Genomic DNA, 72,089 nt, shown 5'->3' with positions numbered 1-72,089 from the left:
GCTGGGCATGCTCATTGCTTGAGAGCACACTCTCACTCTCTTGCATATAACCAATCAGAATTTTTCTCTCCACTGCACTGATCAAACCTGATTGGTTGTTCTGGCAATGTGCCCATTGTGCCATGTTCCAGCAAGGGAGCCCAGTATATTAGGATAGGGGCACTAGGAGTTGGCTCTTTGTCACCTCTTGCATCACTGCTCATTATATTTGCATTGGAGAAACTTGTTTCCGACTCATTTGAACGCAAGCTCCTTGGTACAAGAACTCATCCCTGCACTCTCAGAGGGTTCAGCCCTTGCACTTTACACAGCTCAATAGAAACTCACCATTGTCCTTGAGCGGGTGACAAACATTTTTCTTGCTGCTGAGGGTCTTGTCCTTGTGTCTGGAGATAAAGGGGGAAATAAAGGAGGATAAGGGAAGGCTGCAGTCTCAGGCTGAAATCAACTGCCACATTGTGCAATATCCCTTCTGGCTGGGCTCAGCCTGACACTCACATCTGTGTATCTACCCCCCCCCCACCAGCGTTACTATTCATTTATATATCTGTATATATCAGTTATTGGGGTCGTGCCCCCAGTGTCAGTTACTGCTCAGTGACCCCTCCCAGTCACACAAGGACATTCACACAGTGTTTGATGTGGAATAAAAATAAGGTTTCATTTCAGTTGAGCAGCACGAGTTTTATTTGCAGGTTGGTACCCGGGGCAGCATTGGCCCCTCTGATCCCTCCAAACAGCAATGGTGCCAGATCCCGGCCCTACAGTTTAGCCACATGAATGAGGTTCCGGTTGACTTCGGAGACGTTCCGGCAGCCTGGGAGAGAGAAACAAGTTTAACATGGTGGGAATCCAGGGGACACTCACTGGGTATGGATACTGGGAAATTATATGTAGTTAAAGGGCGGGGAGTGGGTGATAATGCACACATGCCTGGGCAGGGATTTCACTCAGGAAAAGTAAGACCTGGGATTTATTGGGTCAGTTTCCCACTGGACTTATAGTGAAGTCACCACCCCATGAATAATGCAACTGGTACCGCAGGACATTCCATGCAGGGGCGGTGCCCCAATCTGAGGTTCTGATCTAGGGGGTCATCTAGCTACAGGGGGCTCAATTCTGCCACCACATATGACAGAAGTGTCTGTACTGGGTCTTCTCCTTAGGGGATTGCAACACAATAGGAAGGCTATGGGATTATATTAAGGGAGGCCTGACAGTGTGTGAGACAATGGCACTTTAATCAAGACTGGAAGCTAAAGCTTAATCCCAAAGTCATATTTACCTGACAATGTTTCACAAAGGAAAGTATTTGGCCCCTTTTTATGGTACTGCGCTTATTGCTTTTAACCCCATTCAGCTCAGTTCTGCCCTTGGCCTCATTGAGTCCTATCACTGCCCACAAACTCTTCTCTGTTCCCCAGTCCTGCCTCGCCTTGTGTTTGGGGTACTGTCACCCTATCAGTATCAATGATTAGCCCCCTAGTGTCAGTGATTTACTGCATTACCCGCTTGCTTCATGCATTATATAAAGCACTTCCATGGGGCCCCAGAGCAAATTGGCAGTATTATAAAGGGGCAGGCCCGGACTGGCAATCTGTGGGTTCTAGCAAATGCCAGAGGGGCTGCTATAAGGTGCCATAAAAAGTCAGTATTTAGTGGGCTGGTGGGGGCTTTTTGGGCCTCTGTGTGGTGGGCTGATTGGGCCTCTGTGTACCTGAAATGCCAGGGCCTATTTTAATTCTCAGTCCGAACCTGTAAAAGGGCATTTACCTGAGAGGGCCATGGAGAGCCGGAATTCGTCTGTGAGTATCTGCAGGATTCCCTTCACTCCTTCTTCTCCCTGAGACAGACAGGAGAATGGGAAGTTACAGTAACTGTATCAGTTCAAATTCACTTTGTGTTGCACCTTCTGGGCACTTTCCTTGTGCCCTTCTCAGTGTTCTCTTTATAAGACTCTTCAGTGCTCCCACCAAAGTCCTGACACCCCAGTACCACACCTTGTAGGTGAGACCCCAGACAATGGGGCGTCCCAGGAACACGCACTTGGCACCCAGAGCGATCGCTTTCAGAACGTCACTTCCTGTTCGTATCCCACCATCTAAGTAGACTTCTATCCGGCCTTGCACCACTTCCGCGATTTCTGACAGGGCATCAATCTGGGGGCACAAGGGGGGGGTTGTAAATGAAATTAATATCAGCCAATTTCAAAGTACAAACAACCTACAGTCACCTGGGGCCAGTGGAGACAAGGCAAGGGGGATACAGCCCCCCATGTAGTAGGTGCATCAGTCATAACCCACCTGCAACCCCCCAACTGCAAATCCCGCATATCTGTTACACAATATCATATGTCCCTTGTTCTTTTAGACACATTTTACCACAAAGGACCCCTGTGATGCTGGAGTCCAAAGCAAAATGGCATCTCTGTGTTCCACCATTGGCATTACGCACCGTGGCGAGCTCTCCATCCAGTTGGCGCCCTCCATGGTTGGAGACAATGATCCCCTGGACACCGTACACCACTGCTAACTCCGCGTCCTCCTTGGTTAGGATTCCCTTGATGACGATTGGTAGCTTAGTCACACTGCGCAGCCAGCAAATGTCCTTCCAGCTTACTGATGGGTCCAGGGTATTGACTGGGACACCATAGTTATCGGGGCCACTGTGTCCCTAGGGGTGTGCAGGAAGAACACATTCAGTAGGCAGGTGGCATGGAGAATGATTCTCGCAGATGGCAGAACCAACAGGGGCCATTGTGCTTTGTGGCCCTACAGTTAAGTTGGTTTTTATGGGCGCATCCCAGCTGGACCAACTTAATGAGAAAACTATACCCCCAAAATGAATACTTAAGCAACAGATTGTTTAATTAAGTTAATTAAAGTTGATTAAATTTAAATTAAATTTAAAATAAGTGACATATTAAAGAATCTTATCAAACTGGAATATATATTTAAGTAAATATTGCCATTTTACATCTCTTGCCTTGAACCACTATTTTGTGATGGTCTATGTGTTGCCTCAGAGATCACCTGACCAGAAATACTACAGCTCTAACTGTAACAGGAAGAAGTGTGGAAGCAAAAGACACAACTCTGTGTGTTAATTGGCTGATGTGACCTAACATGTATGGTTTGTTTGTGTGCACAGTGAATCATAGGATCCCAGGGGGTGGCCCTTATTTTTTAAAATGGCAATTTTCTATTTATGATTACCCAATGGCACATACTACAAAAAAAAGTATATTATTATGAAAATGGTTTATTTACACGAAGCAGGGTTTTACATATGAGTTGTCAAAGTTCCACCCCGTATCATTGTATGTTCCATTCAGCTTAAGCACAATTACACCAGAATGCTGGGTAAAAACACTGTATTATGGATAAAAACAGAGTGAATTGGGGTACCTCAAACACTCCCTCAAAGTTCTTGACCTTGAGGTGCGGTGGAAGGCGGAAGTTATTGCGGATGTCGGTTCTTCGCTTGCCCGTGTAGGGCACATCCACCGTTAGAACCAAAGCCTTGAAGCCCAGGGCCTCCACTCGACGGATGAGCTGCTCGGACAACTTACGGTCCCGGTATACGTAGAGCTGGAACCAACGCAGTCCTTCTGGGGCAGCCTGGGAAATTTCTTCCACAGAGCAGGTGGCGTAGGTACTGGCCACATACAGGAGGTTCAGAGCTTCAGCCGCTATAGGAGACACAAGTAAACATCAGCTACGGGCAAAATGTGGGCCCCTCAGAAAGCACAGGTGCCATGGATCAAGGACAACAATAACACTGGGGTTCCTGAACCCCCAAGCACACAAGATATAGGAAGATGTTCAAGGAATGAGTCAATGTGATGCTCACTCCCCTTCAGGTGAACAGAGGTAGTGACAAGCCACTGGTACTAATAGGGCCACTCCTGTTAACTCCTACTCAATATGCAAATATACTGATATAGAACCTACCTGTCTGTGCTGGGTGGGAGGTGTTTCTTCTGCTATCCCCTCCCCACTAAGCAAACAGCCAGACACTGAGCTGTCATCATTGTTGGGTGAGTTGAACCTTTGGGAAGGGGTGCTACAGGTAGGGTTGCCACCTGGCCGGTATTTTACCGGCCTGGCCGTTAAAAATGATGGTTGATCCCAATGTTATTAATAGGGAAAAAAGATAAATATAGAGGAAGGCCGGTATTTTTTTCCAGAAAAGGTGGCAACCCTAGCTACAGGGCTAAACTGGGCAAGTAGTGAGTAAACACTTGAGTAGTGAGTAAACACTGTGAGTAGTGAGTAAATACTGTAAGAAGTGAGTAAATACTGTGAGTATTGAGTAAATACTGTGAGTAGTGAGTAAATATTGTGAGTAGTGCATAAACACTGTGAGTAGTGAGTAAATACTGTGAGTGTACCAGGGAGTAAATTCTCCCATGCAATAATATTCTCTCTGTATTCCCTGTCCTCACCACCGGGGGTGCCAGTACCTCTAGCCGTGCTCATCTCGCCATCGGGCCAGGCCAGGCAGTGGAATGCCGTGGGGGCAATACCAATAGGGCAGCTGATCTCTTCCCCTAACACTGTGGTCTTTGTGTCCATTACTGAGACATCACGGAGCATCCGGGGCCTCAGGCGGATCCTGTAAGGAAAAGCAGTTGCAATTGGTCAAATTCCCAAAGAGTAATGTGTAGAAAGGGCCTAAACATTTAATTGGTTAATTGTCAGCGCGAGATCAGTGGGGGTCAGTAGGAGATCTGTCAGGGGCCCAGTGAGGAGCACACAGAGACCCAGTGGGCAGGGTTTAAAGAGGGAGTAAAGGTGCCGACCCTATGTACAAAGTGGCAGCAGGGTTGACCTCAGCTCACAGCTGATTGGCTGGAGGAGGGCCCCAGGTTACCTTCTGAATGCCTGCAGGTTATCATCCCTTGTACAGCATTCATCCGCACCGGCTGCGTAATATTCCCACGTGGCTTTGGGCAGGTTCTCCTTGGCGTAGGCCTCAAAGTCTGCCAGGCAAATAAGGGACATCTCTGCGTCCCCAAGCACAGGCCTGCTGTGATCAGAAAGCTGTGTTATAAGGGTCTTATATACAGGGGCCGACAGGTATTATATAGAGGGACACAGTTCTACTATACAATGACCAATAAACAGCTGGGTTATATGCGCTACATACAGTGACCAATTATTAACAACCAACCAGCAGCTGAGTGTTATAGACAGTGAGCGATTTGGACATACAGTGACCAATAGAGAGAGAAACGTTATGCAAGGAAGGGGGGGTCTGACAGACAGTGACCAACTGAAGCTGTACTAAACAGGACAATGACCAATCAAAAGCCTCATTATACAGAATGACAGGACTAACCTGCATATAGAGAGAGAACCTTCGAAATGCTGGGATGGACCAACCGACATGTTTTACAGGGAAATGGGTCTCAATATGCAGATTGGAAAAAAGAACTGAAAACCAAAGAATAAGGTTCTGACCTAGAGTGAAGAGTAGGAAGGTTGTTATATAGAGAGAGTAGGGCAGGTGGGGGTTATATAGAGAGTAGGGGGAGGCAAAGTGGCCAGAGAGTTAGAGGGTTTATACAGGCACATGAACAGCACCTGGGACTGCTATACACAAGTGCTGGAATGATATAATGAGAAACCCACTGAGGGTGCACATAACAACTATCATATATGTAATTCTTATAACTACAGTAAGTAACAAGACTTGATTCATTATCCACCAGGGCTGGAACTAGGGGTAGTAGGCAGAATAGACACATTCCTAGGGCGCAAAACTGGGGGGGGGGCTGGCACTTACCTTATCTGCCTCCTACCCCTAGGCCGGTCCCCTCTCACTTCTCAGCCTGGCCTTGAGGGACTGAGCACTTGCGGCTATTCACACGTGTGTGCATGCATCTATTTGGCACCACAACCAGCCAGGTTGCCTAGGGCAGTGATCCCCAACCAGTCACTCACGAGTAACATGTTGCTCCCCAACCCCTTGGATGTTGCTCCCAGTGGCCTCAAAGCAGGTGCTTATTTTTGAATTCCAGACTTGGAGGTAAGTTTTATTGCATTAAAACCAGGTGTACTGCCAAACAGAGCCTCAATGTACGGTAGGTTGAGAATCCATTCTAGTGTTGCTCGCCAACTCCTTTAACTTGTGAATGTTGCTCGTGGGGTGTAAAGGTTGGGGATCCCTGGCCTAGAGTAACTATCCACACAGGAATCTGAACCCACTATATTCTACAGAGCAAATAGAGCCCTATTTTGTCATGAATGGCAGCCCGAATGGCTACGCAGCAGAATATTCCTATAAAGCAGTGTTGACCAACAGGCCTCCAGTCAGACAGCGCTGATTTAAACTATAGTGGTGTTTCTGGTGCAAGGCCCCTAGCTATACCAAAACAAGGCAAGGGATATCAGACAAGTGATTTCCTATTGATACGGCAGTTGGGTACAGTGTAACACTGGGGATAAGTCAGGAATATTAGACAAGTTATTTCTCATTGATACGGCAGTTGGATACAGTGTAACACTGAGGGACAGAGAGGGTCTGGGACAGCTCAGGCTGACAAATAACCCTGTGCCACATAAAGAATCTTCTGACAAACCTTGCGGAATGCATGTAGACCAATTTTAGAGATAAAATCTAATTTAGGGACATTCAACGCTTGACCCACCCTCCCTGTGATCTACAGCTTCCAGTGACCCTTTCATGGACTTTATGGGGCATGGGAGTTGCAGTTTAACAAGAGCCGAAGGCTGGATTTGGTTAATCCCTGATAGAATGAAAACTCGGTTTTACATAAAATGATTTTATGTTTTCTGTGGTCCCACCGGTTCATAAAGCATAATCCATTTACATTTCCCAGATTTTATATAATTTCTTCTGGTCCCCTGAACAATGCTAAATGGGGGGGCGGGTCTAATATATATACAGAAACATCATATGTCATCAACTGTTCCTCTGCCAATAGGTCCCTGTGATGCTTTGGCCCTGTTAATAAGTGATTGTATCAGGCAGACAGAAAGTGCCAGTTTGTCCCCCTGCCACATGCCCAGGCCTTTGCCCCTGGATTAGATAAACTCCTGATCTGTCGCACACCCCCAGATAATTTGGACAGCAAAACTCACCTGATTCCGGCCCAATATCCAGGGAAAGTTATAACAAGGGCAGGTTGCCTGCGCCCCCTCTAGATCCAAAGTACAGAGCCGCACACCTCAGGGCTCTCAGACTCCTGTTACGGGGCCACTCTGGGCTCCTGCTGTGTTTTCTCTTTATTAACATGAACAAACATCCCATAAAGGATTAACCCTGCTCTGACCTCGGGCATTGTGTAAGGGCAGCACAATGTGGGCAGGGAGAGAGGGAGGTTGGGAGTTAACCCCTGCACTGCTGCAGGGCACAGTTAAACCCCTTATTCCAGGGTCAGTAAAAGCAAAAGCCCAATTGGCCCCATGCACATTCAGCTGTATTTGTGTGGATTCAGTGTTATGAGAGCGAATCAGGCTCCTGGGTAGCCCATGTCCATTGTGTCCCGGGAGGTGTCCCCCCTGGAGGTGTGCAGGGTGAACTCTGACCCCTGTGCTACTGAAACAATTGCATTCTAGACTTCTAACCAGCTATTTGCTGCACACACTGAGCCACGTGCCCTATGGCAGCTCCCGCAAGTACACATCAGCTACATATTGAAGCCACCACAGTTACCCTTCTCTAGGGCAGATATATAGGGCATGTCTAATAAATGCCAGTTCCTGGGCTACACCCACTGGCAACTCAATACTCCCCCCCGTGCATTTTCTATCTCTCCCTGTACCAAACCTTTGCATTTGTTGTCTTATTTGCAGTGGCATAACTACAAAGCTTTCAGACCCCACGGCTGTTTGGGGCTGGGTCTGCATCTTCCACTAGTTGCCACTGGTTGCCACTGGTTGCAACCTGGCCGGTATTTTACTGGCCTGGACAGTAAAAATGTTGCTTAATGCTAATGTTATTTATAGGGAAAAACCATAAAAATATAGGAAGGCCAGTATTTTTTCCAGAAAAGGTGGCAACTCTACCCACCAAACATTCAAAATCATGGAGCAATCGTGATTATTTTTGCATTGTTGGTTGCCTTAGGGATGCCACCTGGCAGGCTGCCATATTAATTATGGGTTGTCTGAATGTTTGTTTGTATACACCTGACGAAGATCCCTGTGGGGGATCGAAACGTTGAGCCACAATAAACATCTTTTTTTGTTTTTGCAACTTTAAAAAACTTGTGAGTGTCGATACTTTCTACTTTTGCATTTATCCCAAATTGGCAGGCACCCAGGTACTTTCACCTGTAAACGGTGTGCACCTTCAGAATGTATATATATATATATATATATATATATATATATATATATATATATATATATATATATATATATATATATATATATATATATATATATATATATATAAAGGCCAGAATTTTTTTCCAGAAAAGATGGCAACCCCATGCATGACCTTTGATTTTACCCAGAGCAGTGGGTCTTTGGTCTATGGGAAGAGCCCTGTCCCAAAAAACAAACATATTTCACATACACTCGGGGTTCTGGTTGCTCTGAAAAAGCAAAAAAGAGACCGTTCAAGCTAACCGATTTTTCGTCCCTTTGCCAGGTACTCAGTCTTCAGTGTCCCCACTGTATCCAATGACAAAACTCAACATAGATGGCACTTCTGGATCAAATCCAAAATGATCCCGAAACGCGTTAGGTCTTTGTCCAGCAACCTGCTATAATAAATTCTGTCCAGAAGTGCTGTCTATGTTGAGTTTTGTCATTGGTTGCTCTGATATCCTTCTCCCTCTCTAAGCTAATCCAGTCACAGGCCTCTGCTCTTGTAATTGGGGCTTTCAGGTAAAGGGTAACTGACCCTTCTGTGTGTCTGACCCCCCCCACTCACCTGCAGTCCTGTGTATCCCCCATGCTGTGTGGGGAGAGATAAAGCAGAAGTGTGTGGGGGCCCTTTGGCTGCAAGAGTGAAGCCACAGCAAGAACTAAATTCCTCAGAGGGACAGGAGGGCAGAACTGAGCAAGTTAAACTTTATCTGATAATTACAGGGGCCATAAATCTCATTGAGTCCTATATAACAGAGTTGCACCCAGTCACACCCCACAGGATCTCCCGTATTCCCTCCCCCCCAAACATTTATGGGATCACTCATTCAATTCCGGGGCACTGGTTACAAGGAGTTCTGCCCAAGTCTGCGTGGGAGTGGCAGAACTTTGCACCCATGTGTGCGCTCTGCCACCCTCACAGTGACTTTCCCTTAGCAACAAAGGAAAGTCTCAAAAGCTGCAATAAAGCTACAATCAATTTGTATAGGGGGGATTTCTTTCCATGACATCTAGACTAGTCTCTGGATCAGAACCCACCCGTATATTATACAAACATATGATTAGGTAGAATCGCTCTTACCCTATTTAGCAATTATTATCATTTTCTACATAATTATCTGTCCTGTAACCCCCACACCCCAACTGGCAGGGCTGCCATCAGAAATCACAGGGCCCCATACGAAAAAATTTCCTGGGCCCCCTGGGCTGCGCCCACCACAATCCCCACCTACAGGTCCGCCCTCCCCACCCCACGAGTCCACCACACACGAAAAAAAAAAAAACATTGGTTGCTATGGTCCCCACATGTTAATAAAAAAATAAAAAAATATTGGTGGTCAGGGCCCCCCCATTGAAAAAAACATTTGTGGTCAGGGTTCCCCTATTAAAAAAAAAACATTTGTGATCAGGGCCCCCATTAAAAAATATTGGTGGCTAGGACCCCACATGGGGAAAAAAATGGTGGCCAGGGCCCCCCCATTGAAAAAAACATCTGTGGTCAGGGCCCCCCCCATTAAAAAAACATTTGTGGTCAGGGCCCCCCATTAAAAAATATTGGTGGCTAGGACCCCAGAAGTTTAAAAAAAAATCGGTGCCCAGGGCCCTGCCATGTTACACTTACTTCATTAGTGTGGCCCACCTGCTGTCAGTGAGCTGCCAACTACAGAAGGGAGGAGGGGAGCACATGTGGCTGAATCTTCTTCCTGTGACAGCATTTTCTTCCCTTATTGGTCACAAAATTTCAAGTCCTGGTAAAGCTGCATGGCGATTGGATGAGCTGGAGAAGTTCAAACCTCAGCTATCCAATCCCTGAGCAGCTCAACCTGGACTTAAACTCAGTGACCAATAAGGGGAAGTAATGGACAGAAGGTACCTCCCCTTGTGCTCCCGCCCTGCCTTCCCGGAGTCCGCAGCTCTCAGAAATTAGGGGGCCCGGCTAATCAAGAAAGTGCGGTGTCTGGGCCCCCCTTACCCTCGGGGCCCCCTACAACTCTCCCCCCTGTCCCCCCCTGATGGCTGCCCTGCCAACTGGTATCCCTCCTCTAGAGGGAAATGAATGCTGATGTTGCTCACTATAACACTTAGTCTTTGGGGCATATTGATAAAGAATCTGAATTTCCAGCCTATTGGGTTTGTGTTGCTTTTTAGAGATGAGTCATGGTTAACTAAGGGTTAATGTTACCCTGAAGGAGGGGCTTTCAGTAAGAAAATATTAAACAAATATACACATATATATACCCTTGAAAAGATCTTCATTTATTCATTGTTACAGAACAAGGCAAAGAGAAGTGCTGGCATTTAGTGAGAGGGAAATGAGTGTGAGATGAGAAAAGACTTTTCCACCCCAGTGAGCACATCTAGGGGGTCTAATTGGCTAAACCATTTGCAATTCAGCTGCACGTGGCCATTTAGGGCTAGAGGTCAGTAGTCAGAAGTGATCCAGTCACATGTCAGGGCGAGAGAACATACTGGAAAGGCCTGGGATTCAAAACAGACACTGGCATTTGGCCCAAACAGCCCCCACAGCCCAAAAAATAGTCAGTGTCTATGGCAACTTACAGCAGCCCCTCCGGCATTTGCCAGAACCCACAGATCACCAGTCCAGCCCGGGCACTGGAGGCAACCTGACTTTCACACAGATTCCCAAACACCCTGTTTGATTTGTGGAGACTCACCCAAAAACAACTTATTCCTGAAAAAATTAAACATTCTGTTAAAAATTAAACATTCTGTTAAATGTTTAACCTAATTATGTGTAACTATGGCTCTGTCCTATAAGGGGCCTACATTAAGCCCCGCCTTCCTCCATGTGGCTATGGGGACATTTCTTGCTTTTTCACCTGTAATACTGAATAGTGACCACTAGATGGTGGTACTGCTTTGTCTACTATTAGGGAAAAGAGACTGTGGCTACAATGTGTTCCGGAGGGTGAAACAGAACAAACACATTACTGGCCATGTTGCCATTTGGAAGCAAAGTGCCTAATTCAGGGGTGTCCAAAAGGTAGATCGGCATCAGTAGACCTTTAGCTGGTGATTAGTAGATCTCAAGACACTGTCAACAAACAACCTGTTTATAATACACAAAAGCCATGAATATCCTGTAAATTATATCCTTATAAACGGTGAGTAGTGATGTCATCAGTTATAAACGGTGAGTAGTGATGTCATTTCTGTCACATGACTCACTAAAATTTGTGTATTATAATAAATAAAGTACCCCCAGTTGTAAAATATGAGGATATTAGAAGTTACCTTCGGAGTTTCATGACCTGTATAAAAACACTCGGCCTTCGGCCTCGTGTTTTTATATGGTCATGAAACTCCTCGGTAACTAATAATATCCTTATATTTTACAAGAGGGGGTACTTTATTCACTATATATCGCCCTCCTGTTTCATGCTTTTCATTCAGATATTTATTATGTTAAGGTCACATAAAAAAAATGGTTGTTTGTTAAATACATGAATATACATTTTCTCATAAATCATTATTTAAGTAATATTTTCCATAGAGCAGAATGCTATCAATGCTTTTATGGATGTAGATCCTAATGGGACATCACATTAGCAAAGTATGGGCACTCCTGGCCTAATCCCTGGTGGCACCACATGATGAGCGGGTCAGGCACATTAATCAAAGACACAGCCCCTGTATAAAGTGTTGCTTTCAGCAGCCCAGAGGTTAATGCAAACAAGCTGAAGACAAGCCACTAGCACTAATGTGGCTTCCATTAGCCAGCACAGGGAGAAGCTTGCCCAACCCAGGCAGCACATAAGAAACAATTATTGTCTGTACCCCCCCCAGTACAGATCCACTTGTCCATCAGTAGCCCCCACTTGGGGCACAGCTCCTGTCAGTGGGGGGCCCTGCTAATTTATCACTGTCTGACCCAAGCGCTGACAGCGGTGCAGATGGGACTCACATGGAGACTTACTAGAGAAGGGGAAACCTTGTTTACTGGAAGTTACAGTAACTGTCTCTCCACTCCTCACTTATAAGTTCCTCTTCTATCTTCTCCTGCTCCCCTTCTCCTTTCACTCTTTATGCTGTCCTCTCAACTCCTCTCTTCTCCTGTACTCCTCCCTTCTCACTTTTGCCCTATCAATGCCACACTTCTCCTGTCCTCCTCCCTTCTCTCATCTGTCCTCTCTATATTTTTTTCTCTCCACTCCACGTCTCCTATTCTCTCCTCCCTTCTCTCTTCTGTCCTGTCCTCTCAACTCCACACTTCTGTTCTTGCCTCCCTTCTTTCCTCTCTCATGTCTTCTTTACTCTTTTCTCCTCTCCTCTGTCTTTATCACTTCTCTTTTCTCTTGTCATCTTATTTCTCCTGTTAACTGTATTTCTCTCATGTCACCTTTCCTCTATTCTGCCCTGCCCTCTCACCAGTCCACTCCTCTTATTCTTTCCATTGCTGTATTCTCTACTCTTCCTCTGTCTTTTCCTTTCTCTTCTTTCTCACTACTGTCCTCTCATCTTTGCATCCCTACCATAAAGCAAGAGTGGGGTGCTGTGAAACTGATGGAATGGATGTAGAGTCGCTTGAGTGACACTAAAGTTCAAAACTCATAGAAAAGTGAAAGTGCTTCCGTTGTCCTTTTGCCTGTTTAAGGGCTTTTCCTCAGTAACAGGTTAAACAAATGAACAATATTCTTCACTTATAAATTGCAAGTTCTTGTGAGCAGGGATCTCCAGTTCTATTTCTATGTTGTAGCATGTTTGCTATAACTGATGGTACAGTGTTGTGTAACTTGTCAGTGCTACCTATATACATATATAAATGGCAATTACATTTCCCCTAGAGAATCCTAGAGAATGTGGAGCCAGTGAATGAGCGCAAGGCATTCCCACAGTTGCATTTGGGTTCATTAATTACTTTTTCTGTAAAAATAAATCAAATAGAAATTGGCTGCTGCTTGTAAACTGGGGGATTAGGGGAATGAATAGTTGCTGCCCCCACAAACTGGGAATGATTGGGGGGGAGCTGGGCCTCGGGCAGTTGGGGGTGTGAGGGTTTTGGAAATTTGGCAGTTTTGCTTCCTCTCTGTGTGTTTGAAGTCTAATTAATGGGCTGAGGTTGCGCTCGTCCCTCATGGGAGGAAATGGAAAACATGTGCGAGAAGCAAAAGAGAAAGAGAACCCGACACTGATGGGGGCACAGGGGCAACACACGGATTCCTTCCCAGGGGCCAACATGGCAACATAAGCTGCAGGGGAAAGATGGGGCTTAAACATCAGCTGGATTGGATACAGGGGTACCAGGAGTGAGTGCTATCAGTAACCCCTCCTGCGCCAGAGACACTGGAAACATATGCATTTCCTTCCTTACTCACAACTTACTACTGTATTCAATACTTACTCAGATGTACTCACTATTTACTCACCGCTGTACTTACTCACCACTGTACTCACTACTTACTCACCACTGTACTCACTACTTACTCACTACTGTACATACTCACTGCTGTACTCACTGCTTACTCAATACTGGACTCACTACTGGACTCACTACTTACTCGTTACTTCAAAATCCATTCTACATATCTAATTATTAGTAAACATAAATGCTTGCTGCAGGCTGCAGTGATTTCTATGAGGCCATGCAGCAGCAATTCCACTGTTTTTCCAGTATTGTATCCCATTATTTGCCTCCAACAATCGATGCCAAAGTGGCCACATTGAGCATTTCACTGTTTTCACAGAGAATATTCCTGATGATCCTGTAACTGCAACTCCCGGCTACTCCTCCTCCTATTGTCCCAATACACAGCTGTGTATCAGAAAACCTCATTCTAGCACCCCCTCTGGAGTCTGTCTGATGGTACTGCAGAAGGAAACAGAAAGACGAGATGCAGTGAATGCAGGGAACTGCCTGCCAGCAGAGGTATCACTGTGGCAAGTGTCTATAATCCCAGCACATGTAATGCACAAAGTAACTAGGATAAGTGAAAATCATATCATACTTACCGAGATTTTCCTTTCCTGGACTGTAGCATGGCAGTGGGCATGGCTTGTTGCCCACTGCCATGCGAAGGAACAGGAAAAGATGAATCTATCGCCTGTGTTACCTCAGTGACAAGTGGATGCGCTCTCTGAAGTGCTTTGCGTGCGACCGTTTACGCACATGCGTGTTCGGTTGCGCACGGTTATGCACTGCTGCGGAGGGGACCAAAGCAGGGGCACCTGACCGGAATGGCCCGGCACGGGTTGCACACACACCAACTGCCACATCTGTGTGCCTGAATGTGCACCAAGAACAGGGAATTTACATTTGCCCTAACACAGGGCAGTTAAATGTAAGGGTGGAGGGAAGAAGCAGACAGTAGATAAACGCACAGTAGTAAAATATTCTGCTCTTTGGCCTTCAGTGGGAGAGTTGGGAGGAAAGGGCACAAGATCACTAGGAGGTGAGGGGGTGTTTGGTTCAGTGCCCTTTTTTCCCCAGAAACAATTTAACTGCTCTTGTGTTTATTTCAAGGAAAATATTAACTTGATTTTTTCACTTCCTGCTGTTTCTATGGAAATGATTAATGGAAACAGATTAAACATTTAGGGACCCAAACATTACAATTAAAGGAAAAGCAGGAGTTCTCACAAAACCCAAAGAGTAAGCAGCATTGCTGGAACCCGGGCCCTGCATTCCCTACAAATGTAGCCCTAGATATGTATCTATTATACACATGTATCCATTAGAAGCAGCAGTCCTGTCCTGCTTTATGGCAGCTGAGATTCTAGCTGTATAACAGAGCTTTACCAATAAAACAAGTGTCCAATTTGAAGGGTATTGTAAGTGGATGGCAGTTGGGGTTTGGGGCAGATCTGTTAGTGAAGGAGCAGAAGGTAATGCAGACAATATAGTTACTTTGGTCGGGGGGATTTCTGCGGTGGGCTGAGGAGGTGATGATAAAGGTGATGAGAGGTGATACATGGTGCAGTTGCCATGAAAAGGCCCTTGGCCTGAATATAGGAGCTGACAATCCCCTATGAGCCACTAAAGCTTCGTCAAGAAGGAAATAAATGGAAGGTGGGGGGATCATTTGTTATATAATAAAGTGCAATGGGGAGGGATGTAGTAGTTACCTTATTAAAGGGACACAACGCTCTAAATTCAAGTATGCAGGGTCTGCCTCCTTTGAATGAGGGTAGATATTGAGGGGGGGACAATAATACTTGAGCACAAGGGCCAGAAAAGTGATGATTATACTTGGGCACAAGGGCCAAAGAAGAGATGATTATATTTGGGCACGAGAGCCAAGAGATGATTATACTTGGGCACAAGGGCCAGAGAAGAGATAATTATATTTGGACACGAGGGCCAGAGAAGAAATGATTATACTTGGGCACGAGGGCCAGAGAAGAGATTATATCTGGGCACGAGGGCCAGAGAATAGATGATTATATTTGGGCACGAGGGCCAGAGAAGTGATGATTATATTTGGGCACGAGGGCCAGAGAGGAGATTATATCTGGGCACAAGGGCCAGAGAAGAGATTATATCTGGGCACGAGGGCCAGAGAATAGATGATTATATTTGGGCACGAGGGCCAGAAAATAGATGATTTTATTTTTGCACGAGGGCCAGAGAGGAAATTATATCTGGGCACAAGGGCCAGAGAAGAGATTATATCTGGGCATCAGGGCCAGAGAATAGATGATTATATTTGGGCACGAGGGCCAGAGAAGAGATGATAATACTTGGGCATGAGGGCCAGAGAGGAGATGATTTAACCTGTATATAAAGAACATATTATACAAGGAAATCAACGAAAGGCAAAGGGGATATAAGACGGGTGCTCAGTCTGGACACTGACTTGACACCAACCAAAGATTTGCTCCCCCAGATCTGCCCAGATTTAACCCTTTCTGTGCCAGGATTTAATTCTACATCCCACAGATGGAGAGACCACAGAGGTCTTTTACCCAAGTACTTCCCTTCATTTTGTGTTTCACTTTCTCAGTGTTTGGATAATGAGTTGCAGGTTTGGTGATTCTCATTGGTGGGATCTGCCAACACCAACATTCAACAGTGCACGTCCTGGGCATGAGAAAGATGGGCAGATGGCACATTGTATTTTCTGAAAATAGTCAGCCTGCACCCCTCCAACCAACAGCTGCAGGCTAAACTACATGCATTAAATGCAAGTGTGTGCTCACAGCTACAACTAATGGATTGGAGTTGGACCAAACTAATAGTTTTACTACTGCCATCATATCCTACTTTACATCATATCCTTCTCTCTGCATCTTCTTCTACTCTTTCCATCTTGCCCTATTTTCTCCATCTCGTCCTACTGTTTCCATCTTGCCCTACTGACTCCATTTTGCCCTACTTTCCTCCTCTTGCCCTACTGTCTCCCTTTTGCCCTATTGTCTCCATCTTGTCCTGTTGTCTCCATCTTCTTCTACTGTCTCCATTTTGCCCTGCTGTCTCCATTTTGTCCTACTGTCTCCATCTTGCCCTACTGCCTTCATCTTGCCCTACTGACTCCATCTTCTTCTACTCTCTCCATCTTATCCTACTGTCTCCATCTTGTCCTACTTTCTCCCTCTTGTCCAACAGCATCCATCTTTTCTCCATCTTGCCCTACTGTCTCCATCCTGCCCTACTGTCTCCATCTTGTCCTACTGTTCCCATCTTGTCCTACTTTCTCCAACTTGTCCTACTGTCTCTATCTTGCCATACTTTCTCCAACTTGCCCTACTGTCTCCATCTTGCCCTGATGTCTCAGTCTTGATTTACTGTCTGTCTTTCCCTAATGTCTCTGCTTTGTCCTGCTGTCTCCATCTTCTCCTACTGTCTCCATTTTGCCCTGCTGTCTCCAACTTGCCCTACTGTCTCCATCTTGCCCTACTGTCTTCATCTTGTCCTAGTGTCTCCATCTTTCCTTACTGTCTCCATCTTGCCTTACTGCTTCCATCTTGCCCTACTGTCCCCATCTTGCCCTAATGTCTCTGTTTTTTCCTACTGTCTCCATCCTGCTCTACTGTTTCCATCTTGCCCTACTGTCCCCATCTTGTCCTAATGTCTCTTTTTTGTCCTACTGTCTCCATCCTGTCCTACTGTCTCCATCCTGCCCTACTGTCTTCATCTAGTTGGTCATTCCAACTCCTACTTGGTTGCTCATGTAGGTGACCCTGAATAACCAGGTAACAGAGCAGTCTGGTACCCACTGGTTCTGGAAGTTAGTGAGTCAGGTTCATGCAGATATGGATCACACAAATGAGCCAATTACTGTAACTGATATGAAGTTACTGATGCTCATTTTCCATATCAGAGACTGTTGCGCTTATTGGCCAGGGTACAGCACGGAGCAGGGAGAGGAGGAGGAAAGGCCAGAGATAAGGTAAATAACCTCCACATCTAATGACTTGCAGCCGGTACTGCCTCCCATAGGAATCCCTAAATGAGGTTAAGAGTGAGCGCGAGTTGCCCGAGGCTCGGTTCCTGATGGAGCACATCTCTTTTATTAAAATCTAATAGGGAACCCGACACGAGAGGCCCCGCCGGTAACATTATTAGCGCCTCTAGGAAGAGAGGCATCACATTTGGAAGCTGTTAGTCGTATTTAGGAACATGATGATGTCAATGGAAAGGAGGCACAGGGAGATGAGCGCTGTAATCCCAGGCAGAATATCCAGATAAAGCGCTGGGAGACCCAGAAGGACCCAGCGGCTCTGGTTCAGCTACAGGGAAGGTCACAGGTCAGTCCTGCGAGTGACAAGCAGAAAACCTCGTTTCTCAGGTTGAATAAAAGCTCAAGTCCATAAAGTTTAACCTTTTGCTTTTAGAATTCCTATTCAGAACAGTCCCTGTATCTGATGCGTAACAATAATATTGATTTAATCCCAAGAGCTCAGTATTTAGGTGAGTGACCTTTTGTTAAAAGTATCTAATGTATCTGCCAGCCCAGCGGTTCTGTTTACACCAATGCTCAGGTCCAATTCCCTGCAGGTTGGTGCCCCCAAGGGTGGAAACAAACACAGAATACAAAAGAATCTGATTGTGTTTTTTTTTCATAGGATTGGTCAACTCATCTGATAAAAAGATCCTACTTTTGTCAGAATCTAGTGGACCTCATGGCAAAAGCAGCTCATTTTCTGTGTCTCACAGGCAGGCCCGGACTGGCAATCTGTGGATTCTGGCAAATGCCAGAGGGGTTGCTATAAGGTGCCATAGAAAGTCAGTATTTTGTGGGCTGGTGGGGGCTGTTTGGGCCTCTGTATGGGCTGATTGGTCCTCTGTGTACCTGAACTGCCAGGGCCTATTTTAATTCTCAGTCTGGACCTGCTCACAGGTACAGTCTCTCCCCACTGGCACATACCTAGAGGCAAAGGATTGTGGGGGGTGTTCCAGTATGTTGCACAGGATATGCCTACCGTTTGTGCCATACCTGGATAACCCAGTAGGTCACTTTGCCCCTAACAGGGTCTGAACAACCCAGCACAGCTGGCTAATGGGAATGGGGTGTAATTGGAAAAATGTGCAAGATTCAGGGCTAATAACTGCCTCTTGAGGGTATCACTGCCCATATTCAGCACTTGTGCCCAATCACAAGAGTCTGCTCCAAAGGGTAACGGGGCAAAGCCACTTAGGGCCAAGGTCACTTCTCGGGCTCGGTATAGAAAGCTGTTTCCTGTTCTGGTTCTGATTCCTGAAACAATGTAGTAGAAGTTCTTTCTCCTCTTTCACTACAGCCTGTGGTGTTGGTAGGGGGGAGGGGTAAGACTGGTTGCTATGTCTAGTGACTAGCCTAGCAACTGGGTGAATGTTTCAATGCCACAGGAGTGAAATACAATAAAGTTATTGAAAAAACTTTAATAAAAGTGATTGCCAACTGCAAGCTGTGTTACAAATCCATAGGTTGTCTATAAAATACTATATCAGGGAAAGGTCTGATGTTTCCAACTGCCATTTAGATGGCAAGCTCCTGGTACTAGGAGGCTAAAGGATTTTACAGGGGAGAAACTGCTGATTACTATGTGTATGCATTAGTGAGAGGGGTCTTAGGCACTGGCTGGATGAGCAGAGAAGACCCCCCCCCCCACTCCACTGCAGTCTGCACCTCCGAGCAACAACAAGGAGATTCCAGGAAAACACTGGTGAAAGGGAAGGAATTCCATTACACTAATCTGATTGTTCAGGGATTTGGGATATGGACCCTGAGGAAGTGTCTCCCCCATCTCTGCAGCCACAGGACTTCATGTAAATAACCCAAATGAGTAAAGGTGGCCATACACTGAGAGATCCGCTCGTTTGGCGATGTCGCCAAACGAGCGGATCTCTCCCCGATATGCCCGCCTTGAGGTGGGCAATCTCGGGCTGATCCGATCGTGGGCCCTAGGGCCCAACGATCGGATCCTAACGCATGGGAAACGGGGGTCAGATCGCGGGACCGCATCAACGAACAGATGCGGCCGCGATCCGACGGGATTTTTCGTCCCATCCTCCCGTCACTTTCCGGTGACTTTCCTCAATTTGACAATTTTGGGGCAAAAATCTACTGTCCACCAAAATGTCTAGAGGTTGAGCTGTTTTACCAATATTTATTGAAATTGTATATGTATTAGGGCTTTATTGGGCCCCTATACCTCCTGGACCCCAGGTAGTTACGCCCCTGGTGATGGGTGAATTTGTCACATTCTGCTTCATGGAAAAATTTGCGAAAAATCAGTGAAAATTTGAAAAAGGCGTATTTTCACATATATTAATTTATTTGTTTTTTTAGACTTTTTTTCATTGCACATATTGTGCTATTTTTGGGCTACTTTTGAAATGCCTCTTGGGCTAGGCTAGTTTTGGGCTGCTAAATGGCCCCCCACACCCCCTGCTCTAGGCCCCACAGTCTGGGAAGTTCTGCTGTTGGAAAGAAGCACAGGGAGGGCACCTGCAGTCAGAACCAGCAGTGCAGAGAACAGTCAATTCTGCTTCCCGCACCAGTGGCATTTACACTATGAACATACCTCCCAACATTTTGGAAGTAAAAAGAGGGACAAAAAATTTTTTTCCGCATGTAGCGCAGCAATTTTTGACCACACCCCTTTCTGTGGCCACACCCCTAATTACCATGTTTGTTTTACAAAATTTGGCAGGTTATGAAAGTTTGAAAGTATTTCTCCTTATCTAAACTGTGTTTTTGTGTCTCAAAATTGTTACAAAGTATCTTATTTGCACCTGTTAGCTGTTCTGGGCTCTCTGCTAAAAGCCAATTAAGTGAGAAACTTTGTTTCTTTTTCTGGCTGTTCAGTGCAGAGAAAAGAGGGACTTTCCAGTACAAATGAGGGGCTGCGGGTTGAGCTGTCAAAAGAGGGACTGTCCCTCTGAAAAAGGGACAGTTGGGAGGTATGCAAGCCAGTGAGAATTATTATTATTAGCTTTATATCCCCTTTAAAGTGAAAAACACCGGGGCCAATACTCCCTAACAGAAAGCAGTGTGACCTCCCCATAGATACAGGGACAGAGACAAACACAAAACGCACTCGCCTCCCAGCCCGTCTGACCCATGGCGGCTTCCCTCCGTGACGTAGGCAAGATGGCGCTGCCCATGTGGAGACGTGCTGCTGTTCTGCTGTACCGGGCGGGGAGGGGGCGCCGCGGGCTTCAGGAGAGCGTAAAGGAGCGGGGAAACAAGGTACCTACCAGGACACAGCGGGGCACGGGATGGTTCAGGCTGGTCTTGCGCATGAGCAAAGCTTCCTCCAGTCTTCTGGATAATAATCACGTAGAGCTTGCACTCTAATTGCCTCCCCGTTACATTTGCCCACATCATCTTTTGCCCCTCCATCCGTTTCATGTAACTGCCTCTGAGTTTCAAATGCACCAGGTAAATAATAACTCAACTGCACGGCAGAAACATCATTTCCCCAACATTCGCCCCACAAACTGGGGTCCCACTGAGTTTGTGTCCCGACTCCAAACCGACATTTACTGTCATAGTTACAGGCCGAGTTATATAAAGACTCTCTCTGTATTATATGTAGCCCCTACTGTAAATGATAAGGATATTAGAAGTCACTGAGGGGTTCTGTGACCATATAAAGGCACAAGGCTGCAGGCTGAGTTATACTGGGAACTCTGAGTATCACTCATGTATTATAAGGGATAATGTACCCCTACTGTAAATGATAAGGATATTAGAAGTCACTGAGGGGTTCTGTGACCATATAAAGGCACAAGGCTGCAGGCTGAGTTATACAGGGAACTCTGAGTATCACTCATGTATTATAAGGGATAATGTACCCCCTACTGTAAATGATAAGGATATTAGAAGTCACTGAGGGGTTCTGTGACCATATAAAGGCACAAGGCTGCAGGCTGAGTTATACAGGGAACTCTGAGTATCACTCATGTATTATAAGGGATAATGTATGGGATGATTGTTCACTGGTTTATCAAAGAAAATTAATTATATTATGAGGGTGCTGGTGCTGGTTCTGTTCCATGCTTCATTGCTATATCCCCATAATTCCTGGGTGGGAAATGAGACAAAGCTCAAGGTGGGATTGGGTTTTGCTGGAATAGGAAAGTGAAAGACAAGCCTGTTGTTTCATATTCAGAACTTCGCAGCAGTTTAACCCCGAGGTCTGTTTAGACAAACTCAGAGGGTCCGTGATCAGGGCCGTATTTCCGTGCTTGGTGCCCCTAGGCCTACAGGTCCTAGCGCCTGCTTTTTTCACTAATGCATGCGGCTAACCTCTGGGGAACTATGGCTCCTCAGCAGGTCCGGACTAAGAATTAAAATAGGCCCTGGCATTTCAGGTACACAGAGGCCCAATCAGCCCACACAGCTCCCACCGGCCCACTAAATACTGACTTTCTATGGCACCTTATAGCAGCCCCTCTGGCATTTACCAGAACCCACAGATTGCCAGTCCGGGCCTGCTCCCCAGTGCTAACGAGAATGCGGCTGGGCAGCATGCTGCCCCTGAAGATTCCATTGGCAGTGCTGGTCAATTGGATTGGCGCATGCTGTCAGCCAATGAGAGCGAGTGAGTGAGACAGTCTGGGTTTAGTTGCTGCCTTGGCATGCTGGAAATTGGTCTTATACATGGAGCTGAGCTTTATACAGAGGGGGGCGCTAAGAAATCCAAGAGCAGTCCTTCTTACAGCAGTCTCATTAATCAGCCCGTTACTTGCAGTGCTAGTTGCATTAAACACAGCGATTCCTCTGTCTGCTTTTCCTTGTCTGTCGCCCCCATTGGGCTCATGGGAGAAGCTCATTAATCTTCCCTGTCAGATGGATCAGCGGGAGATGCCCCCTCCTGTCTGTGCCCCCCGCTGCCTCTTCTGCACAGATGGGGTCTTCCCCTTTGCCCCAGTTAGACTTGTGCTTTGTTCCTACAGACCCCAGAACTGTGCGGATCTCAGACGGGTTACAGTCTGTATAGAAGTAGCTGTGTATTATATATTTCCTGTACTTCACATGGTAGTGGGTACAAGTTAGTACCCACTGCCATGCTTCAGTATAGGAAATGAAAATCTTAGTAAGTATGATTTGGTTTACCCTTATATCTGTGCTCAGGGGGTCCCACAGGGCAAGGAGGTCCTGCTGATATTTCCCTCTGTTTTGTGTTGCAGGATGTTGAGCCCCGTGTGTTCTCTGGCATTCAGCCTACGGGCATCCCCCACCTGGGCAATTACCTTGGTGCCCTTCAGAGCTGGGTACACTTGCAGGAGCAATACAACACGGTGCTGTACAGTATAGCGGATCTGCACTCTATCACCGTGCCACAGGACCCCAGCACCCTGCGGGCGAGCATATTGGACATGGCAGCCTGCCTGCTGGCATGTGGGATTAACCCTGCCAAGAGCTGCATCTTCCAGCAGTCCCAGGTCAGTTGGGAGGATAGGATTTTTACAGACGTTCCAATGAACAGCCGCTTGTCCTTTAAACTTTTTTTATGGATATTGGAAATAATTTCTGGTACGACGAGACTGGGACTTGGCACCACCAGCCTCCCTCGTACCTGTCTGTGGCCCAGAGTTGTTACTGAGCATTTCATGTGCTGAGTGCTGCTTTGTGGGATGGGGAGCCCCTGTGCATAAGAGGCGCCACTGTCAGTACAGCATCCCCCGGGGTTCTGATAAGACAAATACAAATAATCAGAGTCAGCCCAAGATCCATACACTGGCCCAGTGCTCTCAGTGCTCCCCCTGTATCCTCTCTCTCCTCACATATTGTGCTTGCGCCACAGGGGAGGTTCAGGGAGGCATTTTCCATATTTTTCAAATATTCCAGCCTTCCAAGGAAAATACCATCTGGGGTCTGTAAGTGAGAGCGTTGGTACAGGGCAGAACTGAAACGCACTCTGTTCTGGCCACTTCCAGGTTGGTCCATACAGGGTTGCCCATGAGAATAAATGTCTCAGACAGTGGGTTATAGTGCTACTTTCTATTGTGCTTTATTGGAAGTGAAAGAACAGGTACCAGGACAAGCCCTTCCTCATTGTTAACACTTGAGTATCAGAGAGGGCACCATGCCTGGCATGCCGTGGGTACTGACTGCCAGAGCTTTCTCTCACCAAGCTTGTGTGTAAGACCTGAAAGTGCCAGTGTTTCTTATTGTCCCTGTATATTGTGCCACTGTATTGTGCCCCTAGTATGAATGAAGCTGAGACACTGCCCCAGGTAGAACAGCTCTAATATCTCTGTGCCCAGGATTTGTGCTGCTAAGGCAGAGCTGTAGCCAGGGATGTAGCCATAGATGTTGCCAGGGATGTAACCAGAGATGTAGCCTGGGATGCAGCCAGGATGTAGCCGGGCAGTGATGCTCAGATTGTATAGATGGGGGGCTCATGTGAACATTATTATATTATGTTAAACCCCAGGCTAAGTTCATATTAACCTCATAGGGGATTCACTGTCAGATATGGATGGGGTGGGGGGAGGGGGTCATGAAGGGGGGGGGGAAAGAAGCCTGAGGGGAAAGTGGCTGATGGATATTGGGACACTGACAGAAAACTGTGCAAGTGAAGAGAAGTAATTTGGGTTTTGCTCGTTGGTTCCCCCCCAGGTGGCAGAACATGCAGAACTTGCCTGGATCCTAAACTGTCTGACCTCTATGCCCCGTCTCAGACATTTGCCCCAATGGAAGGTGAGTGAACCTGTTGGGCTTTGTATCACTAACACTTTGTTTCTCCTGCTGTGGGGGAATGGGCCCCTTGGGTCTGCCCAGTATCTGCTCAACTTCATGCTCACTATTGTCATACCTATGCCGTGTTACAGCCACACCATGGAGCAACAGTGGCAAAAATAAATAATCTCCAGATACTGTATTGCCTTAATCTACCTGCAGAGGTGTAAGGAGGGGCCCCAAAAATGTTCTCAGTAACCTGCTCTGCCACTGGTAGCACCTCCCCCATTCTAAAGGACAAGTAACACTCACTCCATAATCATGTACATCTCACTCACCATACCCCTGTAACCATAAATGTATCCATAATATATCTATCTATCTATCTAACAAAATATCTCAGGTGATTTTGTTCTGTTTATTTCCACAAGGTTAAGTGCCAGACCCAGAAGAACGAGGGGAGTGCTGGATTGTTCACGTACCCCGTTCTCCAAGCCGCTGACATTCTGCTTTATAAGTAAGAGACCCCACTATTTAACCAACTTTGCCCCCAGTGTAATGGCAGCTCCTCATCTGCTGCACAGGGATTTAAAAGGAAACTTTGTTGTTCCTTATTATTAACATTCCAGACTCTGTTTGGCTGTAGTAGGGTTAGCACATGGCTGCCGGGGTATATTTTATGTTGGTAGACACATGGTGATTGGCTGCTCTCGATCCTTACTCCCAGGTCCACTCACGTTCCGGTGGGAGATGATCAGGTGCAGCACTTGGAGCTGACTCAGGACACTGCCCGCCTCTTCAATCGGATCTATGGAGATTTCTTCCCAATCCCTAGAGGCATCATGGGTGAGTATAACAGAGGGAAAATACCTGGCACCTCCTGCAGCCATGTTTTATCTCACAGAATGCCCTTCATTTCCAGCTTGACTGCCGGTTGGTCTGGTAGGACTACAGTCATCTCTACTAAGAATTTGTGGATTTAAATGATATGAAAGATCTTTTCAGCTGACAGAGAGTAGCACATTTACACTGAATAGCATAGTGACCCCACATACACACTCTGTATTCACTTACTCAGAGGGAGGTTCCTGTTTGAACATGGGAAAGAGAGCAGCCCAGGAGCAGGAAGTACAGAGAATCAGTGGGGCAGGTTGGCATATTTGTTGTTCATACAGTTTGTCTGTATTTCCATCCCCACATGTTTGTCTCCTTATTTACCCTGTCCTTTATCTGCCATCAGTTCAGTGCTATGTTGAAAGCTGGGGTCCCCGGGCCCGACTGTTCACAGCAACACATCTTACATTACTTTATGTTGTCTTTCAGGTACTTCCAAGAAAATCTACTCCCTCCGAGACCCATCTTCCAAGATGTCCAAGTCGGACCCCCAAAAGCTCGCTACCGTGCGCCTCACAGACAGCCCAGAGGAAATTGTCCTGAAGTTCCGAAAGGCAGTTACTGACTTTACCTCTGAAGTGACCTATGACCCCGAGCGACGGCCAGGGGTGTCCAGCTTAGTGGCCATTCACTCTGCCGTCACTGGACTTGGCACGGACATAATTGTGCAGCAGAGCCGTGGCATGGACACCGCACAGTACAAGCTCACAGTGGCTGACGCCGTCATTCAGAAACTCTGCCCCATCCGAGAGGAAATGCAGAGACTCCAGAGGGAGCAGGGTTACCTACGGGAGGTGCTGTACCAGGGGGCACAGAGAGCCAAGGAAATGGCGGCACCTGTCTATGACTCTGTCGCCCGGCTGGTTGGGTTTAGGTGACACACGAGTTATTTTGTGTGTTTATCTGGTGTCTGCAGGGGAAAGCTGGCACCCCTCATTACTCTGCAGGAGAAAGCTGGCACCCCTCATTACTCTGCAGGAGAAAGCTGGCACCCCTCATTTCTCTGCAGGGGGAAGCTGGCACCCCTCATTACTCGGCTGGGAGTTAGCTGGCTCCCCTCATTATTCTGCTGGGAGTTATCTGGCACGCCTTATTACTCTGATAATTATGGATAAGGAACTTCTTTCTAATCATGGGCACCAACCAGATGGGTTCTTTAAAACTAGGAAGGGCCAGATTGCTGGGCGTGTTCATTACTGAGTCACTTGGTATAAGCAGATTCCTCCTACTGACTGTATAGAACAATCTCTGTTATTTCTCAGGCACAATTATCATTATTATTATTCAGTGCAGTAAATTATGTGTTACAGTGAGAACTTTTGGGAGTTGTTTGTGCTTTTTATTTTTTAATTTTGCATTTATATCAAACAGTGGAATTATTATTTATTCTTCTGGTCTCCTTAAATACATAAACTACTTGCATTCCTTATATAGATTTATTTTATTGTTACCTCTCACATTTTCCACATGCATAACCCACATCACTATCCCCTCCTACTTATACACCCCCCACATCCCTATCCCCCTCCTACTTATACACCCTCAGATCAGTATTTCTTCTCCTACTTATACACCCCCCACACCCCTCTCTACCTCCTACTTATACACCCCACATCCATATCTCAGTCTGACGATTGTGTCTGTTTGTCTGTATCAGGGGCAAATGGATGTAGGTGTAAGACGGGGGGGGGGGGGCAGAACTATTTGGGGCAGGGACTGGGCACCACTGACTGCTCCGTCCAGTCTCTGAACCATGAGATTGAGGCTGTGACCCGGTATCCAGAGCAGGGGCAGAGCTGCCAGTAGTGAGGGTTCTTGGCACACTCCTCTGGATCCAGAAGCTTTTCCTGCAGACAGGTTTACACTTACAGTTCCACTGGGATCTCTGTCAGGAGGGGCCCAGAGCCATCAAGCTTTTCTTACCTCTAATTTTTTGGAGCAGACGAGTCAATAGGTCAGGTTTCCTGTGGCCTGGAGGCAGCAGAACAAAGGCAAGTAGCTGGGGATCGGGCAGGCTGGGGAGTATTATGGGCTTTAATGACATTAACACAATATGACACACTTACATATCATTTAACACCTATGGAGGAGAGGCACAGACAGAAGGGGCAACTGGGGCCAAAACACCAGTAACTCCAGACTGAGGGGAATATGAGCTGACTCTTCTCAGCTACCAGAAACCTGACTGCCCCCGACTCCTTCCTTTCCCCTGCCAGTGCCTCGTGTATTAGTGTGTTATAGTTAAACAACACTGTCACTGCCCAGGGAATAGTGAGTAATAGGCCATGTAACTGTGTATGCCCAGGCCTGGACTGGTAATCTGTATCTTATGGCAAAGGGGCAGGTGTAGATGCCTCAGAAACTTACTGTTTATTGGGCCCCTGTGTCCCTGAAATACCGGGGCCTATTCTGACTCTCTGCTCCCATTAAGTATCTGCCCCATGTGCCCACTGGCTCTCACCTTGGCATCTTAATCCAATGAAGGACAAACATCACCTTCTCCTCATTCTGTTGCTTTTCCATGTAATGCCCTTGGGGTGCTGCCTTCACCCCTCCCTGCTGATGCTTGTGGCAGCCCCTTTTTTTCTCACAGTCCCCCCCTCATCTGTCATCTGTCTCCTGCACTGCTCACTCCCTCTTTTACCCACTACCCCTGTTGGGAGTCTGTTCCTTGTATCTATCCCCCGTTCTGTAAAGTAGCACTTCCTTATGTTCTCATTCACTCTCCCTACTATTCCTTTACTGTATTAGTCCCACCTCCCATGCTGGGAGCCAGTTCCTTGTATCTATCCCCCTTTCTGTAAAGTAGCAGTTTCTTATGTTCCGTTTCATCCCTACTCAGGTCAACATTGCGTTTAATAAAACATACTCAGACTCATTTATCAACACTGGGCAAATTTGCCCATGGGCAGTTACACAGCAACCAATCATTGATTAGCTTTTTAAAGCCAGCTGCAAGTAGAACAATGAATGCAACAATCTGATTGGTTGCTTTGGGTTTCTGACCATGGGCAAATTTGGCCAGTGTTGATAAATGACCCCCACTGTGTATAAAGAGCGAGTGGAGATTGTGTAGGGGGAGGAATGGCAATGGATTTAGGGAGCTGAGCGAGTGCATGTTGTTGCAGTATCTGCTTCTCTCCAGCAGGAGGCGAGCACAGCTTCCAAATCTACTGCTGCAGTGTTTGCACTACAAGTGGAAAATTTATTTAAAGGCACAGCAACCTGTTTTTTGTTGGATTTACCGATTGCCCCTTGTGGGGTAGAACTTGTGAATAAGGGAGAGGAGGCAGTCAGTTAGGTCACTTGGGCAAATTCACACCCACTTAATTTTTTACTTAGGCATTTGAGTAGGATTTCCTCTTCCCCTGTTGTCATAGGCTGGTTGTGTCCCTGTGGCTGCTGCAGAACGGAACCCACCCTATGTATCCAAATGATTCACCCCTGAGCACCCACACTGGGACACATTTTATTTTGGACCAAAATGAACATTGAGATTGGCCCTATTCTATCTGTGCACTTACACATACACATGCACATACACACACACATGTACACTTACACACACCTGGATATTTGGAACCAACTTTAAATTACATTTTCTTTCATGAGGTAAAAACTATTTTTGGGGTGGGGGTGTTTCACCTTTAAAGTCAAGTGATGTTAAGGAGTGAGATAAATACTGGTTCCTGGGTCTCTCTGGATTGTTTCACTGGGAAACTGGCTCCCCCTAAACCAGGGGCCCATACTGGGGATATGGATTAGCAGGAAGGGGCCTGGTCCGTCCAAAAGTAAATTCCCACTGGAATATGAAACCAAAGGCCTAATTTGCATTTAAATATGAAAAGTCAACAAGGAGCATCATGAGTTGTCTACCCTCTGGCACATAAATATGATAATAATGATAATAAATGAATTATATATATGAGGGTCCAGTAAGACTGTCTGAGATCTGGGCTCACTGCTCTGGGCCCATGGAGCAGCCCCATTGGTGCATATACTTTCTATATATACACGTGTGTGTTTAATAATAGCCTGGTTTTTACATTCAGCGTATAGAGTGTTTATATCAATTTTGGGGGAGATTGTCTCCCACGGTAATATTTACCCCAGTGTTCATTGAACCATACCGGGCCATGCTGGCCGGGTGCCCCGTGCAACCAGGGGCGGATTAACGTATAGGCTATCCTAGGCTATAGCCTAGGGGCCCATTGGTTTCTTACTGTAAATGTATTATTATTTTTTTTTAATTAAAAAAAAAAAACAATCACCAGGTCCAGGCTTCAGGGTCTTTAGCTTTATGATTTTTTTTTAAATGTTATCTATTTTTTGCCACACCGCGCCGTCAGATATTAGGAAATTGCTTGATAGGTAGGGGGCGGAGGAGAGCGCAAGAAGGAGGAAGCCCAGTGGCGGATGTTGCTGAACTACCGGGGTGCAGGGTTCGCACCCTCTCAGGCCGCACCCCCTTAGGCCCGATGGCGGTATGGTAGTACATTAAATTGCCCCTATGCCATCCTACTTTGAATTCTGGGGGTATTTATATATGAAATTGCCTCTGTGCCATCCAACTTTTAATTCTGGGGGTATTTATATATGATATTGCCCCTGTGCCATCCTACTTTGAATTCTGTGGGTATGTATACATTAAATTGCCCCATGCCATCCTACTTTGAATTCTGAGGGTATTTATACATGATATTGCCCCTGTACCATCCTTCTTTGAATTCTGGTGGTATGTATACATAAAATTGCCCCTATGCCATCATGCAATGATTTCTGGGGCTATTTATTCATGGATCTGCTAACTGTATTCATCCTTCAGTTTTTATAGTTTTTAATTTATTTGCCTTTTTTTCTTCTGACCTGGCTTTCAAATGGGGGTCACACAGTAGTCCCCATGTAGCCCATAAACTATTGTACTATGGTCTGTATTGTTAAGAGATTAATTGTGTTATTTGTATGTATTACTTATCTTCTATTTAGCTATCTCCTACTCATACTCCAGTTTCTCATTGAAACCACTACCTGGTTGGTAGGGTCAATTTGACCCTAGCAACCAGATAGCTGTTAAAATTGCAAACTGGAGAGCTGCTGAATAAAAAGCTATTAATATTAATTAAAATACACAAATAAAAAATGAACACCAATTGCAAATTGTTTCCGAATATCACTCTCTACATCCCGCTAAAAGTTATTTTTAAGGTAAACTACCCCTTGAATGAACAGGGAGCTCCACTTCCACAGTTTCACTGTCAGATTTATGTTTTCTCAGAGTTGCTTCTCTTGGCTCTGCCTTACTGCCAATCTGCCACAAGCACAGACAAGGTCACAGAGACTTTCTGTTTGTGGCCACGTTTTTAGTCTCTTACTTGTCTGGAATCAATTGAGTGCTCATTGGCCATTTCTACAGTGATTATACTGGAACAGCTAGGGTTAATATGCTAATTATCCATTTTTGTAGTAAATGTAGTATACTGTCAGACAGTGTCGGACTGGCCCACCCGGATATCAGGAAAACTTCCGGTGGGCCCAGGTGTCAGTGGGCCTCTTGCTTCTTACTATTTGTCCTATTTCATGGTCATTTCTTATTTCTTTATGGCAACAAAGAGGATTAATAATGGAAGAATAGAGAATAGTATGTAGAGAAAAGAGTCTAGGAGAATAAAGAGGTTGAGTGAGTAGAGGAGGAATAATAGTTTGGAAAGTGGGATCTCAGCCTAAGATTTTTTGGTGGGCCCCTGGTATCCCAGTCCGACACTCCTGTCAGATCTGCATATAATATTGTGATTATCCATTTGATACTGGCATGACTGAATAATGTTTTTTTTTAATGGGTGTGGTATTTGGGGGTGTGGCCAAAAGGGCGTGGTTTAAAAAATATTAGCCTACTATAGAAAGGGGCCCTGTGGAAAGTGTAGCCTAGGGGCCTCACTTATTCACCACTGCTGGCAACCCGGCCGGTCCCCGACGCAGCAGTGCGCAATAGCGCGCAACCGAGGACTCATGGCTGTAACTTGCCTATCCCTAGTCCCGGCCCTGTCAGTGAATAAGGAGTCATTTGTACCCCGTTAAAGTTACTCCTCCTTCACTGAACATTGGGGAGGTTAATATCACCAATGTCCGTACAGCACTGCCAGCGGGAGTGGCCTGGGAATGATTTAACCAGGAGAAATAAGAAGGTTTGACTGTGGCAGGAAAGGAAACCCTGCTCTTTGGTTACAGGGAGTGATGTGATGTGAGATAAAACCTACCAGGAACCCCATCATTTAATTGCCCCCAGTGGTTGCAGAAACACTTCAGCAGCCAGTGTCCTGGTGCCACCGAAACACGAATAATTGGCCCAAAGGGACAATTACCAAAGATTATGGACTGTCCACTGAGTTTTTGGCAAATTCTAATACTCCCTCCACCCAGTCTCTATCCTGCAGAGTTCACATTAACCCCTGGAGCCCCATAAACAACCCCATTCCAATTGCACCAGGTGATTTAACCTCTCATAGCCAGCCATTTCTGCATTTCCAGGGGTCCCTGTGGGTAGAAATGACCTGGGCCTTCTTTATGCCTTTTGGGGTGAATCATTGGAATTTCCCAAGTCTGATACTGGGTGTTTTAGATCAGTGGCAGTGGAAGTATCGGGGGCTTTGGGTAGAACAGGGGGAGACACTGTTTAGTGTTACTTTGTTACTCTTCTGTCCCTTCCTACTCGTCCCCTGGTTACAGTTCCATTAAACCTGTTCCATGTGCTGCTGGTGCCAAGGCCTGGGGCACCAACTCAAGAACCTTCCCCTCCCTGTTCCTTGCAAAGAGGCCCCAGAACGCCTGATCTTTTAATCGGAAAATATTATATAAATCGGATCCTGTGAAACCCCCCCCTTTTATTATAAGTGTGTATATATTATTTTATTAAAGCAGAGACCTCCAAAGCCCCCCAGGCGCACAAAGGGGGGATATTTATATTTATTTAATTTCATCCTCTGAGCTGAAATAGTTCTTCTGCCCACTCACTGGGTCGGTAAGTACCGTGCGGCCAGGGGGGTTAAGAGGTAGAAGGTTCCAGTGGATTCTCCCTGCGGTTATTAAGGTGGAATTGTTCCCCTGTTTCAGACAGTGTCGGCGGTTCTCTGCCCAGGGTTTGGGAAATGAAGAGGAAATATCAAATAATACAATAGACTAGTTGGTTCTGAGCGTTTCCAGAATAAATGTGTGTGTCTGATGTGCAGCCGGCACAGACAGGGTTAAGTCCAAAATGCAATTAAATTGTCTAGAAAGAAAGTGTGGGTGAGTGTGTTTGTATGAGTGTGTGGGAGAGTGGGTGAATAGGTGAGTGGGTGAGTCTGGGTCACTGGATGAGTGTGGGAAGGTGGGTGAGTGTGGGTGAGTGGGTGAATATGTGAGTGGATGAGTGTGGGTGAATATGTGAGTGTGGATGTGGGTGTCGGTGAGTGGATGAGAGTGGGTTAGTGAATGTGTTTGTGAGTGGGTGAATAGGTGAGTGGATGAGTGTGGGTGAGTGTGGTTGAGTGGATGAGTGTGGGTGAGTGGATGTGGATGAATAGGTGAGTGGGTGAGTGGATGTGGGTGAGTGTGGTTGAGTGGATGAGTGTGGGTGAGTGGATGTGGGTGAGTGGATGTGGGTGAGTGTGGTTGAGTGGATGAGTGTGGGTGAGTGGATGTGGGTGAATAGGTGAGTGGGTGAGTGTGGGGAAAGGAGGGAGGTGGGCCCGTGTATAAGGGGGGCAGCAGGGGTAGATTGACTCATATTTACCCTTCCTATAATGCAGTGGATGGTGCCACCTCCTGCCCTAGGGGGGCACAAATAAGGCAGTGGGGGGGGGACTGCTTGAAGTGGGTGGTTTTTGCTTCGCGTCCGATTACGAGTGACACCCTCCGTCCTACAGAGAATGAGCCCCGGGCAGGGGTCGGAGCGCAGCTTTCATTCCCCCTGCTCTTTCCACGAGCCCCTTTTGTCCCGCGAAAGGGTTAATGGTTTGTCCAAAAACGGACCCGGCGCATAAACTGTTGGGCTGATCTCGTCCCCTCCCTCCCCCATAGGACTGAGTGTGTCTGAGCTCCCCCCCCTATTGGGCTGCTGGGGGGGCCACGCTCACTCCCCGTGTCTGCGCCACTCGCAAGTGAAGGAAACTTTGCCCCAGTCCGGATCAATCCCAGGGAGACAGTCCGGCTACAGGATCTATCTGCGGCTCCGCTAGGGTCCCGGCAGCCCCCCGGCCCTCTGCCCCCATGTAGCGCTCCTCCAGCACTTTGGCTCAGAGCTCAGAGGACCATGAGTGACAGGAGGAGATCCGCAGTCACCCTCAGCTCCAGGGCCCATGCCTTCTCTGTAGAGGCGCTCATAGGGGCCAACAAGAAGAGGAAGCTCCGCGAGTGGGACGAGAAAGGTTTGGATTTGTCTATGGAAAGTCTCAGCCCTCACGGGGACCTGGAGGAAGGAGACGACTCGGGGCCCTGCCTGGACCTCAACCCTGGTGAGTAGCGAATTCTCTGTGCCTCCCCCTGTCCTCTAGGACTCGCCTGTGGCTACAAGTGTGTTAGAAGTGCCCCTGGCTACAAGTGTGTGAGATTCGCTTCTGGACACCAGGGTGAGGGATAGAAGTGCCCGTGGCAAAAGGGTGTGTGAAAGGAGCTTCATGGCAGCAGCAGCAGGGTGAGTGTGACTTGTACCCCCAGACTGACAGTTGAGGAAGGGAGACCCCCAGGCCAGTTGGATGGGATGTGTCGCTTGTCCCATGGCGACAAGATGTTCCACCAGTAACCTGGGTAATTGTGGGGGTGCCCCTGTGCCCCACTTTCAGGCCCCAAGACTCGACTGATTCGCTCTCCCCGATTCTCCTACAGAATCACTGGCGGTGGGACACTCGCTTGTTTGTTTCCCAGCAGATCCAGTACCGGTACCTCTGGGTCACACACTCACTGATTTATCGTGTTACACGCGCAATAAAGTCACTGGCTGCTGGGATAAGAATCACCCGAGTTTTCTGTCCCTGGACTGGCACGGGCACAGCGTGGGTGGGAGTGAGTGTGTCAGTACATGTATAGCAATGAGTGTGTACTACTTGTCACAGACACATTTACACACTCGATGCCCCCACATCACATTTGCCTTTCATTATCCTCGGCGGGTCGGGTGTCGCTTCTGCCACTGGGAATGTGAGTGAGTGTGAGACATTTGAGATAATCCACAATGTGTGTGTGTAACAATGTGTAACTGTGTGTACGAGTGAGTGTGTGTATCTGTGTGTATTTGTGCAATATATTTAGGAGTATCCATAGAAAGTGTATAAATCACTCTGGTTCTGATATTTGGGAAGATTTGGGCCCAGGGGTGACTCTGTGATGCATGTTAGTGGAACTGTCATATTTGGGGGATAAAGTCCCTAGGAAATAGCCGAATTATTTTTGCATTTCTATTCGTTATTATGAAGGATACAGTATATACATTTCTCTATCAGACCATATAAAGGACACAATAAATATCATTTATACTGAAAGAAAATTAATTCCCTAGGCAGGAGGCGTGTGTATATTTATATATAATATAAGGGACATGACTCCCCATTAGCAACTATAAATATCTGTATCGCTAATAATTAGTCTCTAGAAATGGCACGGCCTGTATATTTGTATATTTGGGGAATTACAGCTGTGTGTATAAATATACATTTGATATATTCGGGAAACATTCAGCTGCTGGAAAGGTCACAGTGTATATACTGTATAAATATATATATATATAATGCCTGGGAGTCAGGCCCTATGAAGGTCCCAGTGTAAATCTATACATATTTAATATTTCGGGCCCAGTGCTTATATATTACATATATTTCTATCTGTTTGGGGTTTAAGTCACATCGTTAGGAAGAGCACAGTGTATATTTGATTTAGTGTTTATGTAATATCGGGGGATTCCGTCCCTTGGAAAGGCACATTATATATACTGTATTAATATCCGAGGGGATTCGGTTCCTGGGAAAGACACGATTTATTAGTTTATTCGGACACCTGTGTCTTTATATCTGTGTAATATTTGGGGGAGATTCAGTGATTTGGAAGAACACAATGTATATAATTATATTTATATCTGTCTAATGTTGGGGGGGGTTAAGTTCCATTGCTAGGGCTCAGTGTATATATATATATATATATATATATATATATATATATATATATATATATATATATATATATATATATATATATATATATTTTGTATATTTATATATTGATCTGTGTCACATAAGGGGGAGATAAAGTCCCTGCCAATGATACAGAATATATATGTGTAATGTGTGTGTTATTTTTCATTCAGTCCATACGAATGAAAAAGTTTTACAGCTATATATTTATATAAAATTATATAAATTATATAATATAAGGATAATTTATGTGTGATAAGGGGATTGAAACCATATGAAGGACACGGCGTAGTTTTTCATCTGCGCAAATCAACTCGATTTTCCAGCTCAGTAACATTAGCGGAATTGTATTTCCGAAACCAACTTCCAAATGCACAACCCGATAATATTCATTGTCTGTCTGTGTATAATATAGTATATAGTATATATACTCCCTGTCCTGCCGATGGACTCAGTCTGCCCCTGAAATATATATATATATATATATATATATATATATATATATATATATATATATATATATATATACAAGAAAGTAGCAGCGCACTCCAAGGTCTTCTTTTAGTTAAAATTAATATTTATTAAGTTAGTGGCATAAAAAATCGACGTTTCGGCTCCTATCTAGAGCCTTTCTCAAGATTGAGATATATATATATTATATTCTTATAGCTATATAATCTTCCCAAAAACTGTGTGTAATACCTGCAGAATATAGTGAATATAAGAGATATACAGGGAATACAATGGTATATACAGTCAGTATAATGTAATAGCTATACAGACAGTAAATATAATATGAGCCATATAGTGATTATAATAGGCATACCGTGAATATAGTATACAATTAATTTAATATGAGATATACAGAAAATATAAAAATATATAATATAATAGCTGTACAGTGAATAAGACAAAAATGAAGATAACCAGTGATATTCAGTGAATATAAGACAAAGATAAGAAATATAATATGAGATATACAATTAATGTAACATATCCAGTAAATATAAGATAAATATAACAAATATAATATGATATACAGTTAATGAAACATATCCAGTGAATATAAGATAAATATAAGAAATATAATAGGAGATATACAGTTAATGTAACATATCCTGTGAATATAAGATAAATATAAGAAATATAATATGAGATATACAATTAATGTAGCATATCCAGTGAATATAAGACAAACATAAGAATTATAAATATAAGATATACAATTAATGTAACATATCCAGTGAATATAAGGAGTGAGTGGATGGCAGGGAGTTGGCAGCTATTGTGCCCAGTATATGCTCAGCTGTGTGATATGAACATGGGGCAGAATGAGGCAGGGGCAGGTTGAATAAAGCGAATGATCAACTCTATAAAATAATGTGGATTTGAGGTCGGGGGTGAGTATATGAGATTTGTAATAATCCGGGCGTCTGGGGTAAATAACAGACAATGTAATAGAAGGTTCCTGTAATTTAGTGGATGAAATGACAGACTGGGAATAACGGGAGCAGAATGGGGGTGGGGGTGTTTACATTGTGTCTATTTAGGAAAAATAACAAAGAGTTTCTCCTGGGAATACTGCAAAGGGAAACCATGAAAGTTCTATAATGTAGCTCAGTGAGTAACAATCCCAGCGAGTAACAACCCCAGTGAGTAACAAACCCAGTGAGTATAAATACCAATGACTAGCATACACAGTGTGAAACAATCCCAGTGAGTATCAATCAAAGCGACTAATAATCCCAGTAACAACTCCAGTGAGTAAGAATCCAAATGCTGAGTAAGAATCCGAGTGAGTAACAATCACAGTTAGGAGTAACAATCACAGTTAGGAGTAACAATCCAGTGAGCAACAACCCCAGTGAGTAACAACCCCAGTGAGTATAAATACCAGTGAGTAGCATACACAGTGTGAAACAATCCCAGTGAGTATCAATCAAAGCGATTAATAATCCCAGTAACAACTCCTGTGAGTAAGAATTCAAGTGCGGAGTAAGAACCCGGGTGAGTAACAATGACAGTTAGGAATAACAATCCAGTGAGCAACAACCCCAGTGAGTACGAATCCAAGTGTGTAAGAATCCCAGTTAGTAACAATCCAAGTAACAATCCCAGCGATTAATAATCCCAGTAACAACCCCAGTCAGTCAGTAAGAATCCAAATGAAGAGTAAGAATCCCAGTGAGTAACAACCCCAGTGAGGAGTAAGAATCTCAGCGAGTAACAACCCAGCAACAACCCCAGTGAGTAATAACTACAGTGAGTACGAATCCAAGTGAGTAACAATCCCAGTGAGTACGAATACAAGTTAGTAACAATCCCAGTGAGGAGTAACAAACCCACCAGACAAAGAAATAAGGCGAAAATAAAGCGAATGTAATGCAAATAAATTGAAAACGATTAGGGAGGGAGCGGGTCCAAAGCAGATATGAAATAAAACGGACCACTGATCCGCTTCGGTTCCGATTCCATCATTCCGCCCCAGTCACTGTGTTTATTAGAAACAACTGAGTTTTAAGTGCAATAAATAAAGCTCAGAGTTAATTGACGGATTCGGTACTGGATTATAATAATAATAATAATAATAATAACAACAACAATAATAAATGCAGTACACTTTGTATTGGGAATATTTGTAGTTGTACAAATGCCTGAAAACCCACATTTCGGATCCGTTATTGCCCCTCCCCCAGTACAAGGAACTGTTGGGGTCACTCAGTGAATCGGTCTCAGTCACATAGTTTGGGGCAATGGGATCGATTTGTGGGGGCGCTGAATTGACTGACAATAACTTGGCACAGACGTGGCATTTTGTTAGCGGGTCGGGGCAGCAGAAGCCATTCCGATTTATCAGGATCGGAGCCGCAGGGGCGGGCACAGAGTGTCAGTGGAGGAATAAATGGGACACCGAAAGGCGATTCGTTTTTGTCTAGTGGTTTGTGTGACCGAGGCCGATGTCTAACGATCTGCTTCATTTCCTGCGACTTGTCTCTAATTGTCTAAAATTGACTCTAAAACTATATTTCTATCATTTCCTCTGCTATGCTCTCTCTCTCTCTCTCTCTCTCTCTCTCTCTCTCTCTCTCTCATCTTTTTCTATTTCGCTCTCTCTATTTCTGTATGACAGTCTCTCTCTCTCGCTCTCTCTCTGTCTCTCTCTCTTTCTTTCTGTCTCTATTTCTCAGTGTCTCTCTCTCTCTATTTCTGTCTCTATTTCTGTGTGTTTCTCTCTCTCTCTCTGTTTCTCTCTCTCTGTGTTTCTTTCTCTCTCTATTTGTGTTTGTCTCTCTATTTCTGTCTCTCTCTCTATTTCTCTTTACAAGCCAAACCCCAATTAGAAATTAGAATCAAAGTTGTGGGCCTTTTAATGGGATTCAAATAAGTCCATTGTCTCTATTCACTTACAATTTGCACTCAGTATCAATGTGCTGGTTGGGTCTGATCTCACTCATCCAGTGGGGTCCCACAGCCACAATGTATTTGGAGTTCTAGGGAAAACATAATATTGCCAGTGATTTTATATCAATCACTGCCTATTTGTCTATAGTCACATGACTGGATTAAGCCCCCTGGGGCCCCCAGAGAACCTGACATCAAGGGCCACACACACACCAATCTCACACTAAATATAATCGGTGTGACATAGCACTATAGTGGGAATAAGAATGGACTGATGGGAATTTGACTGTTGCCCGCTGGGAGATCCTGTGGTACCTTTCTGTCTGTCTGTGATCAAAAATCAATTTGTCATTATCAGTTACATTGGGACATTGACATAAGTGATGCTAAAAAACTCCTCATCCAAATACTTTGCTGCTTTTGTAGTAAATTGTTCCTAAACCTGACTGTCACTTCTCAATCTGTCAGTTAGAATATGGCAGCCCCCTCTATAGAGGAAGATGGGGGTCCAATGGGTGAAAATAGTGTCATTTCTGGTGTCAGTGTCTCTTTTTGGCTCAATCAAATCAGATTGGGACCATAGCAACCAGCCATTGCCAACCAATGGGATTCCCAGGTTGCTTAATCTGGGCAATCAATCCGGAACCGCTGCACACATCTTTCTACATGTTTTTCCTCTTAAAGTTGTGCTGTAACCCTTCAGTGTCCTGGTAGTGCCTGCCCAGTGTAACACCCGCCCAGCAACTGGAAAAGTCTCTGATATTTCTTTCTAGCCTTGAGAAATGTGATTAGAACTGGGAATTTGGGTGAAATATTTTTTTCTGGTGCAGAATTCATCTTCTGAATAATAAATTGCAGGAAAATGTACTCACACTCACCCACACACATGTACTCTCACTCACACATGTTTACTCACACTCACTCACTCATACACGTGTACTTTCACTCACTCACACATGTGTACTCACACTCACCCACATGTGTACTCACACTCACTCACACACATGTAGTCTCACTCACCCACACACATGTACTCTCACTCACTCACACATGTTTACTCACACTCACTCACTCACTCATACATGTGTACTCTCACTCACTCACACATGTGTACTCACACTCACCCACATGTGTACTCACACTCACTCACACATGTGTACTTACACTCACATGTGTACTCACACTCACTCACACATGTGTACTCACTCACACTCACACATGTATACTCACACTCACTCACACATGTGTACTCACACTCACTCACACACATGTACTCACACTAACACATGTGTACTCATACTCATGTACACACACACACATACTCACACTTAGGGTTGCCACCTGCCCGGTATTTTACCGGTCTGGCTGGTAAAAATTATGTTTGGTGCCAATGTTATCAATAGGAAAAAAGGGTAAAAATATAGAAAGGCCGGTATTTTTTTCTAGAAAAGGTGGCAACCCTGCTCACACTCACACATGTGTATTTACACTCTGACACACACGTGTACTGTCACACATGTGTACCCACACTCACTTACGCACAGACATGTACTTACACTCACTTACATTTGTGTACTCACACTCACACACATGTACTCACTCATGCACAAGCATACACAGTTGTACACACTCACAGGTCTGGACTGAGAATTAAAACAGGCCCTGGCCTTTCAGGTTTGAACCCTTTAGTTGCTGCTACAGCCCTGGTCCCACCCTCGCACACACAACTGTACAGTATAAGGACACACCTGTGTGTTGCACTGGGATACTGTGTAATACTGTGTAATGTGTTATTGTGTATCACCCCCACACCTGTCGACCCCTTCCATGTGATCCTGGAACCAGAACAAGGCCTCTCCCTCCCATAAATCCTGATAATAGAGAGTGTGGGGGTTCTGCTAGTGCATGTGTGTATTACACAGGGGTGTGTGTGTATAACACACCCAATCCATGTCAGTCGGTGTCACATTCCCTGGCCCAGTCTAATACACAAGGTACAAATATTTCTCACGCTTGGGCTCACATTCTGACACCCCTAAATCCAGCCATTAATCCCCCAGCGTGGAGAGGGCCAGTTCCCAGGCTCAGGGGCCCGTGGGGAGATATTTTATCCCCTGCAGTGCAGCCCCAGATACTGCGGCAGATGGAGTCACGTCCAGCAGAACTGTGTATTATGGATATGGGAAAATAACTCCCATTTCTCCCCCTACTGCCCCAACAACAAAATCCTACAATATATATTTTTATATTATTATCAGTCTGAACAGGACACCCCAACCCTCTCCTGCTGGAGCCCCTCAGCTCTTCACCTGCCATTCCATCAGTAATCTCTATTATTCTATTTCTATGTTTTATCTGTATTCTATGTACAGGTATATGTTCTACTTGTTTCAATTATATTGTCACTGCCCAATTCAATCATTTAGTCTTTTTATAAGGTTTAGTGGTTTTGTTTTCTCTGTCTCGGCTAAGCTTTCTTTTCTCTCCCACTGAGGGGTTCTGTGACCATATAAAGGCGCAAGGCTGCAGGCTGAGTTATACAGGGAACTCTGAATATCACTCATGTATTATAAGGGAAAATGTACCCCCTACTGTAAATGATAAGGATATTAGACGTCACTGAGGGGTTCTGTGACCATATAAAGGCGCAAGGCTGCAGGCTGAGTTATACAGGGAACTCTGAGTATCACACATGTATTATAAGGGACAATGTACCCCCTACTGTAAATGATTAGGATATTAGAAGTCGTTGAGAGGTTCTGTGACCATATAAAGTCACAAGGCTGAGAAATATTATTTGACCGTAATGTATTTATAACGATTAGAAGACATGCCAAGCACACAGTGATACCTGGGCAGTGGCAGATGTATTGGGGGTACAGTGACACACAAGAAGTTCCAGGTGTACTAAGCACATGACACCTGCGCAGTGCCAGACATATCAATAACAGCATGATACCCATGAACACCAGACACGCCAAGCACATGAAGCTGGATGCGCTGCATGCGAAACTGTTTTCCCCCCATATTGTGCCCTTACAGAGTAGCTAGTGGGTGCCAGTTCATACCAGGTCATGCTATATAGTGACACACAGGCATCAGTGCTGTAATACACAAGAAAAGCACTTGGCACATTCCCACATTCACTTGACCTTGTCTGATCCTTCCCACCGGCCAGTGCGCATGGATTTAGCCTGCCTTGGGGGCACCTTCCTGGCTTTGCACCCCCAAACCTTGGCTGATAAGGATCTGTATCTCACACATATATTGATATTGTACATCAGTCAGCAACCCCACTGACCCCTCTATACTCCTGCACCCCCAAACCTTGGGGATAATGATCTGTATGTTAGTGTGTGTGTGTCAGTGTGTGTGTCTGTGTCTGTGTGTGTGTGCACTTGTGGCTGAATGTTACATGGTGCTCCTGTTGCGATGCTTCAGAATCTCTGTGTCATTTATATCTCCAGGATCCCAAAATTCCCTGGCAGGAAGACCCCCTGCGGCAGCTGTCAGGAGGGGAGGGGTGGGGGTGGGAGGGAGCTATTATTAGAGATGTTGTTTTCTTATTAACCATTTTTTTAGAGAGAAAAGATCAGAGCAGTGAAAAGCTGCAGATTTACCCCACAATCAGGCAGTTTGGGTATTTGTGGCAGAATTAAAAGGAAACTCACTGATACAACAGGGGGGCTCTGCGAGGGCTCCGTACCTACACACACCCCAATACAGGGAGGCCCTGGGTGGGAACAGGGACTTATTTCCCATTTGTTGAGGAGACAAAGGACTCTTATGGATCCACTTGGGGCAGAGGGAATCTCCTTCCAAAACACCCCATGTATTTTTGATGCTATTTATAAGGCTAATGTACCCCCTAGTGTATATGGTACAGGAGTAGGTGCTGGGGACCCAGTGATACAGATATAGATCATGTTGCTTTCAGTAAGTGACATTGTTTTGCCAATGAGGAAGAAAAAAGCAAAAGGACATTGGATATTTATTGATTCTCATGGATTCTGCTGTGCCCTTGTTATGCTGGTTGTTATGGTCTCTCATTCTAGCAACCAGAAATTAATACAAGCAGCATATTGATTTTTATGTTCGTTCCTTTTTCCACTAAATATCATGTTATTTGTAGCATTTGTAATATTATGTGATGGCTGTTAATGGAAAGGTATATATAATATATATATATAATCCAAACGCGAGAGAGCCGGATATTGCCGGGTAATACAATATACACAGATAATATCATTCTGCACAAGATTTAGGTTATTAATACTCTGGTTTTGCTGTAAATTTTACAGTTTCATTAGTCCTTCCCAGAAAGTGGTTATTAATGTCATTCCCAGACGGCTTTATGACCAATATATGTGCTGGCTCATTCTGCCTAATTTCATAAAACTAACTGCTGGGCAAATACCCCGACTCCCTAGGATAAAATTCTCGGGGCAGACGCTGCCCCTCGGCACAAGTGTTTATATAGTGGAATGAGACGCTACCGCAGCCAAACTGCCACCTAGAAAGGAATCTTCCCTGGATACTGGCGGGCACATGTCGACAGCTGAACTACAACTCCCTGCATCCTCTTTAAAGTTACACACAACTTACAAATGATCAATTTATACATTCACTTTCACTCTTTATGATATTTAATGGGTTTTGAGGGAATATCTAAGAGTTCTGTGAGTCAGGGAGGGTCAGGATTATTGGGTAGTAAACTGCTGGATTAAAGCAACAGTAACAGCAACAACTGAATGACAATATAAATGAACTGGTACAACTGGTGTGTTTGCTTCAGAAACTCTACTATCATTTATATAAACAAGCTGCTGTGTAGCCATGGGGGCAGCCATTCAAGCACATGATACACAGTAGATAACGGATAAGTACACAGCAACTTATATATACAACTATATAAGTTATATATCAACTATAGTGTCTTATCTGTTATGTACATTGTATCCTGTGCTTGAATGGCTGCCCCCATGTCTACACAGCAGCTTGTTTATATAAACTATAGCAGTACTTATCTGTTATCTACTGTGTATCCTGAGCTTGAATGGCTGCCCCTATGGCTACACAGCAGCTTGTTTATATAAACTATAGTAGTACTTATGTGTTATCTAGTGTGTATCATGTGCTTGAATGGCTGCCCGCATGGCTACACAGCAGCTTGTTTATATAAACTATAGTAGTACTTATCTGTTACTTGCTGTGTATTCTGTGCTTGAATGGCTGCACCCATGGCTACACAACAGCTTGTTTATATAAACTATAGTAGTACTTATCTGTTATCTACTGTGTATCATGTGCTTGAATGGCTGCCCCCATGGCTACATAGCAGCTTGTTTATATAATCTATAGTAGTACTTATCTATTATCTACTGTGTATTCTGTGCTTGAATGGCTGCCCCCATGTCTACACAGCAGCTTGTTTATATAAACTATAGTAGTACTTATCTGTTATCTACTGTGTATCCTGTGCTTGAATGGCTGCCCCCATGGCTACACATCAACTTGTTTATATAAACTATAGTAGTACTTATCTGTTATCTACTGTGTATCCTGTGCTTGAATGGCTGCACCCATGCCTACACAGCAACTTATTTATATAAACTATAGTAGAGTTTCTGAAGCAAACACACCAGTTGTACCAGTGCAGGGAAACAGCACATTATATGTACTTTACTCTAAATGACTTTCATGTTTTTGATGTTTGTTCCTATAAAGAATAACTAGGGCAGTTTGAATCCATGATTAGACACAGTGGGGACATATTTTCCCCTAAGATGAGTCTGTGGCCTGGGCAGAAAGAAAGTGACAGCTAGTGACCACCCAGTGAGACAGACAGGCCAACACCGAGACTCTCAGACCAGGGACTGCAGCCTGTGAGTATCCACTAGGGGGAGCAATACCTTCACTGCAGCTGTTCATGGTCCTTTAGGTTAAAGTGAGGGAACAACGTCATTCAGGGCTATCAGTGTTTCCACCCACGGGGGAATCCTGATGGTCATTTAGTATTTGATCCAGTGATTCTGCTGTTATTGATCAGGAGCTCCTCCCAGCTGCTCTGGTCACACTTTACTGTAATGCCCCAGTATTCTGTGCAGAAGGGGCCTGAGTATCACTGGGGGAGCACCAACTGCAGAAAGTCACCCAGCACTAACAGTGTATATAGCAGTAGATTAGCCGAAATGTATCTGTGTTATGTATGTGTATCTGTGTTACCCACACAGGGGAAACTGACATATATATATGCACCGGGCGCATGTGTGTGTGTGGGGGGGGTGAAGTTATTGGCTTCTGGTGGAATTAACAGTGGGCACTGTGTGTAGGGCACTGTAAGCTCCACTTGGTCAGGGACCGGTGGAAATTCTGTGAAATACTCCCCAATAGCTATCAATAGAGCAAATAATCAGTGATACAAGGGAAGGAAATGGCAGTAATGGCAACACTTGGCATTGTTGTAATAATCAAATAATCATGGGCAGCTGGAGCTACATAGAGCTGTTCTGATACACTGCAGGACACAGGAACTGACACTAGATGGAGCTGTTCTGATATACTGAAGAATACAGGCATGGGCACTGGGTGGAGCTGTTCTGGTTGGCTGGCAGTTCTGTATATGAAGTAGCTCTGGCACAGAATAGGTTAATCAATTTATTGACATCGGTTGATGCTGAATTCCTGTTGGGTTCTTTATACTGTAACTGTAATGTACAGAGTGGGCAGGGCTTATGAGTGTTACATTTTCATATATTTGTATGTATTTCTCAAGTTTCTGCCTTCAATGGAACTTGGGGGGGGGGTATCATTGGCTCACCCCATGGAAATATTGGAGTGTTGTATGATGCATCATGGGAAATGTGATCCTATGATAACTGGATATAGAAACTTAAAGGGGCTCTTCATAAAACATATAAAGGGGAACTACACCCACAAAGTCTCTGTCTGTCTGTTTCTGTTCTCTGGTGCTGATTCTTGAAAGAATGTCAGGGGTGAGGCGGCTGATGTTACAATGTGGCTAATCATTACTAGGGGGACACGACCAATGTGGGATATTTAAGGAGTCTTGAACCCCAAGAGTTTGAATGTTACTACTTTATGTATATGGTGGTATTTTACTTGTTTTTTCAACATTGGTGATACTTAATTTTGATAAATATCTCAATATAGAGAGACAGAGATGGGAGAAATGACTTAGCAGCACCTGCAATATGTGTGACCTGCAATATGTGGTCGAAGCAAGTTGCCAGGCAGCAGAGTCACTGAGTGGAAGCAGGAAATTGTCTGGCTGTTCCTAACAACTCAGAACTTTTACATGGAAAAATGAACAAAAAATAATGGAGAATTTCCCAGAAATGTTAACAACCTTGAGTTGGGGGGAAAGATACAAATATAAACTCAATCAGATGGGGGCACTTACTCACTCATCACGTCTCACATTTATACTTATGCTGCCATTGTTTTATGATATCTCTCTGTACAGACAATGAGCAAACTTATGGGCGGTTCCTGCTGAATTGTGCTCAATACAAGGGAATATTTATGCTGCCATAGTTTTATGGGATCTCTCTGTACAGACTACAAGCAAACTTAGGGGGCTGTTCCTGCTGAATTGTGCTTAGTACAGGGGAATACCTATGCTGCCGTAGTGATTTAAATGGTGCTATAACAAACTTTCTCATGTATCCTGGGTGATTAGGAAAGAAGAGTTGAGGTCTGGGATATTGCTGCTGTTCTGAAGGGAATAGTGGGATACTTATTTAGACTATTGGTTTATTGTTGCAGAATGACTCCAATATGCCAGGGAGGATGGGGTGGCAGGCAGAGAGATGCAGTGACAGTGGAAACAGAGGCATTGTGCAGTGGGCAAAACTGGGAGTTGAGGGGCAAGAGCAGGAATCTGGGGAGCAGAAGGAGGGTCAAATAACCGTAACACCCCTATAGTGGGGAAAACCCCAAAGTGACCCAATCTGCATGTATAATGTTCTAGCTCTAGCACATCTGTATGTAACTGTTTAATTGGGGGTGTAGGGTGTAGGGGGTTTTAACTAAAAACTGTTAGAATAAAAAAAATGATCAAAAATGAACCCAGGAGCAGCACATTCACTTTAACCGCACTAACCTGTTCATGTTCTCTACCCCCCCCCCCCCCATTCTACAGATTCTGAGCACAGCACCAGTTCTGACACGGAAGCTCTAGCCGAGCGGACCTCTTGCTCCTATGAATCATGCCCGGACTTGGCTCCCTCCAGGGTCCCAGACCCCCAACCTCTCTCTGTGTCCTGTATGGAAGAGATCCAGGTGGAGCTGCAGTGCGCTGACCTCTGGAAAAGGTTCCACGACATCGGCACTGAGATGATCATCACTAAGGCAGGCAGGTGAGGTGTCCCCCCACTAGCAAATTGGGGTTATCCCCCCACATAGAGTCAGATGTCATTAGACAGTCACCTACATATAGGCTATTTATTGGCAGTACATACCACATACCATACCATTACAATACCAGCTTGGCTGTTAATTTGTGCCACCATTGTTCCTTAAGGAGCCTATCAAATTGTGGCCCAAAGTGGAGGTTCCTTTTCCTATACATTGGTTAAAACACTAGAGGTGCATCTCGAAATGCTCTGCTTATTACCATAAAATATGCAGATATATTCAACTTATGGGTAGAGTGACATACTATTAGCAGGGGGCATTATCTTGTGCAAAATAAGGATATTCTTATTCTTGTGCAAATTTCCATCCGGTTTCCAAATCCTAATTCGCTATATGTTGGCTGAAAATGACAGGCAAAGTCTCCCCAATTAGTCAAGATGTGGTGATTTACTACAGATTATGAGGTGTGGTGGGATGTTACCCAGAATCCCTGGCTGTGAGGGAAACTGTGGGTGCCATGTGATTATGGGGTGAGGAGGGACATTACTCAGAATCCCTGGCTGTGAGGGAAATTCTGGGTGTCGTGTGATTATGGGGTGAGGAGGGATATTACCCACAATCCCTGGCTGTAAGGGAAGCGCTGGGTGATTATGGGGGGGGGGTGATATTGGTGGCATTACAACAAATCCATAAAACTATGATATACCTTCTGTGAAATTGTCTTAATTACAATATTTTTACAATTTCGTACCTCCAACTGTGCCCTTTTCTGCTGGAAAGTCAGTTCAGTTCACAGTCCTGGTTTTTAATTAAAAACTCCAGAGTTTCTCTTGTATCTCCTCCACTGATGTCAGAAAAAGATGAATAACATACTTTTTGGCAGAGAGTCCAGAACACTCAGCACTTGCACTGAGATACAATTGTAACTAATAAGCTTTTCCGAAACTTAATTAAATAAGAGGCTTTTGGCAGAGAGGCCAGAATACTCAGCCCCTGCACTGAGATACAATTGTGACTAATACGAGTTTCTGAAACTGAATAAAATAAGAGGCTTTTGGTAGAGAGCCCAGAATACTCAGCCTCTGCAGTGAGATACAATTGTAACTAATAAGGTAAGCATGTCTCTTGGGGAAACTGAGATCCACAGCTTAAAGGGCAAGTTCACCTTCATTAGGAAAACTGATATAACACATTAAACATGGCCCTAAAACTCCCAGAAATGTGTTCGGACTTTCATAAAAATTGTCATGGGAATTGGTGAGTGTGGACATTGTCAGTATAATTCCGCCAAGTTAATAACGTCAAATCTTTTTGCCCATTTTTGGAATGTTGGAAGGTATGCAGTTTTCAACAATTGTGCCCTTACCAATACTTGTGTTCATTACTCTCAAAGATTTCTTAGCAGAATAAAAAGTTTCCTTATTGCTCCCCTCCATTGTTTTCTAGATTCTAGTTTCTAGATGAGCCTCTTCCAAATCCTTTGACAATTGTCTAAATCAGATCTTTTCTTGTAGGAGAATGTTCCCAGCCATGAGGGTGAAGATCTCAGGCCTTGATCCCCACCAACAATATTACATTGCAATGGACATCGTTCCTGTGGACAACAAGAGATACAGGTAAGTACAGGAAAATTTACTGGATATCCGTCAATAGCTAGGATTTAAATAGATCACACTCTGCATGGGTTCCCTGTAACACAATCTGTATATGTGAGTTCTAGGTTACCCAACTCTTCTGGCAATCTGTGTCCATTGGTTTTTATTGTAAGGATTCTTGTACAAAGGCCCCTGTATATGGGTTGTTACAGACACAGTCCCTGTACATGGGTTCCTATTATTACGGTGCCAGTATATGGGGTCTCGTAAAGTGAGTTCTAGGATACACAACTGGTATTTCACCTTTAGTCTCTGGAATTTTATTTTTCTGACAGAATCTGTGTCCATGAGTTTTTATTGTCAGAATTCCTGTACAAAGGCCCCTGTACATGGGTTGTTGCAGACACAGTCCCTGTACATTGATTCCTGTTAATACAGAGCCAGTGTATGGGGGTCTCAATGACACAAAGTGAGTCCTAGGTCACAAAACTGGTATTTCACCGTCAATCTCTGGAATTTCATTCTTCTGACAGAATATCTGTTCATAGTTCCCTTTACATTGTTCCTCAATCACACAATCTCTGTACATGGGTTCTTCTTGATGTCACAACCACTGTGTGTTAGTTCTAGACTGCATAGCAAGCCATAATCCCTGGCTGAGATACAGTAGATCCCTGCACTTGGATTGTTACCGAGGTACAATTCCTATTATTGACCCCTTATCTGCACCTGTGTTCTTCTGCATTTGATTGGAGGGTCCCGATCACAAGACCTCCTGCTCTCCCACTCCAGGTACGTCTACCATAGCTCCAAATGGATGGTTGCTGGAAATGCTGACTCCCCGGTGCTACCCCGTGTCTATGTCCATCCGGATTCTCTGGCTTCTGGGGACACTTGGATGAGGCAGGTGGTCAGTTTTGATAAACTGAAACTCACCAACAATGAGCTGGATGACCAGGGCCATGTGAGTGTAACTCAGACTGTATATATATATATATATTTTTTATTTTTTTTACTGGAAAGACTGAATGTCCACGTGGCACACTGTGTGGGTGTAAATAGGTAATTTTATGTGTATATAGTAATGGGATGCACATTGGGTTCCAGATTATCTTGCACTCTATGCACAAGTATCAGCCACGAGTCCACGTCATTCGCAAGGACTTCAGCAGCGACTTGTCCTCCACAAAGCCCATCCCAACCGGAGAGGGAGTCAAGATGTTCAGCTTCCCCGAAACCGTATTCACCACAGTGACCGCCTATCAGAACCAGCAGGTGAGAGCAGAACTCACATTTCAAAATCTGCTCCCCCCATTAGAAATTCAAGTGCAACAAATGAATTCATACATTAATGACTTCCAGTTGTGCAGAGATTTCATACAGACTCCCTTGCTCTTTCAGATTACTCGGCTGAAGATTGACAGGAACCCGTTTGCCAAAGGATTCCGAGACTCTGGGAGGAACCGGTATGTGCCAAGTCCCATCCTCTAACAACAGGGAATTCTGGGGGCTCAGCACAATTAGGGTTAGGGTTAAGATTTGGGTTAAGCACATGCTGAGAAAAATCTGTGAATTTCTGTCATGCAGAATTATGTGAAATTATCAAATTCTGTCTTGTTACCATACATTACATAATTGATTTATGTGCTGACGTAATTACTGGATAGAATGTGTGGGGAGAGTTCCATCTCTTTCCTAAATTGGCATCACCTGTCAGTGATGTGCAAAGTCAGACATTTTTAGTGTTCTTCCCATAATTCCCACCAAGATGAGCGTGTCGCATGGAACAACTGGCATTCTGCAAATTCATTTTGCTTTTCTGCACACACAGTATAATGTCAATATCCAGTTACATTTATCCTTTTACTCGTCTCTTTCTGATGTCACAGATCAACAGATATAAACACTATGTTTATATATAACATACCCCTAGATTGTGTATTGTAGGAAACACAAAGTACCATAACTATACAAAATCCATAAATCTAAATAAACACAAACATCACTCACCTATATTACTGATTGACTTCTAATATCCTTATAATTTACAGTAGGGGGTACATTATCCCTTATAATACATGAGTGATACTCAGAGTTACCTGTATAACTCAGCCTGCAGCCTTGTGCCTTTATATGGTCACAGAGCCCCTCAGTGACTTCTAATATCCTTATCATTTACAGTAGGGGGTACAATATTCCTTATAATACATGAGTGATACTCAGAGTTCCCTGTGTAACTCAGTCTGCAGCCTTGTGCCTTTATATGGCCACAAAACAACCCCTCAGTGACTTTTAATATCCTTATAATTTGCAGTAGGGGGTACATTATCCTTATCATACATAAGTGATACTCAGATATCAGTGGGATCAGGTAATGACTTTGCTTTTCAGCCCCAGACTAAAGGAGCAGACTGAATATTTATTTTGGGAACTTTATAGGGTGACACTTCCATGCTATCAGCGCTGGGTGCTGCCTTGTAAAAACAAGTGAAATGCCCCATATTGTCTTTAACCCTTTCACTATCCGGAGAGCAGAATCTGCCTCTAATAGTGATCAGCCTGGGATAGGGTAGAAGCAAATAAATAGGAAGGACTCGCAGATTGAGCTATTATTCGGGTTTTCTACACAAAACACATTTAATCACAGAAATGCTACATTTGGGGTGACTATTTCCCTTTTAGCAACATAGTCGGTTCTATGGGGCAGACAGGATTCTACGTGAAGTGATACCTGCTGGAATTGTGTGAGCCTAACATTGGGGTGACTGCCCCTTGATCCCCCCAGGCTGGTGACACGGCTGGTGCGGACCAAACGGCAACCCATGTGGGTTCCATTATCCAGAAATGCACAACATCTTGTTCCATTTTACATACAATAGAGGAATTTGATTTATTGCTCGATATTAAAAATGTGCAGCGCTGAGACAAGGGGAATAGATGAAAAGATACATCACATTTCTCATTCCCAATAAATGTACAAAACAAATCCAAATGTACAGAGTGAACAGTGAGCTTTTCCCTGGGAGTCCTGGTATGTTATTTATATTTGTGTATAACCCCAGTGGGGGGGGGGCTTTCTTCTTTGGCCCCCTGGTACAGTCTATAATGGGCCTATAATAAAAGGGCCATAATTATATAGAAGCAGAATAATATGAACTCTGGGATTGGCTGGTTTATGGGGCTTCATGTTAGTTCCTCTGTTCCCCTGTGGGCGCTATAGGCTACTTGACCTAACAAACATACAAAACCATCTTATTTGGGCCCCTAGGGCCCCTTATGGCCTAGAGCAGGGGTCCCCAACCTTTTTTACCCGTGAGCCACATTCAAATGTAAAAACAGTTGGGGAGCAACACAAGCATGAAAAAGTCCCTTGGCGTGCCAAATAAGGGCTGTGATTGGCCATTTGGTAGCCCTGATGTGGACTGACAGCCTAGAAGAGGCTCTACCTGGCACTATACTTAGTTTTTATGCAAATAAAACTTGCTTTCAAGCCTGGAATCCGAAAATAAGCACCTGCTTTGAAGACCCTGAGAGCAACATCCAAGGGGTTGGAGAGCAACATGTTGCTCACGAGCTACTGGTTGGGGATCACTGGCCTAGAGCATGGATAGTGTAATAACCCTTTTAGTTGAACCATTTTTACATCCTATAAGAAATATGCTGCATGTTCAACTGTAGTTAGACAGGATTGTCCATATCGAACCAGTCCTACCTAATGTCAGACCTACACGGGGGGGGGGATCCCATTTTTTCCCAGCTTGAAAGGGGGAACTTCCCACTGGCCAGTTTTAAGTGTTTAGTAGACTTTGCCTGTTTTCCATTTGCCTCATGTCTCTCTTGCCTTTAGGACCGGCCTGGAGGCCATCATGGAGACGTATGCGTTCTGGAGGCCACCGGTCCGTACCCTTACCTTTGAAGATTTTACAACCATGCAAAAGCAGCAAGGTGAGCTACCCACCCCCCAAACAAGTTCCAGATACAGGAGAATTACATTTGTTTGGGTTTTTACTCCTCTTTCATCTCTGGAACAGCTGAGCTTCTAATCCACTGGTTTTAGTTAAAGTTAAAATAAAAACCATAGAAAATATAAGGCGGAGAGGTGGTGAGAAGGGATTTATGGAAACTCACACACTGAATAGTTCAAGTACCTGGAGTACTGATAGGCAGGAACTAGCGGCACATTTATCCCATCAGAGCAATGCGTTTGGTTTCAGATTCAGTTCAGCTTCCCAAAACCAGAAGCTTTGTTCTCCCATCACATTACATACAGGCCCCCATCCACAATCATAGCCAAATGCTTCAAAATTGGATATCAGGAGTATATGCATGTGTATATATATATATATATATATCTCCAATGGGATTGAAGCCAGAGCAACTGCTTACAGTAACCAACGACTAGTGGAACAGATACCCTGGCTGAAGGCTACACGCCACATAATTGTGAGAAATACAGATTTGGCATAAGTAGAAATTATGCCAATATACACCATATGGCCACGAGTATCTAGACCAGGGGTCCCCTACCTTTTTTACTTTTGAGCCACATTTAAATGTAAAAAGACTTGAAGAGCAACACAAGCATGAAAAAGTCTATGGGGATGCCAAAAAGAGCCGTGCTTGGCTATTTGGTAGCCTCTACATGGACTGGTAGCCTACAGGAGGCTCTGATTGGCAGTACATCTGGTTTTTATACAATCAAAATTGCCTTCTAGCCAGGGATTCAAAAATAAGCACCTGATTTGAGGTCACTGGGAGCAACATCTAAGGGGCAACATGTTGCTCACAGCTACTGGTTGGGGACCACTGATCTAGACCATGCACAGCCCCATGGCACAGCAGGGCATGAGCGTAGGATACATTGATCTTTAACACTATTGGCCAGGCCTAGGGAAGATTCTTGTAGAAAATACCAATATATTAAGAGCTTTCCAAGAAACAAGAAATCTGTTTCATTCTACTTCCCCCCAAGGAATATTGGCTTTGATTTCTTTAGATCTCATGAGAATAGTAAGTGAGTCAGAGCAGCAAGGGGAGTTTAGTTCTTCTGAGTTCCTCTAGGGCAGAGCTGGACTGCAGAGTGTCATGACCTTTAGACTGACAGGCGTTCTTCAGGAGGAGCTAATTTAGCAGGAAGGCAATGGGATGGGTAACTTGGTTTCTAGAACCTACTGACATTTTACATGACATTTTAAACATCAAATATTCCTATTGCTCTATCATTTGCTATTGTCTTACTTTTCCAGGAGGAAGCACTGGGACATCTCCTACAACCTCCAGCACTGGGACACCATCACCTTCAGCTTCCTCCCACCTTCTGTCCCCCTCATGCTCCCCGCCCTCCTTCCACCTAACCCCTAACTCTTTCAATGTTGGCTGCCGGGAGAATCAGCTCTGCAACCTCAATCTTTCTGAGTATCCAGCTTGTGCCCGGAGCAACATGGCAGCACTGCAGAGCTACGCAGGCCTCAGTGACAATGGATATAACCGGCTTCAGAGTGGAAACTCCTCTGGGCCCCAAGCTCCGGAGACCTATATGCAACAGAGGACTTCGTCATTGATCTCTGGGATGCCAACGCCATCTTCCTTGCCCAGCAACAGCAAGATGGATACATACAGTGGCCAGCTGGGGTCATATCCAACTTCACAGTTTCAGTATGTGATGCAAGCAGGAAACCCCTCCTCCGGCTCATCATCTTCACACATGTTTGGGGGCGGCCATATGCAGCAGGGCTCCTACAATGCCTTTTCTCTTCACAATCCCTACAATCTCTATGGATACAATTTCCCGCCCTCTCCCCGCTTGGCAGCAAGCCCAGAGAAACTGACAGCACCTCAAGGCACTTTACTCTGCTCCTCTCCATCTAATGTTCCATTTGGGGACAGGCAGTACCTTTCTACAGGGATGGATGCAATGCACATGATTGGCAGCCCTTCAGCCAATCAACAGGCAGCAAATGCCTGTGACAGCAGACAGTATGGATCAGTCCCAGGCTCATCATCACAAATGTCTGTGCATATGGTCTGAATGGGGTCATGTAACATGGGAAACAAAGTGCCTTCATGAACACAACAGTTTGAAAGCTCCAAGCAGGGAAGTCTTGACTTTTCTCCTGGATAATAAAATATGGTATTGTAGACCTGGATTGCACTGCTCAGAATATTTACCACTTAGACCGGTCATTGGTCTCAACGTCAGCACTTGTTCTAGTCAATATGTCACATAATCACCTGACATTTATCCTTTAACACTGGTGGTTTGATGTACTGCCTCTGGGGCTTATTTATTCACCCATAACATTACATTGCTCTAACGCTTCCCCTAGATTCCATCATCTGTCTGATTAATGGGCCCTCCACTGAATTGAACCCACTAAGATGAACATCCCTCCAGTGGGAATGCTACAAGACCCACATACGTTGGCATCACTGTTGGGTCGCTAATGGTCAGTAGAAGTGCGCTGCGTGGATCATTATTGGATTTACAGGCACAGCTGCATCCACTGCATCCACTAAAGATACTTCTCGGAACAAAACCTCTTTTTGGAGTTTTCATGGTTTTACAGTTGTGCCGGCCTTGTGACTCCTCACAGATGGACATCTGCTGGGGAAGGTGGGGTAGAGATTAGACAACATGGGTCAGTGAGGGATGATGCATCAACTTCTATGAACTGCTCCAATGAACTGAAGCAAAGGTGCATAGTAAATGTTTGGACAGGTTTCATGCATGACACACATTGTAGCACCATTAAAAGCACAGGGGAGGCCCTTTCTGCAGAGCTGAGATGCATAGAAATCCTGCAGATGCAGTGAGAGGCTGCACTTGGGTTGGGTATCAGTGTAGTAGTGTAATACTAAAATCATACACAGTGGCACACAGGTATTCCTCCAGCTGTTGTAGAACTATATCTTCCCTCGTCCTCCTACTGGGTGAGTTCATGGAGCACTGGCCTTGCCATTTAGCAACGTGTTCTCCCATATCTATCTGAGTCCTAGGTTTTCAGGAAAGTGAACCAACAACCTTAGCCATTTCCTGCTCTACTATGTTTATCTGTGCCTTAACCACTTAGTCTTTGTTTGTTTTATCCATTCAGGGATTAAGGTTCCAACTGTGCCTTAGTAATTTTGCATTATGCTATCACTATTGGTGCCTTAGCCACAATGCAACAATGTTCTCCCTCAATCGGTATCTGTGCCTTAGATATTTAGAAACATATAGTCTTCTATTCCTAAAGGAATATATTCCCCCCCATCTATGTCTTCTATGTCTTCTCAATTTCTTAAAGTGTAACCCCCCAAATCAACCATTCTGGAAAGCACATTAGAGCCCTGGGTAGCACTGGAACTATAGCCCCAAATGTTTCTATATGTCTGTAACCTTGTTATGAGCTAAGGGGGCCCAGCCTGAAGGCCAGTTAGGGGGAGATTCGGGGTTTGTGCTTATTTGTGCCCTGGGTACCCCTGGAACTATAGCAGGGTGACTGTTACCCCAATGTTTCAATATATCTGTTACCTTGTTATAAACTAAGGGGGCCTAACCTGAAGGCCAGTCGGGGGGAAATTTGGGGTTTGTGCTTATTTGTGCCCTGGGTACCCCTGGAACTATAGCAGGGTGACTGTTACCCCAATGTTTCTATGTATCTGTTACCTTGTTATGAGCTAAGGGAGCCCAGTTAGGGGGAGATTTGAGTGCTTAATTGTGCCCTGGTTACCCCTGGAACTATAGCAGGGTGACTGTTACAATCAGTGACACCATGGCTTCTGTCTCTGGGCCCCCTGCGGACCCTGAGGGCTGCTGCCTCAGGGCCTCCCGTCCGGTAACCCTCCCCTCTCCCCCTCCTCTCCGTTTGTGCACTTGCGCATGCACGTCAGTGTATGCACTGTTTGGTTGCAGCAAAAAACTACGTGCGCTGATTTACATGCACACTTGTGCACACAAGGGGTGGCGAGGTTGTCGGAATTGAGGCCCTGAGTCAGTAGCCCTCATGGTCCGGAAGTGGGGCTCTGAGACAGAAGCCGGGAAGAAATCCAGGTTGCGGATCTGGGCCGGCGGGGCCCACTAGAGCCGGGGGCCCATCTGTTTTTTTCCCGGTGTCCCGGTGGCCCAGTCTGACCCTGGTTAAAATGCTTTTGATAGCTGTGTAATCTAGTTATGATCTGAGTGTATATGGGGGAAATATTCAAATAAAGGAAGACAAAGGAGAGTGCTGGTTGGACAGGAAATATCTTTTAAGACTCTACACAAGAGCAAACATGATGTTTTGTATAAATAGATATGATTTTGTTTTTATAGAACTGATAACCAGTCAGATGTTAGCCCATATCAGTATACACATAACAAAATACCAATACCAAACCAACTGAAAAAACGTGCAGCAAACGGAGTGATCCCAACTTTATTGCTTGGTGCTTAGAACACTTAACCAGGATCAAATGCTTCAGGACCCAAAGGCAGTAGTGGACTACCAGGCAGTAGTGTCCTGCAGCAGTCCAACGTCCGTCATTTTAAATTGGCAGAAACCTGCAATCTCATTGGATGCCTAAAGGGATACTTTAATCTGAAAAGATTTTATTAACTGAAAACAGCGTGTAATTTTCTGTTAGAATATTGATTTCGATTCGTTTTTAGATCTAACCACTAGAGGAACAGATACTGTATCATTCTAGTAATTTATGTCTCTTTTCATTGGGTATTTGGTACATTGTCCTGGTTGCTCAGGTTGTGAGTCGGGACATGTTGGAGTCTTTACAAGCTCAGTCCAATTGTGGGACATCTTTCTGTTTGACTCTTGTACCTTTTCTAAAAGCATCTAAGGCTCGTGAAGAGGACAATAGAACCATCTAGAGGAATATTTGAACTCCACAATACATAGAATGTCCATACTCACAAAACATCACTCACCAGTGGTAGAAATCTGAAACAGAAGATGGGTACATAAGACTGCAGTTGAGTCATACAATGTTATGATGCCACTGTGGCTGCTGTACAAGAGACATTTAGTTGTTGCTACTGACCTTCTCCTATCAACTTCCTTCATAGCCCCTTTTACTTCTAGTGGCCCTTTTCACTCAATTCTAGTCAAGTATGTCTGGCTAATTCATTTCCCTTGCTGCAAGGATACCGACCCCATACCACTTGTTCTCATTATCCTGGGACTTACCTCTAGACATTCATTCCATTGACCTACAATGCTGCCCAAGATTTTCCAAGGTGTAGGCTAATTTCCCCTACGTTTGAGGGGATTCATAAAAATGATGTTATACAAAGAAGTCTATGGAGATCTTGGGAAAACTGGGGGCCAATGGACCCTTTACTAGAGAATGAGAATCACTGTGTAGCCATCAAGACGATCTCAAGAAGAATGTCTGATATGTCAGCAGATTGGGGTATATGATTTTGTACACTATAAAGAGTGCCTACCAACTGATGAACAGCTGAGTAGAATACATGATAGGTTGACATGGACAAATAATATCTGTCTCCCTATGGCAAAAAGATATAATTCCTAGATGGTGTGGGATGCAATGTCTGTCTGTCCTTACAGGTTGAATTCTCAGTCAATGCTTTCAATAGTAATTATATTTTCCAATAAAAATAGCGAATTCATTAGGTTGCTTAGAATGACATATGCTTTTTCGGCACCTAGGTGCTTACGCCCTTTAAAAAAGGCCGATACTGTATGATAGTGCAATAAGTTCACTGATAGCATTTGCTACTCATCAAAGAAAATGCTGTTTGTTTATGGATTAATAAAAAGTGCTAAAAATTAGGATTCTGTTAATATTGTGCCTGAAGCATTGAGCCACCACAGCCAAGAGCAGATGGTTCCACGGACCAGGCCGTTCAGTCTTGTGACTCAGTGGAAAGAGCATCGATATCAGCCGTGCGATTAATTTCATGGAATAGTTTCATCGTTAGCTCATCGCTTTTCCTTCAGTTGCGCCGCTTCATTAAAAACAGCAGTATCTCGTTATTCTGATCCCAATTACACTTATCTGACTCTCCGAGCTCTTAGTGGGGACCCCAGCCAATCTAATCTCAATTGCAGGCCCTGACAAGCAGCTCCTGCTCTTATGAATAACATGAAAAATAATTGAAATTGTGTGAAAATGCAAATGATGGTAAAAAGCTATTTGTGTTTGGATGTGTTGTAGATAAGTGTATTTAAGTGCATAGAGAGGGTTCCAGACCCTGGAGCTCAGCAATCAGCTATTAAATATACATATTATGTATAAATATTTCTGCTCTGCACTCTGTTTATAAGTGCCAAGCACAAGCAGGTGCCCAATAAATATTCTTGCTCCTTCTGCTGCTTTGTTTCTTTTTTATTTGAAATTTCACTCCTTTTGCCATACAAGCTTATTCACGAATCAAGAAACACAAGTTCAGTAGAGAAAATCCATGAGTCCAATTGAGTATTCAAGAAAGAAAATTTCAGTAGAGTAACCAATATACATGAGTCTATTTCAGTAGTTAAGAATAACAATTTCAGTAGTGTAAACAATATACGAGTCCAATTGAGTATTCAAGAAACTCAAGTTTAGTAGAGTAACCAATATAAATGTGTCCAATCGAATAGTCAAGAAACACACGTTCAGTAGAGTAACCAATATATATGAGTCCTATTGAGCAGTCAAGAAACTCAAGTTCAGTAGAGTAACCCATATATATGAGTCTAATTGAGCAGTCAAGAAACTCAAGTTCAGTAGAGTAACCCATATATATGAGTCTAATTGAGCAGTCAAGAAACTCAAGTTCAGTAGATTACCTAATGTATAGTTGAGTGGTCAAGAAACGCAAGTTCAGTAGTAACCATTATACATGAGTCCAATCGAGTAGTCAAGAAACTCAAGTTCAGTAGAGTAACCAATATATATGCGTCCAATTGAGTAGTCATTGGAAACACAAGTTCATTCCCTTACACTCCCTCAAATTCAGTAGAGTAACTAATATACATGATTCCAACTAAGTAGTCAAGAAACACAATTTCACTAGAGTAACCAATGTACACAAGTCCAGTTGATTAATCAAGAAACACAAGTTCAGTAGAGTAACCAATATACATGAGTCCATCGGAGTAGTCAATAAACACAAGTTAAGTAGAGTAATCAATGTACATGAATCCATTGAGTGATCAAGAAACACAAGTTCAGTAGAGTAACCAATGTACTTGAGTCCAATTAAGTAGTCAAGAAACTCAAGTTCAGTAGAGTACCCACAATTCATGAGTCCTATTAAGTAGTCAAGAAACTCAAGTTCAGTAGAGTAACCAATATACATGAGTCCAATTGAGTAGTCAAGAAACAAAAGTTCAGTAGAGTAACCAATATATATGAGTCCAATTGAGTAGTCAAGAAACAAACGTTCAGTAGAGTAGCCAATATACATGAGTCCAATTGAGTAGACAAGAAACTCAAGTTCAGTAGAGTAACCAATATACATGAGTCCAATTGAGTAGTCAAGAAACAAAAGTTCAGTAGAGTAACCAATATACATTAGTCCAATTGAGTAGACACGAAACTCAAGTTCATAGAGTAACCAATATACATGAGTTCAATCAAGTAGTCAAGAAAGACACGTTCAGTAGAATAACCAATATATGTGAGTCCAATCGCGTAGTCAAGAAATACAAGTTCAGTAGCGTAACCAATAACATGAGTCTATTTGCGTAGTCAAGAATCACAATTTCAGTAGCGTAACCAATATACGAGTCCTATTGAGCAGTCAAGAAACTCAAGTTCAGTAGCGTAACCAATATACGAGTCCTATTGAACAGTCAAGAAATCCAAGTTCAGTAGCGTAACCAATATACGAGTCCAATTGAGTTTTCAAGAAACTCAAGTTTAGTAGAGTAACCAATATACATGAGTCCAACTGAGTTTTCAAGAAACTCAAGTTCAGTAGCATAACCAATATACGAGTCCTATTGAGCAGTCAAGAAACTCAAGTTCAGTAGTGTAATCAATATACGAGTCCTATTGAACAGTCAAGAAATCCAAGTTCAGTAGCGTAACCAATATACAAGTCCAATTGAGTTTTCAAGAAACTCAAGTTTAGTAGAGTAACCAATATACATAAGTCCAACTGAGTTTTCAAGAAACTCAAGATCAGTAGAGTAACCAATATACATTAGTCCAATCGCGTAAGAAACACAGATTTAGTAGAGTAACCAATAAACACAAGTCAAGGATAGGATGAATAATCAGGAAGTACCAGTTCAGTTCATTTTAAATCTGGTAGATTAACCAATAAACAAGTTCATATTTTTCAGTATGGGGTTCACTTGGGTTAGACTGGGGGCACTAGTGCTCATCCAGGAAGCACTTCTGCCTCGGGTCTGGCAGGCTCTGCATCTTGTAGCAGATAAAAACATCCTGGCAAAATGCAGCACTAGAGGGCACAGGTCACACTCCTTTCCTTGTTTCTGAATGACACACAAGTTTGGGAATGGAGGGGCACCATGTGCCAACCCCTCCCAACCCCCATGATTACAAAATTGCCATAGGTTTCTGTTCTCTGAAATGGATTATTTTTCTGTTGCATGAATGTTGTGCACTATTTGTGTTCACTCATTGTGCCCTGGGGGTAAATCAGTGACTTAATTCCCTCACATTACAGTACATGCTAACATGAGCTCTTTTTGCCAGACAATATAGAGTACAACCTGTCCAGTGCCCCCTAATAACCCCACTAATAACACACTTTTGTGTCCATAAAATAAACGGTTGTGCAGTTTATGAGTAATTTGTGAGCGGCAGGTGGAAGATATTAGCTGAGCAGTAACTGGCGTCTGCGCACAATTTCCAGTTTCCGCTGAGCGGCCTGAGAATCATTTCTGGGTGTTACGTCCGACCCAAATGGGATCCAGACTTCAAGTGCAAATTCCCACACTGACTGCACTTTTCAAGGAGTTTTGAGTTTAAACAAGAACACCCGGTTCTGGGACACACTTCCCGTGATGTGATTTTGCCTCTTTAGCTCCACTTTTTGCAAGTCAGTGATAGTCTGTAAATAAAATTAATATGGGTTACCCTGCAGTTCCCACTTCTCTCTGGATGTCTGGACTCCTGCAGACTCTCCACTTGTGTATAAGGACTTGCACTGAATTGTGTTGTGCTGCTCTGCATGGAATTCCTATCTAATATTTTTCCAAATTGTTATTTGTGTAAAGCTTGGGCTGTTATTCCTCTACACAGCTCCCCCCACCCCTCAGGTCATCATTGTTATAAGTGACCCTTATCTGCATAATTCCTCCTATAACTCCTATGTCCCATTTGTCTCTCTTCTCCCTAACCCCTTTCCCTTCTCCCATTCTGTCTCTTGTCCCCTCTCCTTTTCTTTTCTCCCCCAACAGTTTCACCTTACTCTCCCCCATCCACCCTCTTCTCTCTTAATCTATATTTCTCCTCTCTCCCATTTGTCTCTCTACTCCTTAACCCACTTTCCCTTCTGTCCTTCTGTCTCTCATCCCCTCTCCTTCCGTTTTCTCCCCAACAGTTTGGCCTTAATCTCCCCCATTGTTCTCTCCCCTTCTATATTTCTCCTCTCCCCCATTTGTCTTTCTACCCCCTAACCTTCTTTCCCTGTACTCCTTCTGTCTCTCATCCCATTTCCTTTTCTATTCTCCCCCAACTGTTTGGCCATACTCTCCCAAATCCTCCCTCTTCTCTCACCTTCTATATTTCTCCTCCCCATGTGTCTCTCCACTCCTTAACCCCCTTTCCTTTCTCCCCTTCTGTCTCTCATCCCCTCTCTTTTTCTTCCCCAACTGTTTGGCCTTACTCTCCCTCATCCTCCCTCTCCCCCATTTTCCCTATACTCCCTATAGCCCATTTCCATTATCCTCTTTTCTTCTGTCCCACTCCTCAACACACTTTGACTGGACAGAAAAACACAAATCTTTTAATCTAGGGGAGAATAACACAAGACAACCCCAATCTGTGATTAGCCAGAGCCATAACACTCTGTGATTGGAAATGTGATTATAGGTTTTGCTTTGAAATCACAGTTGTGGCAAAGTGAATGGGCACTGGGCAGGGCAGGGGGCGGCTGGTGAGGTGAATGGGCACAGGGCACAGGCACTTTAGGATTAGTGTTGGTAAGCGCTGCCAAATTTATTTCTAGCTGACAGGCGAGTGTTCCAGAAGGGCATTTCTATTCTACCAGCAAAGTATGAGATGATCTGAACCACATGTAACTATAAGAATAAAGAGAAAAGATGTGATCTGAATGTTTCACATGTTGCTCCAACTCCAAATACAAAAAGCCACATCAAATAGTGTCATGAATCACCGGGAAATGGACAGGACCCCAAACTCTGGGCTGGAATCACATCAATACTGACGGGGAATCATTTGCTATCGGCATTGTGGCTATGGGCATATTCCACATATAATAAATCACTTGCGCCCATTTCTCTCTGCCTGGAAAGTGTTAACGACTCCTCGTGTCTCAGACTTCTCACCAGTGTCTCAGCCCTGGGTATTTGCTGCCAAATTCTAAGTCATGAACCGAAATGTCACATTTCAAGTCGCAAAGTGATTAACAGCTTCTTGACTTCTTTTGCTCTTCTCCCTGTTCTCCCTTCAGTGCAACAAGGGTTAAGTTCAGAGGGTGCGCAATCCCATTCTGTGTCTTTCATTTTTTTTTTTAACAATGTAACAGTCAGTTCCCCTCCAGGTGAGTTAAAGGGGTTGTTCACCTTTAAATAAACTGTTAGTGTGATGTAGAGAGGGATATTCTGAGACAATTTGCAATTGGTTTTTATTATTTGTGTTTTTTTGAGTTATTTAGCTTTTTATTCAGCAGCTCTCCAGTTTGCAATTTCAGCAATCTGGATTTGAATGAGAGTCTGGAATATGAATAGGGGAGGCCTAAATAGAAAGTAAAAAGTAGCAATAACAATAAATTTGTAGCCTTTACAAAGCATTTGCTAATGACCCCCATTTGAAAGCTGGAAAGAGACAGAAAAAGGCAAATAATTAAAAAAAAACTATAAAAAATAAATAATAAAGACCAAATAAAAAGTTGCTTAGAACTGGCCATTCTATAGCACACTAAGGGTCTGGCCACACGGGCAGATTCGGGGAGATTAGTCGCCAGCGGCAAATCTCCTTTTCTTTGCGTCGACTAATCTCCCAGAATGAGGCAATTACGGGCGACATCGGAAAACGAAGCACTCCGTGTGCCTCCCGCAGGCGAACTCAAATACAATTAGTTTCATTTTCCTGCTGTGAGAGACTCGACTTCTACTGCTGGAACTAAACATGGATCTGCCTATGGGAATAGAGTGCTATGTATGTATCTGGGGTAGCAGGAAAACAACCTGTAACCACAACCCCCAAACGGGACCTGCACTGCAAGACTCACATTTTCCAAAAGTGTTAGGGAGGTTGTTCAGGTCAAAGGTCAGTTTTTGAGATTTGGGGTGCTTATATGTGCCCTGGAAACCTCTGGAACTATAGCAGGGTGACTGTTACCCCAATGTTTCTATATATCTGTAACCTGAGCTCAGGGGGCCCAGCTTTAAGGCCAGTTAGGCGGCAACTGTATGTTCTGGCGAATTCTTATAGAATTTGTGGGAGAATCCTTGTCCACTTTAATAAGAATGCCCCTACCCCAAGATTTAGAGAAAGTTCTAGTTACGACGCTGAGCATGAAAATCTCTGCCCTGGGGCCGTAACTCAGGGGCCAATGTACGGAGGGGAAAGACAATGGATTTGTTACAAAGAGTTTTTCTCTTTTTCTTTAAATTTAACAGAAGAAACTTTGCCCAAATGCGTCTCGCTCCCCCCTCGCCCCCTGTGACATCAGTTTTCCAGCACAGAGGCGCCTCCAGTTTCTTAAGGTGATATTTGTGGCTCTCGCCCTTGCGAGTAATAAAGGCCTATAGCTGGACTGAATTTAGCAGATTTTGCCCTGAGATTCCAAATTCTCCAGTCCTGGCTCCAGGCAGAGAAATCCTCGGCACAGACACATCATTACATGGGCATGAAGTGGGTTTAAGTGGATCCATATGGAACATCACATTGTTCTGTGTTTAAAGCAGCATGAAAGGTTCTGTGTATAATACAGTATATAGATTTATTATTGGCCATCACTGTGTGTCACAGGCAAGTCCATTGGTGGAGCAGTGGTTACACTTTTTTAATTTACACACAGAGCAGATTCGGCTTGTTTAGTCCAAGAGACTCCCGTGTTACTGCCCCTTTATCCATATGAGAAACCACCCCCGGCCCATAAAGGGAGTGGGGCAGATCAGTGAAGCTGTCAATGATTTTTAGAAGAACAAATGACTGATCCACCTCCTTGGGGAATATAAAGTATAAATGGCGGAAAGTGAAGAGAACTCTAGATCAGCAATAGGAAAGTAAAAGAGGGTGGTGGGAGTTGTAGTCCAGCAACATCAATACTGTCTGTATTAAAATGTCTATATGGATCAAGTGAAAGGACAGGGGTAATCTTTAGGTTCTATTAACCAAATTAGTTAAAGCTGCCCAAAAACTGACATATTGCCTTCCCCATCCATACAGCGCTTATTGACCTTCACTTTAAACTGCAAGGTGATTCCTCTCCCCCACCCTATAGAGTCTGATTCTGACTGCTGGTTCTGACTTGAAACAATGAAGCAGAAAACAGCTGATAAATAGACTTGAAAGAGAACTGCCTTCTGCTACATTGTTTAAGGATCAGGGTCAGAAAGGGACAGACACAATGACAGTTACACAGAACTATAAACCCAGTGAGAATGAGGAATGAATGGATATTGGGAAGTTGTATCAGGAGTCAGAGACAGCAGTGCAGAGAAGAGAAAGGGACAGACACAATGACAGTTAGAGAGAACTATAAACCCAGTGAGAATGAGGAATAAATGGAGATTGGAAATGACATTATCTTTCATTAGGTCTATAAGATTTATTAGTATAGAGTGGGGGTCACTCTCTACCCTGTTCTCAAGCTGGGGGTCCAGTATAGGTGGGAATGATATAATAGAATGGGGCCCCTGTCCAATGTATGGAAACATTTTATAGGCCTTTGTAGCAGCTGTTTCCCCCCGACTTCTCGTCCTGCCAACCCTGTAATGTACCATCAACCCAAATCCCTGCCTGGCTCTCATTTGCCCTGACTGATACCTTTAATCTATAATTAGCTGGGCCTCATTGTACCTTTAGACACAGTAATCAAATGTCAGGTTTCTGGCCGACTCTGGCTCTGCAGCTCAATTCCATTCAGCAGATCCCAACACCCCCACTTGTTGCTCAATGCTGTTGGGGGACCCCTTGCGCCTTCACTTCTCTCTTTTCATTGGTGTTTCTTTAACACAGGGATTTTTATTGTCTTCGTCAGGGCTCTAAAATGGGTCTAAATGCTGTTTTGGGTGAGTCTCCATGATCTCTGTATAGTGCATGTTACTGAGCATAGCATCTATGAGCATAGATCTATATCTCTTATAACTAATAAATATAATAATATAGGTAACTGGGGGTAGGTATATATGGCTATGGTGGGTGTAGGTAACTGGGGGTAGGTATATATGGCTATGCTGGGTGTAGGTAACTGGGGGTAGGTATCTATGGCTATAGTGGGTGTAGCTGGCCAGGGGCGTAACTACAGAGGAAGCAGACCCTGCGGCTGCAGGGGGGCCCAGGAGGTATCGGGGCCCCATGAGGCCCTAATTAATGAGCAATTTCAAAATATATTGGTAAAAAGGGCAACTTGTGGTTATGTTGGGGGCCATAAAATGAATTTGCTATGGGGCCCAGTAACATCTAGTTATGCCACTGAGCTGGGCTGAGCCTGAGGGTCTCTGGTTCCAGTTACATTATGAAATAGATTTTTGTGCTGCCTGAAGAGTTAATGCCCTTGAAGTGAAGGCTCCACGTCTCCAGGAATCTCGGGGGCCCATGGAATGTTCCTGTGCCAGCAGCAGATGTGCCCCTTCTCCAGGATGGTATGTTCCTCCCGGTGACAGCTGAGATTTTTATGGGACGGCTGCGATGACAGTTGGGGAGAGGCGGCCTTTCTGCATGGGGAGGGGCTGGAGTTTAGATTGATGGACTTGCTGATTTATGACATTTCCACTGTGTCCTGTGGCATGAGGTGACAGAATGCAGCGCCGCGGGCACAAGCACAGATATAGGGATCCAGGCGTGCCAGTATAGACCTATAGATATATATATATATAACTAGATGTTACTGGGCCCCACAACTAATTCATTTTCATTAGCCAGTATCCCCGATATCTCCTGTGCCCCCCTGCAGCCACAGGGTCTGCTTCTGGATGGAGGAATGAATGATTCTTACAGTACTTATATGGGCTCTGTAATTTACAAAACCCATTATCCAGAAAGATCTGAGATACAGATATTCTATTACTTATTTGGAAGAAGGGAAATCATTCCCAGGAAAAGGAAGAGGGTCCCTGCTGTAAAGGGGTCTGCACTTGGCAGTGACTGTCAGCCATAAAGTGGCACTTGCGGGTCGGCCTGTGTGTGACTGTCTTTGGTCTGTAAGCCAAATTAACTCCTTAATCAGGAACTGTCCGACTTTACCGACCCCACGCCACCCCACACATCCCCCCCCCCAGACGCAGTGCTGGTTACTTTTTCTTCAGAATGGAAACTTGTTACTCTGGGGCAGGGCTTTGAATGGTGGTTCTGTCGGGAGGAAGAGAAAATATTTGCAGTACTGGGCTGAGGAAAACAGGAATGTGTCGGGTGTGAGCGGAGATTTAGGTGCCACCAAAGGCAGAGAAAAAGCATCCAGGGCCCAATGTGTTGGGGGGGGGGGGTTGGGAATGGGAGCAATAAATCTATAAGTCAGAGATGGGCATAGGACTGAATACAATGTGGATAACCTTTATCAACACTAAATCCTATTGGCCACAGAACAAATTAAATTAAACAGAGGGACCCCACTAAGATCCTTATTCCAAAAAGAGAAAGCCCCAGTACCACCCTCTGTTCCTGAAGCTGTAGGCAACTTCCCATCCATGTGCAAATGCCCTCATTCAACCCAGCAGCCAGTTGTTTGTGGGGCACTGTATCAAATGCTTTGGCACAATACAAATATATTCCCCCTACTGCTCCATCACTGTCTAACTGCTGCACCCCCACGATTGGATTACTGTACCCCCCTGTCCAAATACTGCACCCCCACTGACTACTGTACTCCCACTGTTCAACTATTGCACCCCTACCAACCACTGCACCCCCCTGTCCCATTACTGCACCCCCACTAACTACTGTACCCACACTGTCCAACTACTGCACCTTCGTCTCCATGTCTGGCTCACGCTGGGGATCAAAGGCAGGGGAAGAAGCCCCCAGACAGGCACGAGGCACACTACAGTCATATGAAAAAGTTTGGGAACCCCTCTCAGCCTGCATAATATTTACTCCACTTTCAACAAAAAAGATAACAGTAGTATGTCTTTCATTTCCCAGGAACATCTGGTGTACTGGGGTGTTTTCTGAACAAATATGTTTAGTGAAGCAGTATTCAGTTATGAAATCAAATCAAATGTGAAAAACTGGCTGTGCAAAAATTTGGGTACCCTTGTAATTTTGCTAATTTAAATGCATGTAACTGCTCAATACTGATAACTGGCAACGCCAAATTGGTTGGATTAGCTCGTTAAGCCTTGAACTTCATAGGCAGGTGTGTCCAATCATAAGAAAAGGTATTTAAGGTGACCAATTGCAAGTTGTGCTTCTGTTTGACTCTCCTCTGAAGAGTGACAGCATGGGATAATCAAAGCAACTCTCAAAAGTTCTCAATGATTTTTCAGTATCATGGTTTAGGGGAAGGCTACAAAAAGCTATCTCAAAGGTTTAAACTGTCAGTTTCAACTGTAAGGAATGTAATCAGGAAATGGAAGGCCACAGGCACAGTTGCTGTAAAACGCAGGTCTGGCAGGCCAAGAAAAATACTGGAGTGGCATAAGCAGGAGGATTGTGAGAATGGTTACAGACAACCCAAAGATTACCTCCAAAGACCTGCAAGAACATCTTACTGCAGATGGTGTATCTGTACATCTACAATTCAGTGCAATTTGAACAAAGAACATCTGTATGGCAGGGTGATGAGAAAGAAGCAATGCACCTGAGGAAGGGGTTGACCCCGAAAGCTTGTGCCATTTTCTGCTGAAACAAATGATTTAAAGGCAATGCCGAAGTTTCTCTTGTGCTTCCTCCATATGGGAAATCGAGTATGAAGATTGGCCTGGAAGTAGCCTGAGGATGCACCCAAAAGAAAAGTAAGTGGTGTGCTGAAGAAAGTGTGTATTGATAAAATAAGCCCTTTCTGCACTCACGCCACATAGTCGCTTGTGGTATGCAAAAGATCATTTGGACAAGCCACAGTCATTTTGGAACAAAGTGCTTAGGACTGATGAGACAAAAATTTAGTTTATTTGGTCATAACAAAAATCACTTTGCATGGTGGAAGAAGAACACCGCATTCCAAGAAAAACACCTGCTACCTACTGCCAAATTTGGTGGAGGTTCCATCATGCTGTGGGGCTGTGTGGTTAGTCCAGGGACTGGGGCCCTTGTTAAAGTCGAGGGTCGAATGAATTCAACCCGGTATTAACAAATTCTTCAGGATAATGTTCAAGCATCAGTCACAAAGATGAAGTTATGCAGGGGTTGGATATTGAGTCAGACAATGACTCTAAACACACTTAGAAATCTACAAAGGCATTTATGTACAATATTCTGGAATTGCCGTCACAGTCCCACAACTTGAATATCATGGAAAATCTATGGGATGGTTTGAAGCAGGCTGTCCATGCTCGGCAGCCATCAAATTTAACTGAACTGGAGAGATTTGTATGGACGAATGTTCAAAAATACCGCCATCCAGAATCCAGACACTCATTGAAGGCTATAGGAGGCGTCTATACGCTGTTACATTTGCAAACGGAGGCTCAACTAAGTATTGATGTAATATCTCTGTTGAGGTGCCAAAATGTATGCATATTGCTAATTTTGTTATGATGCATACAGTATTGCATATTTTCTGTTAATACAAAAAACTTTATGTCGCTGCTAAAATACTAGTATTTCCATAAGGCATGTTAAATTTTTCATATGACTTGTATGTGGGGTTCTGGGCAGCATGCGTACACATGGCCAGTAAGGGTTTTCCTTTCAGTAATTTGTTTCTAATTCACTTCCTTCCTGTTGCGAAAAGACTTCTTGGCCTGAGCCTGTTATTGGCCGATTGGCACGGCACGGATAATATGCCCGGGCACAAGAGGAATTATACCCCAGTGGTGCCCAAAGAAGGGCTCTCAGTACATTTCTGTACAGTGAATATATAGATATAATAGGAGTAATTGATTGGCATCAGGACCGCCATCAGAAATCGCAGGGCCCCATACGACAAAATTTCCTGGGCCCCCTGGGCTGCACCCACCGCAAGCCCCACCTACAGGTCCGCCCTCCCCACCCCCACAGGTCCACCCCCCACCAAACAGTAAAAAAACAAAAAAAATATTGGTGGCTAGGACCCCACATGAGAAAAGAAAAATTGGTGGCCAGGCCCCCCCCCACATTATGAGAAAATTTGTGGCCAGGGCCCCTTAAACTTCCATGCCTTCCCCAAGTCAGCAACTCTCAGAAAGATGGGGGCCCGGCTAATCAAGTAAGTGTGGCGTGGCAGGGCCCCCCTTACCCTCGGGGCCTCCTACAACTCTCCCCTCTGTCCCCCCCTGATGGCTGCCCTGATTGGCATAGAGCCCCCTGTCTATGCCCATGAGGGTCGGTGTTTACCCAGACTGAAACTGAGCAAGAGTGCTCGTTGTGTGAAAGGGTTAAGTGGGCTCGAGCAGGAACGGCGTGTAAATGACACATGTCAGGGGAACTGCCTTCCCACCGCCGTCACCTCACACAGAGGAAAAACCAGTGCCCATTAAAACACTTCTTGGAAGGGATATTACATGTCCTTGTGAGCTGCGATTTATTACCTGTGTGGAGAAATGGCATTGCCAAAAGGAAATTACTGGCTCTCTCTGCAGCTTGGGGCAAAATACACAATTGTTCCAGTGAAATATTATCATTTTGCAAAGCTCAGGGGCTTTATTGCAACCCCTTAAAGGTGGGATGTTAAACCCGTCTTGCACCAAATCTCTTGTAAGCCAACATTAGGCAGAGAATTGTAAATAAGACAAATTGCTCCTCAACCTTATGAGATTGAGCAGGGGGGGTGCAGAGCAGAGGCAATGGGTTGCAATGCTGGGTTTCCATAGCAACCAATAGGAAGCAATATGTTCAGACAGTAACAATGTAACACTGGGTTTCCATAGCAACCAATGGGAAGCAATATGTTCAGACAGTAACAATGTAACGCTGGGTTTCCATAGCAACTCATAGGAAGCAATATGTTCAGACAGTAACAATGTAAAAGTCGGTTTCCATAGCAAATCATAGGAAGCAATATCTTCAGGCAGTAACAATTTAATGCTGGGTTTCCATAGCAACCCATAGGAAGCACTGTGCTCAGATTGTATGTGCCATCACACCAATCAATGTGTTCAATTGACCCCATGAGGTTGGAGAGGGACATTCAATAGTTCCTCATCTCTCCTTATGGAAAAAATGCCTCTGCACTGCAGGATCCTTGGAATCTTGGGGCATATGATGGGATTGTGGTTTGGATCAGTCTGTCCCTGACTCCCACTTCATAATTAATTTTAACCCCCCCAATGGAAAATCCTAATACCCACCCATGATTGGCTCACAGTACAGACTGGGGGTGGCCAGAGTTGGGGTATGTGGCATGGGGCAAGACCAGGAGCATGACAGGGTGTCATCAAGGGAAGGCCAAACTGCTCCAAAAAATCCAAATGTTACTGACTGTATGGGCCTCAGAGCTCTGAAGCCCAGAGATGGGTTTACAAAATGCACCAATCCCAGCACATTGTATCCCTGCCCCTAAACTTCACCCAACCCTAAATATCACCCTCTGCCCCTCATCACCTTCCTGCCACTTAACATCACCCCCCTGCCCCTTAACATCACCCCCTGCACCTTAAAATCACCCCCTGCCCTTAAACGTCACCCTCCTAAACATCACCCCCTCCCCTAAACATCACCGTCTGCCCCTAAACATCACCTGACTGCCCCTAAATATCACCCCTGCCCTAGTCTTAATTTGCTGCCTTTTGCCTGGTGTTAGAGATCAGTGCTGGCACCAGAATATCCTTGCATCAGAGTGATGTCAGTGTCACTAGCTTCTTT

General features: G+C 44.5%; 3 protein-coding genes across 9 annotated transcripts; 2 read left to right on the top strand and 1 right to left on the bottom strand.

Annotated features, from left to right (window-relative positions):
• Nucleotides 1-663: 663 nt before the first annotated feature.
• Nucleotides 664-9,045, bottom strand: hao2.S (hydroxyacid oxidase 2 (long chain) S homeolog). Of its 6 annotated transcripts, none has more exons than XM_041583135.1 (9): nucleotides 8,911-9,007; nucleotides 5,344-5,465; nucleotides 4,876-5,031; nucleotides 4,466-4,617; nucleotides 3,408-3,691; nucleotides 2,455-2,673; nucleotides 2,001-2,159; nucleotides 1,774-1,843; nucleotides 670-817 (listed from the first exon to the last, which is right to left on the bottom strand). In XM_041583135.1, the coding sequence occupies exons 2-9, from the start codon at nucleotides 5,391-5,393 to the stop codon at nucleotides 762-764; spliced, it is 1,146 nt and encodes a 381-aa protein (XP_041439069.1). In that variant the 5' UTR covers nucleotides 5,394-5,465; nucleotides 8,911-9,007; the 3' UTR covers nucleotides 670-761.
• Nucleotides 9,046-20,817: 11,772 nt separating this feature from the next.
• On the top strand, nucleotides 20,818-26,741 carry wars2.S (tryptophanyl tRNA synthetase 2, mitochondrial S homeolog). Of its 2 annotated transcripts, none has more exons than XM_018249006.2 (6): nucleotides 20,818-20,977; nucleotides 22,924-23,178; nucleotides 24,359-24,439; nucleotides 24,850-24,935; nucleotides 25,146-25,264; nucleotides 25,742-26,741. In XM_018249006.2, exons 1-6 carry the CDS (start codon nucleotides 20,849-20,851, stop codon nucleotides 26,188-26,190), a joined length of 1,119 nt encoding a protein of 372 aa, XP_018104495.1. In that variant the 5' UTR covers nucleotides 20,818-20,848; the 3' UTR covers nucleotides 26,191-26,741. The 2 variants fall into 2 exon arrangements, with proteins under 2 accessions (XP_018104495.1, XP_018104496.1); XM_018249007.2 differs by lacking the exon at nucleotides 20,818-20,977 and adding an exon at nucleotides 20,985-21,169.
• A 6,469-nt stretch (nucleotides 26,742-33,210) lies between these two features.
• tbx15.S (T-box 15 S homeolog) lies at nucleotides 33,211-59,152 on the top strand. The gene is made up of 8 exons (XM_018249004.2): nucleotides 33,211-33,801; nucleotides 47,036-47,252; nucleotides 48,765-48,866; nucleotides 49,638-49,809; nucleotides 49,953-50,120; nucleotides 50,247-50,311; nucleotides 52,693-52,790; nucleotides 54,092-59,152. Exons 1-8 carry the CDS (start codon nucleotides 33,600-33,602, stop codon nucleotides 54,871-54,873), a joined length of 1,806 nt encoding a protein of 601 aa, XP_018104493.2. The 5' UTR covers nucleotides 33,211-33,599; the 3' UTR covers nucleotides 54,874-59,152.
• The last annotated feature ends 12,937 nt before the right edge of the window (nucleotides 59,153-72,089 follow it).

This window comes from Xenopus laevis, chromosome 2S, assembly GCF_017654675.1.
Source record: "Xenopus laevis strain J_2021 chromosome 2S, Xenopus_laevis_v10.1, whole genome shotgun sequence".
NCBI lineage: Eukaryota > Metazoa > Chordata > Amphibia > Anura > Pipidae > Xenopus > Xenopus laevis.
This window is presented reverse-complemented; position numbering and strand designations above follow the sequence as displayed.

Coding starts and splice junctions, on each gene's coding strand:
- wars2.S (XM_018249006.2), top strand. CDS start 20,849: ATGGCGGCTTCCCTCCGTGACGTAGGCAAGATGGCGCTGCCCATGTGG. Junction 20,978..22,923: donor TAAAGGAGCGGGGAAACAAG/GTACCTACCAGG, acceptor TTTGTGTTGCAG/GATGTTGAGCCCCGTGTGTT. Junction 23,179..24,358: donor GCATCTTCCAGCAGTCCCAG/GTCAGTTGGGAG, acceptor GTTCCCCCCCAG/GTGGCAGAACATGCAGAACT.
- tbx15.S (XM_018249004.2), top strand. CDS start 33,600: ATGAGTGACAGGAGGAGATCCGCAGTCACCCTCAGCTCCAGGGCCCAT. Junction 47,253..48,764: donor ATCATCACTAAGGCAGGCAG/GTGAGGTGTCCC, acceptor CTTTTCTTGTAG/GAGAATGTTCCCAGCCATGA. Junction 50,121..50,246: donor CCGCCTATCAGAACCAGCAG/GTGAGAGCAGAA, acceptor TTGCTCTTTCAG/ATTACTCGGCTGAAGATTGA.
- hao2.S (XM_041583135.1), bottom strand. CDS start 5,393: ATGTCGGTTGGTCCATCCCAGCATTTCGAAGGTTCTCTCTCTATATGC. Junction 2,160..2,454: donor TGGATGGAGAGCTCGCCACG/GTGCGTAATGCC, acceptor TTGTGCCCCCAG/ATTGATGCCCTGTCAGAAAT. Junction 818..1,773: donor GCTCTCCATGGCCCTCTCAG/GTAAATGCCCTT, acceptor TCTCTCTCCCAG/GCTGCCGGAACGTCTCCGAA.